Below are 72,089 nucleotides of genomic sequence, written 5' to 3'. Positions count from 1 at the left end.
GATTACAATACAGAATCAACCCAAGGAGAAATATGGTGAGACACATAGCAATCAAACTGACAAAAAAATGAAGAGAAAATATTGAAAGCTATGAGCAAAAGCAAAAATAACTTATAAGGGAACCTCCAAAAGGTCATCAGCTGATTTTCCAGCAGAAACTGCAGGCCAGAGGGAGTGGCACAATGTATTTAAAGTGATGGAAGGGAAAAACCTACAACCAAGAATACTCTACCCAGCAAGGCTCCTGTTCAGATTTGACAGAGGAATCAAAAGCTTTACAGAGAAGCAAAAGCTAAGAGAATTCAGCACCACCAGACCAGCTTTACAACAAATACTAAAGGAACTTCTCTAGGCAGAAAGAAAGGGCCACAGCAAGAAACAAGAAAAGTACATAATGTGAAAGCAACAGTTAAGGCAAACATACAGTAAAGATAGGAAATCATCCACATACATATATGATATCTAAAACAATAATTGTGAGAGGAGGAGAGTACAAATGCACAGTATTTGAAATGCATTTGAAATTAAGAGCAACTTAAAACAATCATGGATATATATATATATATATATATATATAGACTACTATAGCAAAACATCATGGTAATGGCAAACCAAAAATCTGTAATAGATATGCACATAAATAAGGAATCCAAATACAACACTAAGTAAAGTCATCAAATCATAAGAGAACAAAAGAGGAAAGGAAAAGACCTATGAAAACATATCCAAAACAATTAACAAAATGGCAATACAAACATACATATAGATAATTACCCTAAATGTGAACAAATTAAGTGCTCCAACCAAAAGACACAGACTGGCTGAATCGATGCAAAAACAGGACCCGTATATGCTGTTTACAAGACACCACTTCAGATCTAGAGGCACATACAGACTGAAAGGGAAGGGATGGAAAAAGGTATTCCATGCAAATAGAAATCAATAGAAAGGTAGAATAGCAATACTTATATCAGACAAAATAGACTTTAAAATAAAGGCGAGACAAAGGCTACATAATGATAAAGGGATCAACCCAAGAAGAAGATACAACAATTGTAAATATATATGCACAAAACATAGGCTCACCTCGATATATGAGGCAAATGTTAACAGATATAAAAGGAGAAATCAACAGTAACACAATAATAGTGGGGGACTTTAACACCACATTTACACCAATGGACAGATCATACAGACAGAAAATCAGTGAGGAAACACAGGCCTTAAATGACACATTAGGCCAAATGAACTTAATTGATATTTATAGAACATTCATCCGAAAGCAGCAGAATACACATTCTTTTCAAGTGCACATGAAACATTCTCCAGGATAGATCTCATGCTGGGCCACAAAGCAAGCCTCAGTAAATTTAAGAAAATTGAAATTGCATCGAGCAACTTTTCTGACCACAATGCTATGAGATTAGAAATCAACCACAAGAAAAAAACTACAAAAAACACAAACATCTAGGGCTTCCCTGGTGGCGCAGTGGTTGAAAGTCTGCCTGCCGATGCAGGGGACATGGGTTCATGCCCCGGTCTGGGAAGATCCCACATGCCGTGGAGCAGCTAGGCCCATGAGCCATGGCCGCTGAGCCTGTGCGTCTGGAGCCTGTGCTCCACGACGGGAGAGACCATAACAGTGAGAAGCCCGCTATTGCAAGAAAAAAAAAAAAGAACTAACATCTAGAGGCTAAACAAAATGCTACTAAACAATCAATGAGTAAGGTAGATAGCTAGTGGGAAGCAGCTGCGTAGCACAGGGAAATCAGCTCGGTGCTTTGTGACTGCCTGGAGGGGTGGGATAGGGAGTGTGGGAGGGAGGGAGATGCAAGAGGGAAGAGATATGGGAACATATGTATATGTATAACTGATTCACTTTGTTATAAAGCAGAAACTAACACACCATTGTAAAGCAATTATACCCCAATAAAGATGTTAAAAAAATAAAAAATAAAAAACACTTCCCAAACTTACTTGATAATGGGGAAAAAAAAAAAAACAACCAATGAATCACTGTAGAAGTCAAAGAGGAAATCAAAAAATACCTAGAGACAAATGAAACCAACAACATGAGGATCCAAAACCTATGGGATGCAGCAAAACAGTTATGAGAGGGAATTTTTTACCAGTACATACATATGACAGGAAACAAGAAAAATCTAGAGGAAGAAGAACACCCAAAACCCAAAGTTAGCAGAAGGAAAGAAATCATAAAAGTCAGAGCAGAAAAAAAAAAAAAAAAAAAAAAAAAAAAAAAAAAATAGAAACAATCACCAAAATGTAAAAGCTAGTTCTATGAAAAGAAAAAATTAATAAACCTTTAGCCAGACTCATCAAGAAAAAAATGGGAGCAGGCCCAAATCAATAAAATTGGAAATGAAAAGGGAGAACTGACACCAAAGAAATTTAAATGGCTGTAAGAGAACACTACAAGCAACTATATGCCAAAAAAATGGACAACCTGGAAGAAATGGACAAATTCTTAGAGAGGTACACTCTCCCAAGACTGAACCAGGAAAAAACAGAAAATAGGAACAAACCAACTAGAAGTACTGAAATTGAAACTGTAATTTAAAAAAATCCCAACAAACAAATATCCAGGACTAGGTGGCTTCACAGGAAAATTCTATCAAACATTTAGAAAAGAGTTAACACCTATCTTTATGAAACTGTTCCAAAAAATTGCAGAGGAAGGAACACTTCCAAACTCATTCTGTGAGGCCACCACCATCACCCTGATATCAAAACCAGACAAATATACCACAAAGAAACAAAATTACAGGCCAGTATCACTGATGAACATAGATGCAAAAGTCCTCAACAAAATTCTTGCAATCCAGTAATACATTAAAAGGATCAAACACCATGATCAAGTGGGATTTATCCCAGGGATGGAAGAATTTTTCAATATACACAAATCAATGAGTGTCATATACCACATTAACAAATTGAAGAATAAAACCATATGATCATCTCAATGCATGCAGAAAAAAGTTTTTGACAAAATTCAACACTCATTTGTGACAAAAATTCTCCAGAAAGTGGGCATAGAGGGAAAACACTTCAACATAATAAAGGCCATATATGACAATTACACCTAACATCATACTCAATGGTGAAAATCTGAAAGAATTTTCTGTAAGATCAGGAACAAGACAAGGATGCCCATTCTTGCCACTTTGATTCAACAGTTTTGGAAGACCTAGCCATGTAAGTCAGAGAAGAAAAAGAAATAAAAGGAATCCAAATTGGAAAAGAAGTAATAAAACTGTCACTGTTTGCAGATGACATGATATCAAACATAGGAAATCTTAAAGACGCTACCAGAAAACAACTAGATCTCATCAAATGAATTCAGAAAATTTGCAAGATACAAAATTAATACACAGAAATCTGTTGCATTTCTATACACTAACAATGAAAGATCAGAAAGAGAAATTAAGGCACCCATCCCATATACCGTGTCATCAAAAAGAATAAAATACCTAGGAATAAACCTACCTAAAGAGGCAAAAGAGCTGTACTCTGAAAAATATAAGATGCTTATGGAAGAAATCGAAGATGATACAAACAGATGGAAAGATATACCATGTTCTTGGATAGGAAAAATCAATATTGTCAAAATGACTTTACTACCCAAGGCAATCTACAGATTCACTGCAATTCCTATCAAATTAGCAACAGTATTTTTCAGAGAACTAGAACAAAAAAATTTCAATTTCGATGGAAACACAAAAGACCCCAAATAGCCAAAGCAATCTTGAGAAAGAAAAACTGAGCTGGAAGAATGAGATTCCCTGACTTCAGACTATACTACAAAGCTACAGTTATCAAAACAGTATGGTACTGGCACAAAAACACAAATATAGATCAATGGAACAGGATAGAAAAGCCCAGAAACTAATGCATGTATTTCTGGTCAGTTAATCTGTGACAAAGGAGGAAAGAATATACAATGGAGAAAAGACAGTCTCTTCAATAAGTTGTGTTGGGAAAACTGGACAGCTACATGTAGAAGAATGAAATTAGAACATTCTCTAACACCATACACAAAAATAAATTCAAAATGGATTAAATACCTAAATGTAAATCAGGTACTATTAATCTCCCAGAGGAAAACATAGGCCAAACACTCTTTGACGTAAATCACAGCAATATCTTTTTGTATCCGTCTCTGAGAGTAATGGAATTAAACACAAAAATAAACACATGGGACCTAATTAAACTTAAAAGCTTTTGCACAATAAAGGAATCCATAAACAAAACAAAAATACAACCTACAAGATTGGAGAAAATATCTGCAAATGATGTGACTGACAAGGGATTAATCTCCAGAAAAGAGCTCATACAGCTCAATATCAAAAATAAATAAATCAAAAATGGGTGCAAGATATAAAAAGACATTTCTCCAAAGAAGACATACAGATGGCCAACAGGCACATGAAAAAACTGCTCAACGTCACTAAGTATTAGAGAAATGCAAATCAAAACTACAGTGAGGTATCACCTCACAGTAGTGAGAATGGCCAACATCAAAAAGCCTACGAACAGTAAATGCTGGAGAGGCTATTGATGGGAATTTAAATTGGTACAACTACTATGGAGAACAATATGGAGGTTCCTTAGAAAACTAAAAATGGAGTTACCATATGATTCAGCAATCCCACTTATGGGCCTATATCTGGAGACACCATAATTCGAAAAGATACATGCACCCCAATATTCATTGCAGCACTATTTACAATAGCTAAGACATGGAAGCAACCTAAGTGTTTATTGAAAGATGAATGGATAAAGAAGACGTGGTATATTTATACAATGGAATATTTCTCAACCATTAAAAAGAATGAAATAATGTCATTTGCAGCAACATGGATGGACCTTAAGATTATCATAAGTGAAGCAAGCCAGAGAAAGGCGAATATCATATGATATCACTCGTATGTATAATCTAAAATAATGATACAAATGAATTTATTTACAAAACAGAATAGACTCACCAAGGGAGGGGGGTGAGATAAGTTAGGAGCTGGGGATTAAATTATACACACTACTATATATAAAATAGATACCCCACAAGGACCTACTGTAAAGCACAGGGAACTATACTCAATATCTTGTAGTAACCTATATTAGAAGAGAATGTAAAATATATGTATATATAGGCAGATAGATATAATATATATATGTAACTGAATCACTTTGCTATACACCTGAAACTAACAAACATTATAAATCAAATGTATTTCAATAAAAATTTTAAAAAGTAAAATTAAAGAAAATAGGAAATCATCAGAGAAAATGAAACCAAAAGCCAGTTCTTTAAAAAGCTCAATAAAATTCAAAAGCCTCTATTCAGCCGAAGTACAAAAAAATGAGAGTACACATGTTACTAGTAACTACTAATATATATGGAACTGAAGACTTACATCTGCAGAAAAACCTGCACATGGATGTTTATAGTAGTAAATTCATAATTTACTAAACTTGGAGGCAACTTAGATGTCATTCAGTAGGTGAATGGATAAATAAACTGTAGTACATCCAGATAATGGAATATTATTTAGCACTAAAGAGAAGTGAGTTACCAAGCCATGAAAAGACATGAAGGAAACTTAAATGCATATTGCTAAGTGAGGGAAACCAATCTGTAAAGGCCATGTACTGTATGATGCCAACAATATGAAATTCTTGAAAAGGTACACCTATGGAGACATAAAAAGTTCAGTCATTGCCAAGGATAAGGGACAGGAAAGAGATAAATAGGCAGAGCATGGAGGATTTTAAGGCAGTAAAAATAACTCTGTATATTATAATTATGGATATGTCATTATAAATTTGTCCAAATCCATGGAATGTACAAATCAAGAGTGAACTATGAACTCTGAACAACTATGATGTGTAAATACAGGTTCATCCTTGGTAAAAAATATACCATTCTGACAAGTGATGTTGATAGTGGAGGAGATTATGCATGTGTATGGGCAAAGGGCATATGGGAAGTATCTCTGTACTTTCAGTTTCTTTTCAAACCTAAAATAGTTCTAGAAAATAAAATATTAAAAAAGCACAACTTACAGAATGGAAGGAAAAATTTGCAAATTATATCTCTGATAATGATTTAATATCCAAAATATTTAAAGAACTTCTACAACTCAAAAACAACCTAAGTAAAAAATTGGATGAAGGACTGGAGTAGTCTTTCTCCAAAGAAGATGTCAAATCGTCGGTAAGAATCTGAAAAGAGGCTCAATATTATTAGTCATTAGAGACATGCAAATCAGAATCATAATAAGATATCACTTTCCACCTACTAAGATGGGTATAATAGAAAAACAAAAGTGGAAAATAATTTTAAGCAAGGATGTGGAGAAATTGAAATTTCTGTAATAGTCACATTATTAGAGTCATAAAAAAAATTAGAGGTTATCAGGGACTAAAAAGGAGGAGGAATTGGGAGTTTTTACTCAATGGGTACAGAGTTTCTGTTTGGGGTATTAAATTAGGTTTGGAAATAGATAGCGGTTATTGTTGTACAACAAAAACTGAATATAATGTCACTGAATCACACATTTAAAAATTGTCAAAAGGGCACATTTTATACATTTATATATAACCACATTAAATATTATCTTTTTAAAAAACTGAACTGGTGCTAGAACAGTGTACCTCTACATGCCAAAAAACAATCAGTGTAGGCACTGAGCTACTTACACTTTTCACTTTTACAAAGATTAATTCAAAATAGATCATATACCTAAATTGAAAACAAACTATAAAACTCCTAAAAAATAACATAGGTGAAAATCTAAGTAACATTTTGTTTGTCAAAAACATAATCCATGAAAGAAAAATGTTAAGTTGAACTTTATTGGTAACTTCTACTCTGCAAAAGTCATAAAGAGAATGAAAATACTAGCTTAAGACTGAGAGAAAATATTTGCAAAGCATGTATGTGATAAATGACTAATATCCAAAACATACATGCTTAAAACCCAACAATAAGAAAAAAAACCCAATTAAAAAATGAGCTAAAGATCTGAACAGATACCATATCAAGGAAGATGTAAGATAGTGACTAAGCATATGAAAAGGTCTCAGTATCATATGTCAATAAGTAATTGCAAATTAAAGCAACAATGAGATATTACTACACACCTATTAAGAATACCTAACAGGGCTTCCCTGGTGGCGCAGTGCTTGAGAGTCCGCCTGCTGATGCAGGAGACGCGGGTTCGTGCCCCGTTTCGGGAGGATCCCACATGCCGCGGAGCGGCTGGGCCCGTGAGCCATGGCCGCTGAGCCTGCACGTCCGGAGCCTGTGCTCCGCAAGTGGGAGAGGCCACAACAGTGAGAGGCCCGCATAATGAGAAACGTATTTGATGATGGTGGAAATATGATTGTTCTTTAAGTTGTACATAAATTTCAATATATTATTTTGTAAGCATGGTGACAGCTGAGTAAATAAAGCAAAAAAAAAAAAAAAAAGAATACCTAACAATCAAAAATCCATCAATACCAAATGTGGATGAAGATGCAGAGCAATAGGAACTTTTCATTACTGGTGGGAATGCAAAATGACAGAGCCACTTTGAAAGACAATTTGCTAAATTTCCTATATAGCTAAATATAGGCTTACCATATGACCCAGCAATCAAGCTGCTAGACATCTACCCAGTTTAACTGAAACTATTTTGTGTGATACTGTAAGGGTGGATTTATGACATTATACATTTGCCAAAACATTTAAAAACTATACAACTCATGGTTTAATGTAAACTATGGACTTAAGTTAATAGTTATGTGTCAGTATTGTTCATTAATTGTTAAAAGATGTTAATAATGGGACACTGTGAATGTGTAGGGTATATAGTAATCTCTGTACTTCTTGATTTATTTTATGTAAGTCTAAAATTTTCTTTAAAATAATCTATTAATTACAAGAAAATAAAGTGATGCTCTGTATACCAAATTGGCTACGAAATCTTGAACAAATGATATTTTTCTGAAAATCAGTGCCAGAAAGTAGGTATCAAAGTATTCTAATTCTCTCTCTCTATTCTGTCTTTCTCTCTCTCTTTTTTTCTTATCTTTCTCATTTATTTATATGTATTTTAATTAATCTCATGATTCCTATTTGTCAAAATACCTCCTTGTAACCCCTAACCATTTTCTTTCTAAATACTTGGTATGAACGAAGAAAGGCAGTATGTTCTTGTTGGATGGCATAACAATTTTGTTAAAATGGCTTCTACTTTATTAATACATTAATCTAAACACGGGGTACTAAGAACTTACACTTTCATTACTATAATATCCCCAAAGTAAATCAAGTTTGAGAAATCATCAAGACACAGCATGAATTTATATTATACCACTTTATTATAACATTGGGTATACAATTTAAAAGAGATAAAGTCTTTGTTCTGTTTATTCACTTGTCATTTCTTTTTATTTACTCCACTAATAGAGATATAATTTTAAAAGACTACATGGTATATTAATATTTAATGATTTACACAATTTATTTCAATCTTTAACTATTTATTCAGTATGATTAAAGGGAAGTAGGCATGCCTGATTTGTTTGAATAGGTCACTTGTACCAATAAATCCTAAAAGTTTCAACTCTGATCCAGATAATGAAACATGCTTTAAAGTGTACTTTTAGCATTTTCTTTATAATAAGGAATATTTTAAATGACAATGGTAATCTAAGAAATTAAGCAAGTTTAATAAGAATCCAAAATACAATTAATCCTTCACTCAGTTTTTTGTATGTTGATTCTTATTTGCTTGTATATACAATGTCAAAATGCTGAAAATATTATGTCTATAAATTATACAATAGAAATAACTTATTAATTAAAAATGGAAGGAGCTTCAAGATGGCAGAAGAGTAAGACGTGGAGATCATCTTCCTCCCCATAAATACATCAAAAATACATCTATGTGTGGAACAACGCCTACAGAACACCTACTGAATGCTGGCAGGACTCAGACCTCCCAAAAGGCAAGAAACTCCCCACGTACCTGGGTAGGGCAAAAGAAGAAACAGAGACAAAAGAATAGAGACAGGACCTGCACCAGTGGGAGGGAGCTCTGAAGGAGGAAAGGTTTCCACACACTAGGAAGCCCCTTCACGGGTGGAGAGTGTGGGTAGCAGAGGGGGGAAGCTTTGGAGCCACAGAGGAGAGCACAGCAACAGGGGTGCAGAGGGGAAAGTGGAGAGATTCCTGCACAGAGGATCGGTGCCAAACAGCACTCACCAGCCTGAGAGGCTTGTCTGCTCACCTGCCCAGACAGGTTGGGGCTGGGAGATGAGGCTTGGGCTTCGGAGGTCAGATCCCAGGGAGAGGACTGGGGTTGGCTGTGTGAACACAGCCTGAAGGGGGCTAGTGTGCCACAGCTAGCCTGGAGTGTGTCTAGGAAAAGGTCTGGAGCTGCCAAAGAGGCAAGAGACTTTTTATGCCTCTTTGTTTTGTGGTGTGAGAGGAGAGGGGATTCAGAGCACTGCCTAAACAAGCTCCAGGGACAGGAGCAAGCTGCGGCTATCAGCATGGACTCCAGAGACGGGCATGAGATGCTAAGGCTGCTGCTGCAGCCAACAATAAGTCTGTGTGCAAGCACAGGTCACTATCCACACCTCCCCACCCCCAGGAGCCTGTGCAGCCCGCCACTGCCAGGGACCAGTGATCCAGGGACAACTTCCCCAGGAGAACACACGGTGCACCTCAGGCTGGTGCAACGTCACGCTGGCCTCTGCCGCCAAAGTCTTGCCCTGCATTCCATGCACCTCCCTCCTCCAGGCCTGAGTGAACCAGAGCCCCCTAATCAGCTGCACTTTTAACCTGGTACTGTCTGGGCAGGAACAGAGGCCCTCAGGTGACCAACACACAGAGGTGGGGCCAAATCCAAAGCTGAACCCCAGGAGCTGTACGAACAAAGAAGAGAAAGAGAAATTTCTCCCAGCCTCAGGAGCAGCGTATTAAATCTCCACAATCAACTTGATGTACCCTGCATCTGTGAAATACCTGAATCCACAACAAATCATCCCAACTTGAGGCAGTGGACTTTGGGAGCAATGATATATATATATATATATATTTTTTTTTTTTCCCTTTTTGTCTTTTTGTGAGTGTGTATGTGTATGCTTCTGTGTATGATTTGTCTGTATAGCTTTGCTTTTACCATTTTTCCTAGGGTTCTTTCTGTCTTTTTTTTTGTTTGTTTTTTAAAATTTGTTTTGTTTTGTTTTTTAGTATAGCTTTTAGCACTTGTTATCATTGGTGGATTTGTTTTTGGTTTGGTGGCTCTCTTCTTTCTTCTTTTTTATTACTTAATTTTTTTTAATTTTAATAATTTTTATTTTTATAATTTTTTTTTTTTTTATATTTTTCTTTCTTTCTTTCCTTCTTTTCTCCCTTTTATTCTGAGCCATGTGAATGACAGGGTCTTGGTGCTCTGGTCGGGTGTGAGGCCTGTGCCTCTGAGGTGGGAGAGCCGAGTTCAGGACACTGGTCCACCATAGACCTCCCAGCTCCATGTAATATCAAAGAGCAAAAATCCCACAGAGATCTGCATCTCAACGCCAAGACCCAGCTCCACTCAATAACGAGAAAGCTACAGTCCTGACACCCTATGCCAAACAACTAGCAAGAGAGGAACATACCCCACCCATTAGCAGTGAGGCTGCCTAAAATCATAAGGTCACATACACCCCAAAACACCACCACACGTGGACCTGCCCAACAGAAAGACAAGATCCTGCTTCATCCACCAAAACACAGGCACTAGTCCCCTCCACCAGTAAGCCTACACAATCCACTGAACCAACCTTAGCCACTGGGGGCAGACACCAAAAACAAAGGGAACTACGAACTTGCAGCCTAAGAGGAGACCCCAAACACATTAAGTTAAGCAAAATGAGAAGACAGAGAAACACACAGAAGATGAAGGAGCAAGGTAAAAGCCCACCAGACCAAACAAATGAGGAGGAAACATGCAGTCTACCTGAAAAAGATTTCAGAATAATGATAGTAAAGATGATCCAAAATCTGGGAAACATAATGGAGAAAATACAAGAAACATTTAATAAGGACCTAGAAGAACTAAAGAGCAAACAAACAATGACGAACAACACCGTAAATGAAATCAGAAATACTCTAGAAGGAATCAGTAGCAGAATAACTGAGGCAGAAGAACGGATAAGTGACCTGGAAGGTAAAATAGTGGAAATAACTACCGCAGAGGAGCATAAAGAAAAAGGAATTGAGGAAAGTCTCAGACACCTCTGGGACAACATTAAAAGCACCAACATTCGAATTATAGGGGTCCCAGAAGAAAAAGATAAAAAGAAAGGAACTGAGAAAATATTTGAAGGGATTATAGTTGAAAACTTCCCAAATATGGGAAAGGAAATAGTTAATCAAGTCCAGGAAGCACAGAGAGTCCCATACAGGATAAATCCAAGGAGAAACACACTAAGACACATATTAATCAAACTATCAAAAATAAAATACAGGGCTTCTCCGGTGGCACAGTGGTTGAGAATCCGCCTACCAATGCAGGGGACCTGGGTTCAAGCCCTGGTCCAGAAAGATCCCACATGCCGCCGAGTAACTAAGCCTGTGAACCACAAATACTGAGCCTGTGCTCTAGAGCCCATGAGCCATAACTACTGAGCCCACATGCTCAAACTACTGAAGTCTGCATGCCTAGGGCGCATGCGATGAACAAGAGAAGCCACAGCAATGAGAAGCCCATAGAGGGTAAAGAAGAGTAGCCCCTGCTCTCCACAACTAGAGAAAGCCTGCAAGCAGCAACGAAGACCCAATGCAGCCAAAATAAATAAATAAAAATTTAAAAAGTAAAAAATAAAAATATTAATAATAAATAAAATAAATAATAAATAAATTATTTTAAAAATGAAATTAAATACGAAGAAAGAATAATAAAAGCAGCAAGGGAAAAACAGCAAAAAATATGCAAGGGAAATCCCCATAAGTTTAACAGGTGATCTTTCAGCAGAAACTCTGCAAGCCAGAAGGGAGTGGCAGGACACATTTAAAGTGATGAGAGGGCAAAACCTACAACCAAGATTACCAGCAAGGATCTCATTCAGATTCGATAGAGAAATTAAAATCTTTAGAGCAAGCAAAAGCTAAGAGAATTCAGTACCACAAAACCAGCTTTACAACAAATGCTAAAGGAACTTCTCTAGGCAGGAAACACAAGGCAAGGAAAAGATCTACAATAACAAACCCAAAACAATTAAGAAAATGGTAAGAGGAACATACATATCGATAATGACCTTAAGTGTAAATGGATTAAATGCTTCAATGAAAAGACATACATTGGCTGAATGGATACAAAAACAAGACCCATATATATGCTGTCTACAACAGACCCACTTCAGACCTAGAGACACATACAGACTGAAAGTGAGGGATGGAAAAAGATATTCCATGCAAATGGAAATCAAAAGAAAGCAGGAGTAGCAATTCTTGGATCAGAAAAAATAGACTTTAAAATAAAGACTATTACAAGAGACAAAGAAGGACATTACATAATGATCAAGGGCTCAATCCAAGAAGATATAACAATTGTTAATATCTATGCACCCAACATAGGAACACCTCAATACATAAGAAAAAAGCCAACAGCCATAAAAGGGGAAATCAACAGTAACACAATCTTAGTAGGGGACTTTAACACGCCACTTTCACCAATGGACAGATCACGCAAAGTGAAAATAAATAAGGAAAAACAAGCTATAAATGATACATTAAACAAGAGGGGCTTAATTGATATTTACAGTACATTCCATCCAAAAACAACAGAATACACTTTCTTCTCAAGTGCTCATGTAACATTCTCCAAGACAGATCATATCTTGGGTCACAAATCAAGCCTTGGTACATTTAAGAAAATTGAAATTGTATCAAATATCTTTTCCAACTGCAATGATATGAGACTAGACATCAATTACACAAAAATTCTGTAAAAAATACAAACACATGGAGGCCAAACAGTACACTACTTAATAACCAAGAGATCACTGAAGAAATCAAAGAGGAAATAAAAAAATATGTAGAAACAAATAACAATGAAAACAGTATGACCCAAAACCTATGGGATTCAGCAAAAGCAGTTCCAAGAGGGACGTTTATAGCAATACAATCCTACCTTAAGAAACAAGAAACATCTCAAACAAACAACCTAACTTACACCTAAAGCAATTAGAGAAAGAAGAACAAAAACCCCCAAAGTTCACAGAAGGAAAGAAATCATAAAGATCAGATCAGAAATAAATGAAAAACAAATGAAGGAAACAATAGCAAAGATCAATAAAACTAAAAGCTTGTTCTTGGAGAAGATAAACAAAATTGATAAACCATTAACCAGACTCATCAAGGAAAAAAGGGAGAAGACTCAAATCAATAGAATTAGAAATGAAAATGGAGAAGTAACAACTGACACTGCAGAAATACAAAGGATCATGAGAGATTACTACAAGCAACTATATGCCAATAAAATGGACGTGGAAGAAATGGACATATTCTTAGAAAAGCACAACCTTCTGAGGCTGATCCAGGAAGAAACAGAAAATATGAACAGACCAATCACAATCACTGAAATTGAAACTGTGATTAAAAATCTTCCAACAGAGGCTTCCCTGGTGGCACAGTGGTTGAAAGTCCGCCTGCCGATGCAGGGGACACGGGTTCATGCCCCAGTCCAGGAAAATCCCACATGCCACGGAGTGGCTGGGCCTATGAGCCATGGCTGCTGGGCCTGCGCATCCGGAGCCTGTGCTCTGCAACGGGAGAGGCCACAAGAGTGAGAGGCCCGCATACTGCAGAAAAAATAATTTTTTTTTCAACAAACAAAAACCCAGGACCAGATGGCTTCACAGGCAAATTCTATCAAACATTTAGAGAAGAGCTAATACCTATCCTTCGCAAACTCTTCTAAAATATAGCAGAGGGAGGAACACTCCCAAACTCATTCTACAAGGCCACCATCACCCTGATACCAAAACCAGACAAAGGTGTCACAAAGAAAGAAAACTACAGGCCAATATCACTGATGAACATAGATGAAAAATCCTCAACAAAATACTAGCAAACAGAATCCAAAAGCACATTAAAAGGATCATACACCATGATCAAGTGGGGTTTACCCCAGGATTGCAAGGATTCTTCAAAATACGCAAATCAATCAATGTGATACACCATATTAACAAACTGAAGAATAAAAACTGCATGATTATCTCAATAGACACAAATAAAGCTTTTGACAAAATTCAACACACAATTACAATAAAAACCCTCCAGAAAGCAGGCATAGAGGGAACTTGCCTCAACATAAAAAAGGCCATATATAACAGCCCCACAGCCAACATCATTCTCAATGGTGAAAAACTGAAACCATTTCCACTAAGATGAGGAACAAGACAAGATTTCCCACTTTCACCACTATTATTCAACACAGTTTTGGAAGTTTTAGCCACAGAAATCAGAGAAAAAAAAGAAATAAAAGGGAGCCAAATAAAAAAAGAAGTAATGCTGTCACTGTTTGCAGATGACATGATCCTATACATAGAGAATCCTAAAGATGCTACCAGAAAACTACTAGAGCTAATCAATGAATTTGGTAAAGTAGCAGGATACAAAATTAATGCACAGAAATCTCTTGCATTCCTATACACTAATGATGAAAAATATGAAGAAAAATTAAGTAAACACTCCCATTTACCACTGCAACAAAAAGAATAAAATACCTAGGAATAAACCACCTAAGGAGACAAAAGACCTGTAAGCAGAAAACTATAAGACACTGATGAAAGAAAGATGATATAAATAGATGGAGAGAGATATGATGTTCTTGGATTGGAAGAATCAACATTGTGAAAATGGCTAAACTACCCAAAGCAATCTACAAAGTCAATGCAATCCCTATCAAACTACCAATGGCATTCTTCACAGAACTAGAATAAAAAAATGCACAATTTGTATGGAAACACAAAAGACCCCGAATAACAAAAGCAATCTTGAGAATGAGAAACGGAGCAGAGGAATCAGGCTCCCTGACTTCAGACTATACTACAAAGCTATAGTAATCAAGACAGTATGGTACTGGCACAAAAACAGAAATATAGATCAATGGAACAGGATAGAAAGTCCAGAGATAAACTCACACACATATGGTCACCTTATTTTTGATAAAGGAGGCAAGAGTATACAACGGAGAAAAGACAGCCTCTTCAATAAAGTGGTGCTGGAAAAACTGGATAGCTACATGTAAAAGAAGGAAATTAAAACACTCCCTAACACCATACACAAAAATAAACTCGAAATAGATTAAAGACCTAAATATAAAGCCAGACACTATAAAAATCTTAGAGGAAAACATAGGCAGAACACTCTATGACATAAATCACAAGATCCCTTTGACCCACCTCCTAGAGAAATGGAAATAAAAATAAACAAATGGACCTAATGAAACTTAAAAGCTTTTGCACAGCAAAGGAAACCATAAAGAAGAAAAAAAAGACAACCCTCAGAATGGGAGAAAATATTTGCGAATGAAGCAACTGACTAAGGATTAATCTCCAAAATTTACAAGCAGCACATGCAGCTCAATATCAAAAACACAAACAACCCAATCCAAAAATGGGCAGAAAACCTAAATAGATATTTCTCCAAAGAAGATATACAGATTGCCAACAAAGACATGAAAGAATGCCCAACATCATTATTCATTAGAGAAATGCACATCAAAACTACAGTGACATATCATCTCACACCAGTCAGAATGGTCATCATCAAAATATCTACAAACAATAAATGCTGGAGAGGGTGTGGAGAAAAGAGAACCCTCTTGCACTGTTGGTGGGAATGTAAATTGATACAGCCACTATGGAGAACAGTATGGAGTTTCCTTAAGAAACTAAAAACAGGGCTTCCCTAGTGGTACAGTGGTTGAGAGTCCTCCTGCCGATGCAGGGGACACGGGTTCGTGCCCCGGTCTAGGAAGATCCCACATGCCGCGGAGCGGCTAGGCCCGTGAGCCATGGCTGCTAAGCCTGCGCGTCCGGAGCCTGTGCTCCACAATGGGAGAGGTCACAAAAGTGTGAGGCCCGTGTACCTTAAAAAAAAAAAAAAAAAAACTAAAAATAGAACCACCATACAACCCAGCAATCCCATTACTGGGCATATACCCTGAGAAAACCATAATTCAAAAAGACTCATGTACCACAATGTTCACTGTAGCTCTATTTACAATAGGCAGGACGTGGAAGCAACCTACGTGTCCATCGAAAGATGAATGGATAAAGAAGATGTGGCACATATATACAATGAAATATTACTCAGTTATTAATAGAAACAAAATTGAGTTATTTGTAATGAGGTGGATGGACTTAGAGTCTGTCATACAGAGTGAAATAAGTCAGAAAGAAAACAAATATCATATGCTAACACATATGTATGGAATATAAAAAAAAATGGTCATGAAGAACCTAGTGGAAGGACGGGAATAAAGATGCAGACCTACTAGAGAATGGACTTGAGGACACAGGGAGGGGGAAGGGTAAGCTGGGACAAAGTGAGAGAGTGGCATGTACATATATACACTACCAAATGTAAAACTGATAGCTAGTGGGAAGCAGCCACATAGTACAGGGAGATCAGCTCAGTTCTTTGTGACCACCTAGAGGAGTGGGATAGGGAAGGTGGGAGGGAGGGTGACGCACGAGGGAAGAGATGGGGATATATGTATATGTATAGCTGATTCACTTTGTTATAAAGCAGAAACACACCACTGTAAAGCAATTATACTCCAATAAAAATAATAATAAAATAAAAGAAAAAATGGAAATTGCTTTTCTATGATGTGTTATTTATTGTAGTGTCAAAATTCATGAACAAGTTTACATCATTCATTCAATACATCGCTATTGAGCTTATCAAGAACCAAACACTGTTATGATCATTGATGATACAGGAGTGAATGAAATAGTCAGGATCCTTGTGGCATTGTACTATTAACTAGTAAGTAAACAATAAGTTACAATATATTATAAGAATTATGTAGAAAATAAATAGCTTACTACAATTAGAAAAAAAAAGAAATAGTCCCCCCCTTTTTTTTTTTGAGAGTGTGCATTCAGGATAAACCTTCAGGAGGTAAAATAAGACCAACAGACTAGGAAAACTAAGGTAGGCAAGAAAAATAAAGGAACAGCACATGTAAAGATCATCAGATAAGAAAGTGTGTTAAGAATTGAAAGAAAATCTGTGCTATAGCAGAGTGAAGGTGAGTTACTGACATGAACTAGACTTGGAGATATAAGTACAAATCAAGTAATACAGAGCCTAATAAGATGTGTTATGGGCTGAGATGTGTAACCTAAAAATCCAGACTTAAGCTCCAGTACCTTAGAATGTATTTAGGAGATAAGCACTTTAAAGAGATGAGTGAATTAAAATGGGGCCATTGTGTCAGGCTCAAATCCAATATAACTGGTGCCTTATAAAACAAGGAAGAGATACCAGGGGCACCTGTGTATAGAGGGACAAAGATGTAAAGAGGCAACAAGACAGCAGTCATCTGCAAGTCAAGGGGAGTCCTCAGAGGAAACTAACTCTGCTGGCACCTTGATGTTAGACTTCTAGCATCCAGGACTTCTGTTGTTCCACAGTCTGTGTTATTTTGTTATTGCAGCTGTAGCAAACTAATACAATGTGGTAGGGAGTTAGCACACTGTTTGTTCAAAAATGCAATGAGAAAGCTTTTATGTAAGAGTATGACATGATGTGGTTCACATATTTTAAAGACTTTTGCTTTAAAGAGCAGCATTATGGAGACGAGAAATTAAGAAGCTTTTGAAATTATTAAGTTGAGCAAATTAAGAAGACTGAATTATGGGTAATTTTGAATTATGGGTTCAAAAATACATTTTAATAATATATCCTCAGAAATATTTATATATCACTGAGAATGTGGAAAAGCAATAGTTAAAAATTGTTAATTGCATTTAACATTCCCTACGTCAGTAAATTTAAGAATATACCAGTGTTAAATGTATGTTTATTTAAAAAAAAATGGCTCTAGTCAATATCAATCATCAAATTTCCATATCTATCTTTTGAATAGTGAAGACAGTAATATGGGTGTTTTTATTATTTGTTTGTTGTTGTTGTTTTGTGTTAGGTATATGAAAATTTTCATCTCATGTGAAATTCAGAACCACTGACTCTTTAGAAAAGATTACAAAGATCCCTTCAAAGTTAGAAATTTTTTCCATTATTCAGACAGAATGCCTTAAGCAGCCACCTATTCTATCCTAAGTATTTGTTTTCTCAGGGCCACTTAATTCCTTTTAATTAAAGCCAGAATAAAATATTTATCAAATGCTAACAATTAGCAGTGGTAGTAGCATAATTAGCCACAACTAACATTATACTCAATGGTGAAAAACTGAAAGCTCTCCCTTTAAGATGAGGAACAAGACAAGGATGATCACCCTTACCACCTTTTTTCAATTTAGTATTGGAAGTCTTAGAGCAATTAGGTAAGAAAAAGAAATAAAAGGCATTCAAATCAGAAAGGAAGAAGTAAAACTATCACCAGTGCAGATGACATGATATAACATATAGAAAATCCTAAAGGCTCCACCAAAAAACTGTTAGAACCAATAAAGGAATTTAGTAAAGTTGCAGGATATAAAATCAATATACAAAATTTGGTTGCATATCTATACACTAATAATGAACTATCAGAAAGAGAAATTAAGAAAATCTCATTTACAATTATACCAAAAAGAACAAAATGCTTAGGAATAAACTTAACAAAGGTGAAAGACATGTACACTGAAAACTATAAGACATTAATGGAAGAAGTTGAGAAAGATATAAACAAAACAATATTTCATGCTTTTGTATTGAAAAAACTAATACTGCTAAAATGTCCCAATACTACCCAAAGCAATTTACAGATTCAGTGCAATTCTTATCAGAATTCCAATAGCACAGTTCTATAAATAGAACAAACAATCCTAAAATTTGTAAGGAACCACAAAAACCGGAATAGAAGAAGGAATCTTGAGAAAGAACAGAGCTGGAGGCATAATGGTCTCTGATTTAAAATTATGTATATACACAACATTTTAATATTTTAATATTAATTTTAATAATATTTCATTTTATATATATAATGAAATATTATTCATCCATAAAAAATGAAATAATGCCATTTGGGACAAGGCATTATGCTAAGTAAATTAGTAAGACAGAGGAAGACAAATACCATATGATCTCACTTGTATGTGGAATCTTAAAAAAAAATCTCAAACAAGCTCATAGATACAGAGAACAGAGATTGGTAGATTGGTGGTGGCCAGAGGAAGTGGGGGGGGGGGCAAAATGGATGAAGGGTGTAAAAGTCACAAACTTCCAGGTATAAAATAAGTAAGTCATGGAGATTTACTAAACAACATGGTGACTATAGTTAATAGTCCTGTACCGCATATTTGAAAGCTGCTAAGAGAGTAAAAGTTAAAAGTTCTTGTCACAAGAAAAAATAAATTGTCCTTGTGTGGTGATGGATGTTAACTAGGCTTATTGTGTTGATCATTTTGTAATATATACAAATATTGAATGATTATGTTGTATACCTGAAACTAAATATACGACAATTATACATGAATTAAAAATGCTAATAAGTTACTAACAACTGATAATATATATCACAATTTATGGCAGGTTTATTTAATTGTTTTTGATGAAGAAAATGTCAGCCATGCTAATAGTATCTAAATACAAAATCCCCAAATAAGAGAAGAGGCAGGCAGAGTTGTATAAAGAGATCAATAATTAAGACTTGACATCATGGCAGGTAATTAGGATATATATCAAAAGTATAAAACTCCTAAGATTTAGAATCAAAATGCTTATGTATATATATATATATTAAAAGGTCACCAATATCCTTTTCTCTGCACAACTCTCCATTCCTTTTTTTTTATTATTTTATAATGCTGAATGTTGATAAATGCATGTTAAAAAGTTTTCAAAGAGTAATGGAATTAGTTTAAAATGCACTGTATCACCAAAGCATGCAAATACTTTCTTTAAAAATAAATATGTATCGATACATATGACATTGAAGATGCTCAGAAGAATCATATTAACACAAATACAGAATATAAAATATATACTTGAACATTAATGATGAGAAAAGAAGAGAATCAGCTAAATAAAGATAAGAATGTTAAAAAATTAAAATGAACTAAAGATCCATTTTGCTGAATGTAACATAGTGAGAGTTAACTGTGCTTATTAAAACCAAATACACATGGGTACAAAACATTCATTTTAATCTAGGTCTTTTATAGCAATAGACTAACATCAGCTAATATATGTGGACTAACTTCAGCTAATATATGTAATGACAATTGCAGTATAATCTTATTATATATAATGAATATTCCATCCCTATTCAAACAATAAATTTTCTGTTAGTCTTACCCTACTGTAGTTGATGTTTTTATTATATTGTTCTTATATGCATTTTAGTGTATATTATGGGTTGAATTGTGTCTCCTCAAAAGGTATTGATAAGTTGAAGCCCTAAGCTGCAGTACCTCTAAACGTGACTCTATTTGAGAATTGGTCATTACAGATGTAATTAGTTAAGATGAGGCTGCACTGAAGTGGGGTGGGCCCTTAATCCAAAATGAGTGCTGTCCTTTAAGAGAGGGGGAAATTTGCATATAGACAGAGTTAAGATATCCATATTAAGATGGAGTCAGAGATTGAGGTTATACTATCACAAGCCAAGGAATGTCTGGGGCTACCAGAAGCTGGGAAAGGAAAGAAAGGATGGTACCCCAGAGGCTTCAGAGGCAACATGGCTCTCCCAAAACCTTGATTTGAACTTTCTAGCCTCAATTACTGCAAGAGAATAAATTTCTGGGTTTTAAGCTATCTAGTTTGTGGTACTTTGTTCCAGCAACCCTAGGAAATTAATACAGGGTATATAACGTTATTATTAGTTGAGGAAATGAAAAATAGATATCTTGAAGAAAATATTCCATTTATACTACTCATATCTATAGTTTTATGATTTAGAAATGATTTGAAAATCATACAACAATAAAATGGAATTGAATTCTACTACGCATCATAGTCTACTAATGGCTTAAGCCAAGATGTACATGCTTGGGGAGTAGGTATTATTAATCACATTTTAGAAATAAACAGAGACTTGTGGGGTCTGAAGAGAGGGAAGGGGAAAGGGAGGGACGGGGAGAGAGGGAGAGAAAGAAAGAAATTGGAGTCAAGTGCATACATTTCATATAGAGATATTTTCTGTTGTTTCATTCTGCCTCTGTATTTCTAAACACCTTGTCTGAACACATCATTAGTGTATATTCAAAGTATGAATTATTTGTAGTCTATTTCATAAATTTTTCAGAGTTGTTGGTCAGACAAATCACACGTGAATGAATCAATTAAGAAACAGTGAAAGGCAGTATATGAATAAGTTTTGAACTGAAGTCTTCTTTTGAAGGTATTTGGACAATGTATTTTTACACTGGGACACAATAATATCTATTATATAATTGAATATACAGACTTAATAAAGGCTTTTATATGAGACCTTTACTGTGAAATATTGTATAACTGAAAATAGTCCTGCTTAATGTCATTTTAATTATAAATAGATACAAATCACCACTGTGTGACAAAATGTAGAAAAAAACCAATAAAAATGTCTTGTGTGCTCTATTGCTTGCATTAAGAGGAAATACCTATATAAAGCACACAGCATGAGCGTTAGACATTCTATTCTATCATTTATATCATTAAGAGCATTTTCTATTTTCTTAACTAAATTACTTTTTCCCCCTATGACCACCACTTTCATACTAACTATTCTGATATTTCCCTTAGAAAATATATTTGTCATGTATGTATCATTTTAATTTAAAATTACTGTTATCATTAAAAGCTCTACATTTATAACAATAAATATGCTGAAGTTACTGCTGTTATAAAACCACTCCAACTGTACCTACTTGTGAAGTAATTATTCTGTAATGTGGTATCTGAAGAAAATCAGCCTATTAAGTACAAAAATAAAATACAGTTACAAAGCTGTTCTAAATTAATGATTTTTAAAGTTTAAGTAAAATTTCATTAAAGTTTTTTTTTTTGTTTTTTTGGGGTTTTTTTAGTATGTAATCCCCAGGTATTGGTTAGGCTTGATTCATTTTTAAAGCGTTTGTCAGCCTTAATAGCTGTTCATGCTATTTAGACCTTTCATGTATGGGCTCGTGCCTACCTCTTCACTTCAACCAAAATTGTTTTATTTGTATCTTTCTATCCTACAACTTTTTTATGTGCAGATTCCATTTATTCTAGTCAATTTCTACTCATCGTATCTCTCAGTCTAAGTGGTCTTCCTCAAGAAAGGTCTTTCTGAAGCCTTCCCTTAGCACCACTCCATGATGCCACAGTTATCACAAAAGCCCGAGCATGACTTCTCTGCTCATGTTCTTGTCACAGTGTCCTAGAGTGTTTCAGGTATGCATGTGCTGACTTACCTGATGGGATATTCATGGTTGAATGCAGTTTCTCATCTCCTTTCTCCGAAGAGGCACTCGTGGTTCTGATTCAACCTCTTCCATGACACTTATCTCCCTAATATTTCCTCAGTCTCTACAAGTGGTGTCACCATCCACCCTGCTAATTAAGTCAAAACTCTGGGAGTTATACTTGGTCCCTCATGTTTTCTCACTCTTCCTCCATATCCAGTCCTTCAGCAAATAGTATCAATCTTATTTCAAAAATGTGTCTTAAATCTGCCTACTAATCCAAAACATCATCTTTCATGATTTTAAGAACCTTCTAAATGGTCTCTGAACTTAGCTTTCTATAATTAATCCTCCTTATAAGCTATGGTGATTTTGTTTCATTCTTTTCAAGATAGAATTTGAGTAGGTAGTTACATTTAGATGAGTTAAAATTCAGAATTTTCCCTTCCAGTCATAAAATGAATGTCATGGGGATATAATAATGTACAGCATAGGGATTTCTGTCAATAATACTATATTACAAATCTGAAAGTTGCTGAGAAATTAAATCTTAAAAGTTCTCATCACAAGAAAAAAAAAGTGTAATTTTGTATGGTGACAGTAAATAGACTTACTGGGGTGATCATTTTGCAATGCCTAAAATGTCAAATCATTAAGTTGTACACCTGAAACCAATATAATGTACGTCAATTATACCTCAATAAAAAATTCAAAAGTTTCAAAATTAAATTTCGCAAAATCTTTCTCAACACTCACCTGTCTCCCAGTGATCTGAGGAGACTACCAAGAGCAACAAATGTTAGCAGTATCCTTGATATCAGTTGACATATACGAGTAAAAATTGTATATATTTCCATAATATATGTAATAACCAGCACCATGTTTCTTTTTTTAATTTAATACTACATAGTGGAGAAGATTTCATATCAGAATTTAATAAAATCTTTAATATATTTTATTTTAGCAGAATATTTCACTAAGTGATGTAGCATAATCCCTTAGCAGCTTTTTCCTGAGATCTAAAACCATGAACTGTCTCTCTACTTTAATTCTTATGCTACTCTGTCCATCAACCTTCTGCTTTTGGCAGTGCTTTCACTGGGTTTGTAGTTAGGAACTACATTAGTATTATTCATAATGGGGTTTGAGTTTTTGTTAGTTCTTCTCCGTTGTTTTCAATGACCTATAGGTGCTGCCTTCATCACTATTTTCAAACCAGAGGTGAAATTTTCCTTTTAAAATATAAAGCATGTCATTCCTCAGCTTGAAAGCCTCCAAGAGCTTCCGCACTCACTTAGAATACAACACAAACTTTTAAAGATTCCTACTCAGGATTAGGAAACTCCTGATGACATCTTCAACCTCATTTTGTAAACTTGAGTCTAGCAACATTGAACTTCTCTGTATTCAAATAACACCATGTCATTTGCACCATAGGTCCTATGATGTTGTTCTTGTCTATTGCTAAAGCAACTCTCTCCCAGGCACTTTTCAAACATGATGGATCTTCTCTGAAATGCCTCTTTCTGGGAGAAGATTTTCCTAATATTGACCCTCCCTAACTCAGAAAGCCTACTCTAAAACATTATGTCCACTCATTTCTTCCCTAGTACCTTTCAATCTGATGTATTTGCTTGTTTCTAGATTGTCTAGTAATGCAGGATTAGAATATAATCTCCACGGGGTTGAGCATTTTCTGCCTTATTCACCACCATATTCCTGGTACTTAAAATACATAACATGCACTCAAAAAATATCTTGTACATAAATGAACTAAAAAGTATAATACCTTAGAGTTTTCAGCTAAAAATTAAAAACATCAATGGGCACATTAATTTGATAATAAAGTTTTATACTGGAATGAATTCAAGGAGGAGTCTACCCTTTTATCATCTCATCATCTTTTGGAGAACCCAATTTCAGACATGGATAAAAGCATGTGGTGGAACAAATGTGAAGTCATTATACACACACACACACACACACACACACACACACCCCTTAGGGCTTATTAACATTAATTAACTATATCTTTGGAAAAGAGGTAGTGAATCTAGTAACTGAAGGTGTCAGGAGCAGAACAATGAAAATGGGAACAGTGGGGAAAAATAATATTTCTATGATTACATTATCAGCTGCTTTTATGGGTTGAAGTGTGTCATCCCTAAATGGTATGTTGAAATGCTAACCTCCAGTATCTCTGAATCTGAACTTATTTGGAAGTAGGGCCTTTGCAGACACAGTTAATTTAAGATGAGTTTCGTTAGATGGACCCTAATCCAATATGACTGGTGTACTTATAAAAAGGAGAAATTTGGACACAGACTCAGATACCCAGAGAGGGAGGATTATGTGAAGAGACTTCAGGACAATGTCATGTAAAGATTAGAGTTATTCTACCTCAAACCAAGAAAAGTCTGAGGCTTCCAGAAGCTAGGAAGAGGCAAGGAAGGATTCCACCTACAGGTTTCTAAGGGATAAAGGCCCTACTAACACATTGATTTCTAGTCAAACTATAAGAAAATAAATTTCTAAGCCACCTATTTTGCAGTACTTTGTTACAGTAGCCCTAGGAAACAAATGAAAATGTCAAGAAAATTGGACTAAAAAATTAATTCATATAATTCCAAATGTCCACAAGATTATACCAAATATCAAGTAACTACATGGAACTTCCAAAAAACAAAAAAAAATCATCAACAATCAGAAACAAAATTATTCTCTCAGAAACAAAGAGATACTCTAAATTAAGGCTGTCTTCATTAATATGTAGTGAGACAGAACATTTTTCATAATTATTCTCATTCCATAACACAGCTGTATACATTAATCCCTACCCCCAACTCTATCTAATATTTAGCTTTATCAACAGTCTTAAGAAATGTAGAGTGTTTTCATATTTTGCATTTTTTTTGTTGTCATCAAAATTACTTATGTTTCCTAATTAAGGACTGTGCTCCTAGAGCCTTAAATTTTATGAAATAAAACTAAATATTCATATTTATCACTTTATTCCCAGAAAAATATGTTTAGTGGTGTGAATAAATGAAGGGATTTGTCTGGTATAAATTACTGGGATTTAGCGAAGACATTTCAAAGAACAGAACTTTGATGTTGAGAATAACAACAGGATACCAACAAAGAAAAGAGAATTTTAGAAGAATAAAATGAACACTTAGATCTTGTCAATTTGGTAGTCATTAGAAATAAGTGAGGTTAATTTACACTAATTGCCAATCTGGGTGCTAAAGATGGAATATTCTAGGTAAAAACTAATTTGAAAAAGAAGCTTTTCTAAATACTATTGTTCTTAAATTGAAACTAGCTAACTAAAGTGGAGAGTCTCTGGTGAAGTTACAGACAAAAGAGCAAGTGAATAACTCTTCAAAACATTCCCCCAAATACATCAATATTTTTAGAATAATGTTAGATATTCATGAACAATAATGTTGAATCATTAAATAAAATTATCTTTGCAAGTTGCTTATAGAATTATTGATGCATAGGAAAGTTAAAATTATGTTTTGTAATTACTTAACTTAAAAGCAAAACAACTTTTCCTTAAAAAATTATAAGCTTTTTATCATTTAGATTTACTTTATAAACACAGTGTATTTCAAGTTTTCTGTTTTAAAACTTTCTCTGAAAATCTTCAACACAATAACTTAACCTAACAGTCCAAATGTTCCTAAGACAAAGGGAATAAGTTTATGCTCCATGAAAAACCATAACTTGTATACTTAATGTATATCTTAATATTGTGTGGCAATTAAAGATCAAATATCAATGCATTTCAACACCAAACCCAATTAATTGAATTTTATTTTAATTTGAAATGTATCTTCCTTTCTTTTTCATTATTCATTCTTATTACCATCTTATAGCACTTGTACGTGGACCATAGTCCAAAATCTTTCAATATAACTACTGTGACAAGTTTGCTTTTTAAAGAGCAAACATGGATTTCATCCACAGAATAGCTGAATTACAGGGCATAGAGTTGTTCTTTATTTTACTAAAAATACTGGTTCATGAATGAGAAAGAAGGAAATGAATAGAAGCTCTTTGACAATGTGTATGTGTTATTGCAATGAAGGGAGAATATGGAAGAGTAGTGATAAAATAAAATCTATTTAACTTTACTGATAATTAACAAAATGCAAGGCTTTCATTTGGTAATTCATGTCACTACAACAATTTTCTGCCATTTATCAAGTGCATCTGCCAATCTTCTCTCTAGTCATCCATCAATCCATCTGCCCATATATGTAAATATCCATATAGAATATTGACTATGATCTTGGAAGAGTATTAATTTAGCATAGTAATTTTTGCTTAACACTGAACTTCTCTTTCAATCAAAAATCTATTATTTATTTTCTCTTGCTGGGCACAATGGCATAATCTCACTATTAAAATTCAAATACATAAGTTTGGCAAAGTTAGCTTAAAATTAACTGTATATAGATCTTAATATGGGAGAGCACTCTATTCAGCATTGGAATAACTATATCCTATTTCTTACTAAAATAATTTAAAATTTCATAAACAAAATTTTATCTGACTTTGAAGAGATTTTTTTATAATAAATTTCTAATACTTTTACAGTTTTGTTATTACATGATTATTTTTCCTCTCAAATGTTTACATGTTCTTAAGATCTGCCACAGACTCACCTCATCCAGGCCCTAATAGTAATTATTTATTCAAGAATTGTAAATAGTGACATTGATATATATCAGTAAGTATATACCTTATTGATGGATAAGAAAATGTTTCTAATATTATTAAATGACTATTAGTCTTCAAATGTGAGTCAATGAAGTAATTAATGCTACGATAGAAAAAATATTTGGAAAATAAATATGGTAAATTGAAAGTTTAAAAAAGAGCAGTGAAAAAGTTAAGACACAACCACCAAAATGAAACAAATGGTTCATTAAAATTTATCTGTACCTCTTAATTTTTGAAATATTTCATGTGCTTTGCATATATTAATGTATCAGTTTCTAAATGATCTATATGCATTTAGAATAAAGGGCATAATCAGGCATGAATACATTTCATACCTCATGATAAAAAAAACCCTAATTTTATTTATATATCAAATAATTTAGCAAAGTCAGGTGCAATTTTGAATTCCTTAAAAGTGTGAATAATTGGGCTTCCCTGGTGGCACAGTGGTTGAGAGTCTGCCTGCCGATGCAGGGGACACAGATTTGTGCCCCGGTCTGGGAAGATCCCACATGCCGTGGAGTGGCTAGGCCTGTGAGCCATGGCCGCTGAGCCTGTGCATCCGGAGCCTATGCTCCGCAACGGGAGAGGCCACAACAGTGAGAGGCCTGCGTACCACAAAAAAAAAAAAAAAAAAAAAAAAAAGTGTGAATAATTGCACAAGGGTTATATCAAAATTAAGTGGTATAAATACATTTACAAGGTATACATTCACCAGTTGATAAATAGTGATAAGGCAATAAGGCATGATAAACATCTACAAAATAATGAAATGCAGTGATTGTGTGCCACATAAAGCAAGCACCATGGCATTCTGTTAACATTAGTAGGGAAACATGGCTATTATTCTAGTTGCTGTTCCAATATCTAAATCAAAGATTTGTCTAAAATGATGATAAAATCCTTTAAGAAGTCCTTAAATGCCACTTACAAACTTTGAAATCCATTATTTTTTTTTTTTTTTTTTTTTTTGCGGTATGTGGGCCTCTCACTGTTGCGGCCTCTCCCATTGTGGAGCACAGGCTCCGGACGAGCAGGCTCAGCGGCCATAGCTCACGGGCCCAGCCGCTCCACGGCATGTGGGATCTTCCCAGACCGGGACACGAACCCGTATCCCCTGCATCGGCAGGCGGACTCTCAACCACTGCACCACCAGGGAAGCCCCATTATTTCTTTATATACACCTTCTGCCACATCCTCCTTCTGTTCTCCTTCTGGGACTCTAATAATTTGAACATTGCTTTTTTTTGATGATAGTCCATAACTCACATAGGCTTTCTTTACTATTTGTTGTTCTTTTTTATCCCCAAACTGGATGATTTCAAAGGTATCTTTACTCCACAGATTCTTTCTTCTGCTTGATCTGATGTTGATGCTCTTTATTGCATTTTTTCATTTCATTCATCATATTCTTCAGCTTCAGAATTTTGTTTTGAGTTTTTTAAAATTTCTATCTCTTTGTTAAACTTCTCATTTTGTTCATGTCTTGTTTTCCTGATTTTGTTCAATTATCTTTCTGTGTTTTCTTGTAGCTCCTTGAGCTTCCTCAAAACAGCTATTTTGAAATTTTTGTCAGGTAAATCACAGATTTGCATGTCTTTGGGGTCAGTTACTAGAAGATTATTGTGATCCTTTGCTGGCATCACGTTTCCTTGATTTTTCATGTTCGTTGAAGTCTTGCATTGCTGTCTTTGCATTTGAAATAGTAGTTTTTACTGACTGACTTCGGTAGAGAAGTACCTTCCATCAGCCCTGCTAGGAATTCTGAAGCTCTCTCAGGCTATGGATATGCCTGCTCCACTCTTCTTGCTCCCTCTTGTGGCCGACTTAAGATTTTATGCTTCCTCTAGATCCTGCAATACATCAGTCTGCACGCTGATAGTCTTCCTTTTGCTTTCCCAAAGGTAGCACTAAATGCTGATGTTTGCCATATCCTCTTGGTATTACAGATTCAGACAGGCTTTCTGTGTGTGCTCAATTAGCCATCTGCGAAAGTTCCTTCTCACTGCCATTAGGAGTACACACAGGAGCTGGCTACAAGATGGCTGAGGGATGTGTACGTGAGCAAGCTCTGGGTGCCCATGGTCCAGGTGTGGGGATGCACAGTCATAGGCCAGCATCCTGACGGAATTTGTCACGTAGTTAGTAGAATGTGCATCCCTTTGATGCCTTCCTAGATGCTGTTCTCCCAGCCGCTAACTAACCCCTAGTTTGTAGCTCACAACTTAGTACACTGGATGGACTGAGAGAGAAATGAGCCTCTTTATCTGCATCTCACACAACTGGGAAAACTGGCACTGACTCATATGCTCTTTTTCCCACAGGTGAAATCAAAGGTCAAGAAGGACTTTATTGCTACTGAGCTGTGCCGCCTTGGTGGACAGGAGTCATAGGTAATGTCACAGTTTTCCTCTCACACTCTCCAGTGTGCCTAATCTTGGATTATTATTATTATTATTTTTTGTTCCAGCAATGTGCTGAAACTTCTCTGGTAGAATCTTGGACTTCCACAAAGGCTCTCTCATCTATGGGTGATTTTCTAAGTCAGTATTTTCCAGGGTTCCCCAGACAATGTCCAAGAGGGGCTGGAGCCAGTTCATAGGTCACTTCATAGTCCACAGCTGGGTCCAAGGTCTAGATGTCTATTACATGACACATAGGTGTGTGAGACTCCTGCCAGGGTCCATCAGAGTATGGTGCTGTATCTCACAGCACCCACCAAGGCACTTTGTTCCATGATGAATGCCAAATATTTGTTGAGGGAGAGATATGGGCTAGGTATGTCTTATTCAGTCATCTCACTACTGTCACTCCTAATTCAAACTTTTTAGAAAGTTTTATTGTTATTTCTTGTATGTGTATTTTATTTGAAAATGCTTAACAAGAATAGAAAAGCAAATATGAATATATCAAATACCAAGTCTCTTCCAAGAAAAACAAGTGTACTGATTTGTTTTTACTTCATAAATTTGTATAAAGGAAGTAAGGAATTTCAGATAAATTTTACAATGTTATTCACATTTTCTGTCACATTAATGTATGGTATTTGACTTATCTGCTTTATTTCCTCTTTCTTACCTGGGAGAAGTCATTAATTGACAAAATTTTGTTTTGGAATGATTTTCTAAAGTCTATATAACAAAATAAATAATTTTATATGAGAAGAATACAAAATGACAATATCTGCTTTTCCATTTTTAATCAAGTGCTTAGGAAGACAATAAGCAATATTTTAAGTAAATTAAAATGGAATTTGCTTTTTACCATGTCTTATAAATGCCAAACAATGAAATGATTTAGTTTTCAAAGTTATTATATCCCAATTGACCTTCCAGGCAATGGACTTATTATCTAATTATGAAGATATGCACATTTATCAAAAGTTAGAACCATCTGTCTCAATTCTGTTTAATTTCATTATACATTCATCATTTAGACAGCTTATGACATAAGCCTCTACTGACGAGTAATTCTATACTGATTATCACTCGACTACGTGCACAGGTAGACACCAGTCAACTCTTATTAGTCTATTTTGAAATTAAAATTCTACTAATAACAGGCTCCTGACTAGCCAGTCATCACTGATATATGCAAGAATCATCTCTGGTATTCCTCTAAAGAAACCTAAAACTGCTAATTTCTTTCAGGAAATTATATAAACTTAACATTCATAAATTCTTCTTGAATTGAGAAGTAAATACATTTAGACCCATCTACATATATTCAGAATTCTCATTTTTAGATAGAGGGAGACCAGAAGAGAATAAATATAATTTAAAGAAATTTCTATGAAAACATTTATAACACTCATAAGATTTTATAATTCTGGGGAATATATCAATAATCCTGGTTAGTGACTTTGGGTCAAAACACCAGATTAGATATGGAATATAATTTTTTTCTTATATGTGTGATTATTATTGACAGAGATGAGTAAGAATATGGGAAATTATTTACCGGAAACACTTTGCCTCTTTTTGTGTATCCAGAATGAAGATTAAAAATATCTGGCATTCTATTACAAGACTCATTAGAAAAATATCATATGTCAACTCATAAATAAGAATACAGCAAGTTACTGCAAAAAAAACCAAATGCATCTTACATATGGCACATCTCTGTACCTGTCATTATGGTCATAAATAACACAAATGATAGGCTCAAAAACTGTCTAAAGGGAAAACTGAATCCCTTCAATCAAATCATATGCAACGATTTTATGTATATTATTTATATATGTATTTATAATATACATAATTAGCACAACATTGATAAAATGACTTTTAAATAAAATATATTTTAATTTGATAGCAATTTATATGAAATGTTTAAGAGAAACTATGTGTTTCTAAACAAAGAAAAGTGTTTTATATTATAAGGGAATCCGGTTTTCCCAATTTATATCATACAGAGAGATTGACTGTCAAAGTGATTGCAATCTCAACCAAGAGTATTCCTGGGAAGACAGATGCCAGAGCCAGTAAGAATGGGGTAAAATTTGGACCAGGTGGCCAAGGAATTGAAATTGCTATAGAGTTAACCCGTGGGAGAACTAACAAGCAATGTGTTACTTGGCATCCAGAGGGGCGATGCGCTCAGAATGATATTAGCCAATATTAGTATTTAATAAGGAACAATATGTTGGATAGGACAGCATTATGAACAAAAATGGAAATGTGAGGGAAGTCAGATATACCAGTAGTTTTTTTTTTTAATCCCTTCTTTTTTAGAAAAGGTTTCTAGCCAGCAGCTGAATTTACTACTAACCCGATCAAATTTATCCAATGGAAAAATATAGACAAAAATACTATATTAGTATTCTGACAACAAAGACTGTAATTTCAAACCCATAATGATATTATAATGCTTACCAGGATAACCAAAACAGAAAGTAAAGGGTACATTAAAAATTGTTAATCCTTTCACATGGTACATATGCATGATGGGCTAACTTTAAACATCATAAAAACAAACATTAAGGTGATAAGAACAATTCAGTACTCTACCTTCTTGTCACATGGATGCTCAGAACTCTTTGTGATTGTTAAGACTGACAAAGATCTAGGCTGTTGTTTTAGTTAAAGTCTTTGGAATAGAATGAATTACTCACATTCCAAGGAGTCACTGCAATGTGTTATCTAAGACCAAAGGCCCTAAAATGTTAGTGTATATAAGAATTACTTGGAGAGTTGTAATAAATGCACATTCTACATCTTCCCCCTCCCAAATTTAAACAAACATTCTGAAATAGGTGGTAAGTGGTTTATGCTTTGTTGTATACTATTCTAGTCAGATCATCATGACTGTTTGAAGGCACTATTTCCTCAAATAATTCTGACTCCTTAGATAACATGCAAAATTGCAAAGGTGGCATTATGATCTAGGAAACTTAGAGGATTCTGAAGGCAACAATGCGCATGCTCAGCCTCAAGCTTTTATTTATCTCTAAATGAACAAATATTAGAGGGACAGTTTTCTACTTCATTTATATTTGTCTGAACCATTCTGAGTCATCAAATCAAAGGGACTAATTTCCCTAACTCTTAGGTATACTAGGTTTTTCAAGGAATCAGAACTTCAGGAAGGAAAGGAAAACAATGAGATCAAAGCTCAGAGGCAGACACACAGACACTCAAGTCCTTCAATAAGTAATCTTTCTTTGGACACATTTAATTATTTGAATATTGTGTATTCTTTATTTGTCCTTGTCTGTAGAAGGCAAGAGTGTATGTCCAGGATAATATTACCCACAGTATAGCCTAATATGGGTAATTATGAAGTTGAAACTTTAGAGATTGCTTGGGTAAACTGCCTTAACTCACAGATCTATGAGGTCTCCTCATATCTTATTGAATATATAAGAGAGATTATAACACTATCAATTGTAGAAAATTTGAATTGCCATTCCAAAGTAAAGAACTTTCTTAATCTTGGGAAGAATTCATAGTAATGTGAAGGTTATGTATTGTCTTTAAATGTCCTGTAAGATGAAAATAATGTGTAAAATTACAGACACCAAAACAGCCACTTCCTAGCTTCTCCTACCTGATCAATCTATGCAGAGCTTCCCTCAACATTTCATGTCATTTAGCAGCTCAGTAAGCTGCAAAGAGTTGTTTCTAATTTAATATCTCAGCATAAAACAATGAGATTTTATGTTTTATTATTTCACAACTTATCTTGAGATATATACATATTTAGGCTATACTTTTGCCCATTTTTATGGACAAATTATACCCCTTTGATGTTGATCCAAAGCATTCATTGTTACTTTAGAAACCATCCTGTCACATCAGATGAAAGTTAAAGTGGATAGTAATGAACTAAGGGTAAACTTATATTTGAAACTATAAAATAAAAATGACAAATGACTTCCCACCTATTTTTCTTCTTTTTTATTTGAACCTACAGTAAAAATTTTGATTTTGTTATAAACTAGAAAAATGTATTTCTGGCACTGTAAACAAGAAAAATATAACATAGGGAATGAAAAATATTTTCATTTGTTACATTACAAGTGAAATCTTCAGAAGTTAAATACTCATTGTCTTCCAGCCTCTATTGTTTTATAAGAAGTCACAGTTTTACACAGCTTGTTTGAAACGCAGTGTTGCTTTTTCTCCAAAGACTACTTTAAGATGTTTAATTTTTTGTCTTTGGTTTTCAGTAGTTTTTTCTATTATGAGCATATGGTATATACTGCTTTGGGAATTTCAAGTCTTCTTGAGTATGGAGAATAATTTATTTTTCAATATTGAAAAATTCTTAGCCATTATTTAAATAATTCTTCTGCCTTATTAATTCTTATTTCCTTCTGGGACTTAAAATAAGCATATGTAAGCCTTTTTACCACAGACATACTTCACTACCATGCTTTCTTTCTGTTTTTTATCATTTCTTCTCTCCATGTGTCATTCTGCATTTTTTTCTGAATTTCCTCAGTTCATACTTTCTCTTCAGAAGTTTAAAACTAACGCTAAACATAGCCACTGAGTAATTTACTTTCGTTTATTATTTTCATAATGCCTATAATTATTTTTGCTCTTTATAATTATCTGCTGTTTTCCATTAAAACTCTGATAACCTTCTCTAATAAAATCATCTATCTCTTATTTCAATTCTATCATCATAGTAAGGACAGTTATTTGGAAGTACATGACTGCTGAATCTAGTTTTTTGGGTCTGCTACAGTTTTTTGCTTTTGTTTTTTTCTATTTTCCCTTGTTTTTGGTTATATTGTCTTTTTTATGTTTAGCTAATATTGATATATTCTTATGAATTGCAAATTGAGAATTACACAATTGGACTTCCAGTTTCAGTTCCAATATGTAAAGAACTTAGAACTTGTCACTCCCATCATGACAAAAAAGAAATATGTGAACTAAATAAAAATTAATAATTTTTCTTACACCTATTAGAGAACTGGAATTGCAGGACAAACCACCTTCATGAAATCTGGACAGACAGGCAGATAAACAGAGGCATAGACAAGGTCTTACCTAAAGCAGAAGCGCCATCAATTGGAGCCATAAACTAGTAGGGCTACTTAGATGGTAATGCTGACAAATTTCTGGAAGCTGATTGCTGATTGTGGATTAGATTGAGAGTGAGAAACTACTAGGAGCTGCAATCTTAGAGGGCCCTACACTTTCATGGGTTTAACCTTCAGGAATTCCACAAGACTGTCACTGTATATAGCCAGAAATGATTTCCCAGTGGTTCTGGCAAAAGATGGAAACGACTATCCATGATGAAATAAGCCAAGAATCCTCTTCATAAAAATTCTCCAAGGTAAAATACGTTACCAGAGCCTTATTACATGTAAGCTAAGAGAAGTTCTCTGAGTCTAGCACCATCTATCTTCCCTTTATCACTCAAATGGGGAAAAAAAAAAAAAAAAAGACATAAAACACTTGTGAAAATAATAGCCCAGAAACTCAGAGACAAACGTAACTAAAACAATGAGATTTACTCATGAGATGATAGAACACTTCCCTTCCCACACACCCTACCACCACTCTGACAGGGTACCACTGTAATAACAGTGGATTATAGCTGAAAGAGCAGAAAGACACAGACATTATTTGATAAGTAGTTCTTATGAAAGCCCAAAGACAACAGAGAGATAAAATCAAGGACACTAGAGGATTTGAAGCCTTTGGCACATATAGCTACAATAATCAGTTAATATTGTCAAACTCTAGAAAGATTTACATAAAATATCACACTGAGACCTATTTATCAATACCTCAGTTCTTATGACCTGATACATTATGTTTGGCTTTCAACAAAAAATTACAGAGGATGCTTAGAGACAGAAAAATCAGTTTGAACAGACAAAGCCAGCTTCAGAACCATACTCCATTATGACACAGATTTTGGAATTGTCAAAATGGGAATATAAAGTAATTATGAATAATATGTTAAGAGCTCTAAAGAAAAAGCAGATAGTATGTAAGAACACATGGGTGTTGTAAGCAGAGAAATGGAAGCTCTAAAATAGAATCAAAAGGATACGGTTTATTTCAAAATATCTTTGATGGGCTAACCAGGAGACCACACACAGCTAGGAAAAAAATAAGTGAGTTCGAAGATAGGTCATAAAAAGATGGAACATACAAATAATTGGAATACCAGAAGGAGGAAAAAAAAGAAAATGGAGCAAAAGAAATATTTGAAGTAATTGCTGAATTTTTTCCAAAATTAATGATAGACACCAAACAGATCCAGGAAGCTCAGAGAACACCAATCAGGATTAAAAAAAAAAAAAAAGGACATGTAGACATATTATATTCAAACTGAAAAACACCAAACAGAGCAAATCTTAAAATAATCCTAGGAGTGGTAAGGGTATCCTTGTATCTCTTAACTTTAGAGATACAAGGATACAACTTATAGTAGATTTTTCATCACACTATGCAATCAAGAAGAGGGGGGAGTAATATTTAAACTGTTGAAAGGAAAATGGTACTAATCTAGAGTTCTATGTCCAGCAATATTATCCTCCAAAAGTGAAAGAGAAATATACTTTTTCAGGCAAACAAAAACTGAAGTAAATCAATGCCAGAAGATCTGTCCTATAAGAAATGTGAAAAGGACTTCTTCAGCAACAGGAAGTGATGCAAGTCAGAAACTTGGATTTACATTAAAAAAGCAAGAGCATCAGAGGGGGAAAACGTATTAAGGTAAAATAAAGCTTATATTTTTCTTATTCTTAATTGGTATAAAAGTTAACTGTTTAAAATAATAGTATTACAAAGGTATTGGATAATTAACACAACATTGTAAATCAACTATACTTCAATAAAAAAATGGTGTTTGATGATTATAGAATATGGATAAATGAAATGAATGATAGTAATGATATACAGGTAAAAGGGGGGAATTGGGAACACTGTTATAAGGTGCCTGAACTTAAAATGAAGTGGTATAGTTTTATTTTAGGTGGAACTAGATTGGATTAGTTGAAAATGTATATACATTGAAAACTCTGTGAAAACTCTAAAATTTTTGAAGTATATTTGATGTGCTAAGAAAGGATATAAAATAGAATTAGAGATAATTCGTAATTAAAATCAGAGGAGGAAGAAAAAGGGAAGAAGTAAAATTAAGAACAAGGCAATAAATAGAAAATAGTTAAAACATGGTATATATTAATCCAACTATTCAATGTCACTCTGACATAAGTGGTCTAAATACACTGTTGGTAAAATAGACATTGTCAGAGTGGATCAAAAAAAGAAGACCTAAGTATAAACTGTTTATTAAAAAATACTTAAAATGTAAAGACTCTGAATGGTTAAAAGTAAAGGGAGGATAAATATCAATATATACAATGTTAATCATAACACAAGCAAACAAACAAAATCTAAAGAAGTTATATTAAATTGAGACAAAGCAGAATTCAGAACAAGGAAAATTATCTTAAATAAAGAGGGATGCAGTATGACAATGAATGGATCAATTTTCCAAGAACACATGATAATCCTAAATGCATGTAACAACAGGAGTATAAATATGTAGGTAAAACTAGGTACAATGAAAGGATAGGTAAGTCCACTTACAGTTACAGAAGTCAGCATTCCTCTTTCACAGACTGATATATCAAGAAGGTAGAAAATCAGCAAGAATGCAGGTGACCTGAAAAACACCATCAATTACCTTTATCTAATTGAAATTTATAGAATATAGACTGGCCCACCCAACAACAGCAGAATACACATCCTTGTCAAGCTCACATGAAAATTCACTAAGATAGTACATATTACGGGCCATAAGATATACTCTAACATATTTAAGATTGAAATAATACAGAGTATGCTCTTAGGCCATAATGGATTTAGACTAGAAATCAAAAACAGATAGTTGGAAAAATTTCAAATTATTTAGAGATTAAACAACACACTTCTAAATAACACATAGGTCAAAAAAGTAATATCAAGATAAATGTTTGAATAAGTTAATTAAAAATGAAATGTAACTTATCCAAATTTGTGGGGTGTAGCAAAAGCAACTGCTTAGAGGGAAATGTATAGAATTAAATGTATATATTAGAAAATAAGAAAGATATGAAAAGAATCACCTTGGGAAAACAGAAAAAGGAGAGCAATTTTTTTAGACATTTGTAGATTTATTGATTCTCAGTTTTCAGATTGAGAAAGATAATTTAAAAACACTGGTGACTACGATTTACACATTTCCCCACTGTACCCCATGTCCCTACTCCTTTAACTAAAAAGCCCAGCAGTTCTACTTTGCTGCCAGAGACATCAGACAATATTTTCACAATGTAAATAAAGGGGAGCATAATATTCCCATAATGTTGGTATTTAATATTGATGAAGTTGGCACAGGACAAGTTATTTCTTAAAGTAACATCATATTTTCCTTTGGCCAAAACGTGGAAGCCAGTCCCAACCAGCTCAAGAGCAATTTAAGTATATAGCAAGCAGAAGAAAATAAATACAAATTAGAGCAGAAAACAAAGAAATTAAAAGTCAGAAAACAATTAACCAATCCAACTAAACCATAAGTGGATTCCTTGAAAAGATCAAAAAATTATAAACCTCTAGCCAGGCTACCTAATTAAAGGTGAGAAGACACAAATTGCTAATATCATCAATGAAGGAAGAGTTATCACTACTCATCCCATGGACATTAAAAGATTAATAAAGGAATACTGTGAACAACTTTGTGCCCATGGATTTAATAATATACGTAAAATAGTCTTACACCTTGAAAGACATGAACTACAAAATTTAACACAAGGCGAGATAAATTATCTGAATAGGTATATATCTATTAAAGACATTGAATCCATAATTAATCATCTTTCAAAAGAGAATGCAGCAGACCTAGATGGTTCCACTGGTGAATTCTACCAAACATTTAATAAGGTGATATTCACCCTCCACAGTCTCTTTCAGAAAATAGTAGCAGAGGAAAAAGCACTTTTTAATTCATTCAATAAGGCAAACATTATACCCTAATACCAATATCATATAAAGATATTACAAGAAAGGAAATCTACAAACCAATATCTTTCATAACAACAGATGGAAAAATCTCAAAAAATATTAACAAATTGAACAAACAAGGCATTAAAATAATCATACAGCAGGAACAAGTGGGATTTATTCCAGGTATACAAAGACTAAAATCAATCACACAATAGCAACATGCTAAAGCAGAAAACACATAAGATCATATCAATTGATACAGAAAATCATCTGACAAAATCCAATACCCACTCATGACAAAAAACTATCAGAAACTAAGAACAGTTTGGAATATCCTCCCCTTCATAAAGAATGTATATAAAAAACTGATGAAACACTGGATGCTTCTTTCCTAAGTGCAGTAAAATGTTTATTCAATGCACTACAACATCAAGAAAAGTAAAAAGTTATGCAGATTGGAAAGGAAGAAATAAAATTATCATTGTTTACAGATATATATACAAATATATATACATATGTATATATATATATAAATTATTTTCCTATATAACATCCATGAACAATTAGGATTTAAAATTAAAAGGGAAACATATCATTTACATTAGCACCAAGAAATGAAATATGTAGGTATATTTTTAACAACATGTATATAGGAGGAAAACTACAAAACCCTGATGAAATAAATCAAAGAACATATGTATGTATACATATAAATTGAGAGATATTTTATGTTCATGGACTCAATATTGCTAAGATTATCAATTCTTCCCAACTCATTCAATAGATTCAATGCAATTCCAATGAAAATTCCATCAAACTATTTTGTAGATACAGATAATCTGATTCTCAAGTTTATGACAGAAGTCCCAGAATAGACAAAATAATATGAAATAAAATGCAGTTGGAGAAACTATATTATCGATTTTTTAAAATTTATTAACATTGAGATAACGTTATAACATTGGGTTATAACATGTAAGTTTCCTGTATACAACATTATGATTCACTTCTGTGTACACTATGATGTGCTCACCATCAAGAGTTTAGTTTCCATCCATCACCACAGAGCTGACCCCCTTTACCCATTTTTCTCTCCCCCCTTCCATTTTCCCTCTGGTAATCACACTCTATTCTCTTTATCTATGTTTTTGTTTTGGTTTGTTCATTTATCAAAAATGTTTTTTAATATTCCACATATGAGTGAAATGATACGGTATTTATCTTTCTCTATCTGACTTATTTCACTTACAGTATACTCAAGGTTCTCTTATAGCACACTCAGGGTCCACTAATGTTGCAAGTGGAAAAATTTCATCTTTTTAAGTCTGAGTAGCATTCAGTTGTATGTATTACATACCACATCTTTATCCATTCATCTGTTGATGAGCATTTAGGTTGTTTCCATATCTTGGCTGTTGTAAATAATGGAGGGTAAATGAACATAGGGGTGCATATATCTTTTCCAAATAGTGTTTTCATATTTTGGGGATAAATACCCAGAAATGGAATAGCTGGATCATATGGTAGTTCTATTCTTAAGTTTTTGAGGAACTTCCATCCCTTCACTGAGCCTGTTTGTCTTTAGACCTGAGATGAATCTCCTGGAGGCAGTGTTTAGTTGGTTTTTGTTTTTGAATCCGTCCAGCCACTTTGTGTCTTTTGATTAGGGAATTCAATCCATTTACACTTAGGGAAATTATTGATAAATCAGGCCTAGTACAGCCATTTTATCTTTTGTTTTCAGGTTGCTCCATATCTCCATTTGTGTCTCTGCTCCAGATGTATGTTTTGTGGTTATCATCAGGTTTGTATAAAACCTCTCATAGATAAAATAGTCCTCTTTTCTGCTGATAGCATTTTACCTTCATTTGCCTATAAAGGTTCCATTTTTTTCCACTTCCTTACTTATGTTTTTGTTGTCTCAAATTTTCCCTTTTTATGTTGTAAGTCTGTTACCAAACTGAAGTAGATATAGTTGTTTTTACTGCTATTTTTCCCCTTTCAAGTATATGCTATACTTTTTAAATAACCTATTCTGATATAGAGTTGCAGTATTCTGATTCTATTTATTACTTTACTCCAAGTTTTGTGTACTTATGCCTTTTCATTTCAAGTAGAAGAGCTCCTTTCAACATTTCTTGTAATGTAGGTCTGGTGTTGATTAAATCTTTCAGCTTTTGTTTGAGAAAGCCTTTATTTCTCCTTCATATCTAAATGATAACTTTGCTAGATAGAGTATTATTGGATGACAGTTTTTATCTTTCAAAATTTTGAGTATGTCATTCTACTCTCTCCTAGCCTATGAAGTTTCTGCTGAGAAATTTGCTGATAGCATAAGGAGGGTTCCTTTGTAGGTTACCATCCTTTTTTCCCTGGCTGTTTTTAAATTTCTTTCTTTGTCACTGACTTTTGAGAGTTCTAATATAACTGTGCCTTGGAAAAGGTCTGTTGAGGTAATTGTGCATTCTCTTAGCTCCTAGACTTGTATATCCACTTGCTTCCCCAAGTTTGGGAAATTTTCAGCTATTATTTCTTTGAATAAACACTCTGCTCCCTTCTCCCTCTCTCCTGGGATACTCATTATTCTAATGTTGCCCATCCTAATAGAGTGGGATAGTTCTCAGAGAATTGCTTCATTTTTTTAGATCTTAATTCTCTTTCTTCTTCTATCTGTATCATTTCTAGATTTCTACCTTTGAGCTCGCTAATTCTTTCTTCCTGTGGTCTTCTCTTTTACTACTGCTTTCTAATGTGTTCTTCATCTTATTTATTGAGTTCTTCAGTTCCAGAATTTGTTTGGTTCTTTTTTAGACTTTTAATTTCTTTGGTAAAGTATTCCATCTGTTCACTAATTTTATTCCTGATATCATTGAACTGCTTTTCTGTGTTTTCTTATAGCCTGTTGAGTTTCTTCCTGATAATTATTTTGAATTCTCTGTCAGTTAGATCTCAATATCCTGTGACTTTAAGTTTGGTTTCTAGAAAATTGTCATTTAATTTCTGTGGTACTATGTTACCATGGTTCTTCATGCAGATTTGTTCCTCTGCATTTGAAGTAGTAAGCATCTTTTTTCTTTAGGTAAAGCCTTTTTTTTTTTTTTTTAACTTGATTCTAATGACTCAACAGTTAGTAATTAGAAGCCTTTCTTTTGTTTTTCAGTAGGTGACTATATAACACAAGTTGGGGTTTTTTTTAATGTTTTTTTTTTAACATCTTTATTGGAGTATAATTGCTTTACAATATTGTGTTAGTTTCTGCTGTATAACAAAGTGAATCATTTATACGTATACATATATCCCCTCCCTCTTGTGTCTCCCTCTTACCCTCCATATCCCACCCCTCTAGGCAGTCACAAAGCATGGAGCTGATCTCCCAGTACTATGCAGCTGTTTCCCACTAGCTATCTATTTTACATTTGGTAGTGTATATAAGTCAATGCTACTCTCTCACTTCGTTCCAGCTTACCCTTTCCCCTCCCCGTGTCCTCAAGTCCATTCTCTATGTCTGCGTCTTTATTCCTGTCCTGCCCCTAGGTTCTTCAGAACCTTTTTTTTTTAGATTCCATATATATGTGTTAGCATAACACATAGCACAAGTTTTGGATTTCTCTTACCTGAATTGCCTCTGGTTGTATTTGATAATATGCATTTTTTCACCTTGCATCACCTCTGACAGAGGTGTTGCTCATTGTTCCTGCTGCTAATGTCATTGGTGCTTTGCTGCTGGGGGTCACTGGCATCGCCACCTGGGGCCATGAGATGGGGAGGAAATTCGGGGCACCCAGTCAGGTGCCTCTGCCAAGTCTGGGGTTGTAAGGTTTGTGTGTGTCATCACTGTGCGCAGGGAAGGCAGAGTTGTTGGGTACCTCCGCAGCTGGAGGGAACAGGGTCACAGGTCCCTATGCAGCTGCTCAGTTCCCTGTAGCTGCAAGTGGCACTGCAACCAGGAGGTGGGAGTCTGTGCCACTTCCTCTGATGCTACTAGATTCTCTGAGGCTGTGAGTTCAGTCATCTGGCCAGAGGTCCAGGATCACAGGCACCACCTCCGATATTTCCCTGGTTTCACTTTCTCTATGTGTTCCAGTGAACCCACCTTTAGATGTGTAGATGTGTAGACTTCCCCAGCATCCTGGTATGTTGAGCAGAGGCACCTTTGTTCAGTTATGGTTGTTTTACTGGTTGTAGATTGAAAGGAAGAGACAAAGGGAGCACATCAGACCACGATGATGCTTACATCACTTTAATATTATCTAATTTTTGTTTTTTTTTGCAGTACGTGGGCCTCTCACTGTTGTGGCCTCTCCCATTGTGGAGCACAGGATCTGGACTCGCAGGCTCAGCGGCCATGGCTCATGGGCCTAGCCGCTCCGCAGCATGTGAGATCTTCCCAGACCAGGGCACGAACCTGTGTCCCCTGCATCGGCAGGCAGACTCTCAACCACTGCACCACCAGGGAAGCCCTAATATTATCTAATTTTAAGCCTTACTATAAAACTACATTAATCAAGACAGCATCGTATTGGTGAAAGAATAGACACAAAGATCAGTGGAACAAAATGGGAGAAAACAGAAATAGATCCAAATAAATATAGTCAACTGACCTTTGAAAAATGAGCAAAGGCAACTCAGTAGAGAAGGAATAGACTTTTTAACAAATGGTACTGGAAAATTTGAATGTCAACATGCAAAAAACAAAAACAAAAACCCCAGACACAGACCGTACATCATACACAAAATATAATTTAAAATGGATCATAGACTAAGTGTAAAACTTTAAATTCTAAATTTTCTAGAGTAAAACATACAAGAAAACCTAGCTGACCTTTGGTTTTGCCATGAGTTTTTAGATACAATATCAAAAGCATAACTGATGAAAGAAAAAATTGATAAATTTTATCTGCTTGAAGTTAAAAACTTCTGTTATGCAAAAGTACAGTTAGGAGCATGAATACCCAATTCTCAGACTGGTAGAAAATATTTAAAAAACACTTCTATGATAAAGGACTTACATTCAAATGTACAAAAGACACTTAAAACTTAACAATAAGAAAACAAACAACCCAATTAAAAATTGGCAAAAGGTCTGAGCAGATGCCTCACAAAAGAGGATATAGAGATAGAAATAAGCATATGAAATGATGTTCAACATCCTCTGTTGAAGAGGATTAGAGGATTGCAAATTAAAATAACAATGAGTACTGGTACATACATATTGGAATGCCTAAATTCAAAAATATATGACAATAACAACTTCTGGGAAAGATGTACAGTATCATTATTCATTATTGGTTAGAATGTAAGGTGTTATAGCCACTTTGTACTACAGTTTAGCAGTTTCTTGCAAAGCTAAACATAGTTTTAGCTTATCATCAAGCAGTCATGATTTTGTGTATTGATTTCACTGATTTTAAAACTTAAGTAAACTCAAAAACTTGCATGTAAATGTTTACAGCAGATTTATTCATATCACCCCAAACTTGATGCAACTAAAAAATGTCCTTCAATAGGTAAATGGATAAACTGTGGTATATCCATATAATAGAATACTATTTAACAATATAACAAAATGAGCCATCAAGCAACAAAAAGACATGAAAGAAACAAATGCATATATATTGCTTAATGAAAGAACCCAGTCTGAAAAGGCAACGTACTCTATATAGGAATCAGCTATATCAGTGGTCCCCAACCTTTTTGGCACCAGGGACCAGTTTCGTGGAAGACAATTTTTCTACAGATTGGGGTGGGGGGGGATGGTTCAGGCAATAATGCAAGTGATGGGGAGTGGCAGATGATGCTTCACTAGCTCGCCCACTGCTCACCTCCTGCTGTGCAGCCTGGTTCCTAACAGGCCACGGACCAGTACCAGGGGTTGAGGACCCCTGAGCTATATGACATTCTAGGAAATTCAAACTATAGCGATGGTAAAAAGATCAGTCGTTGCCAGGGGTTTGGAGGAGGAGGGGAGAATTAAATGGGTGAAGCACAGGGGATCTGGGAAAGCATTACGGTAGTGTAGTTATAGATACATGATATATTGCTTTGCTCAAACCCACAGAACTTTACAGAACAAAAGTGAAATTTCATGTATACAAACAGATTACAACAAAACAATGCATTTGTATTACATGTGTATGAAATGATGTCCCTGATATAAGTGGGAACAAAAGTTACTGATCTAAGTAATTGAAATGAGTAGAGTCTGTAAGACTAAGGCAAAAGAAACTGGATAAGCACCATGCCTTAGTTTATAAAGTTATTTCCCAGGGATGTAACAGTGGGTCCATAATTCTGACACTGCTGTACATGTACACTTGAACAATTAAGCAAATGGGTGGCAGATGGTTGGAGCTAGGTTTCTCACGTGTTGGAACATGGAGTTAGAGATAAGCAAGGGGGGAGGATTCTAGAATGATCTATGTAGTAAAGGATTAGAGTTTGAGATTTCAGTATGAACTCATGTTTAGCTTAGTATGTGTGTGTGTATATGAAGCTATATATAGAAATGTTTATGGGTCTGTGTATATAACAGGTGTATACACACACACATATTTCCTTGTTCTGTCAGGTGAGATGGCTTACACCTAGTAGCAATAAGCACATCTAGCACACAGATCTTGGTTTCTAATGCTTTCTCAATGAAAGAAACAAGATTTTCTTGCAGAAATGTCTAATTCTAGGATTGGGGCATCAAGTATACATGATGAACCTGGAACAATCTGGCTGTACAAGAGAGCAAGGAAGTACTCCAAAACAAAAACAAAAATGAAAACAAAAGCTTATAATGATGGGAGTATGTCAGAGGGACACAGGAGCCATCTCAAAGAGCTCCCAATGGCCAAATCTGGAACAATATGAGCAGGGAAACAAGTACAGCAGTATTGGATTATAACCCAAGGTATAAAATAAACAACAATTAGTCTATTCTGATATAAATCAATGATGAATTAATAACTAATAGGAGAAAGGAAAAATATTCTGTTGAAGAAATCCAAATATATTAAATTATGTAGATTCCTCCCCTCCTACATATTGACTTCCTTCCAAAGAGTACAGTATAGAAAAGGGGCTGGAAAAGGAAGTGAAGAAACCTATTACTTGAGCCATATGACTATGGTTAATAGCAACAATATAAGCCATGTTGATAGTATTTATCATTGATATGATGTAATGAAAATATCACTTTACTTCTGTGGTATTCCTCTGGAAAACCCATAACCTCAGTCTAATCATGTGAAGAATATCAGACAAATCCCAATTGAGAGATATTCTACAAAATAGCTGACCAGCACTTTTCAAAAAGTGTCAAGGTGATCAAAAAGAAGAAAAGTTTGGCAAACCTCTCACAGCCAAGAGGAGCCCGAGGAAAGAGGACAATTAATATGTATTGATTCTGGGTGAGATTGTGAAACAGAAAAAGGACATTAAGTAAAAACTAAGGAAATATCAATAAAGCATGCCTTTAGTTAGTCATAATGTATCAACATTGGTTCATTAATTGTAACAAATGCACCAAGCTAATATAAGACACTAATAATAGGGGAAACAGGGCATGGGGCATATGGAAAATCTTCATACTGTCTTCACAATTTTTCTATAAACTTAACCATTTTAAAAATTAAAGTTTATTATTAAAACATTTTTTACAATTAATTTAAGGTAGAGGTGATGTCATCTTTATCCAAAACTGTTTGCATTTCTTTTCATCAAGGCCTTTAACAATAATAATCACCTTATCCAATCAGAATTGAGGATTGGTGTATTTCTAATTTATTCTTTCTCCTTAGGGTGTTCCTTTGAAGTCCCATGCCAGAAGTTTGTTTTTAAAAAAGAAGAAGAAGAAAGAAAGAAACTATTCTCATTGGAAACCCTGATCTACAACCTTTGTTTTACTAACCTCCTGAATCTGTCAAAATTCTGCACAGGTATTCCTGTTCTCAAAAGGTACAACAGGCAATTCTAGAAAAAGTGTCCCCACATCCTCAGCTCACTTTTGTGAGGTTCCCTCCTTTGATTTATCTGGATTTTCATTCCACAATTCTTGTTGCCTGCATCTTTCTTATAAACCTTCAAAGAGATGTTTAAACAATACTATTATTTTTCTATTTCTTCTCAGGAGGTTATCAGACCAAACCCCTACCCATCATTATAAGTGAATCCTTAAGGTATGTTTTTAAGCATAAATCTGCTTTCTAATGGGTTCTCCATGATAATTTAACTTTGAAATGTATTTCCTAGACTTAAGTAAATTATTTTAATTTATGAGATCATTCAGATTTCTACATTTTGATGATAAGACTTAATACTCAAATAATAACAAATATGCCTTGGACAAAATTGACAATTGTGTTTTTGGAATCCAGATCATTTTAATTCTAACCTATTACTCTTCCCACTATACTATACTCTGCACAGATTGAATAAGAACTACCTAGACTGAATAATGTGTTTTCATCTGCTTTCTCCTCCTTTCTTCTAGGAAAGTATGGTCAAATGATAACTGAATTACATGAAAAGAAATAGGAATACCTTTATAAACCTAGATTCTTAACACTGTCTTCAATCCAACAACGACTTCTGTACTTGTGTATATGGTAGACTTCAAGGGACAAAATCAGTAAGGATAGCCAAATAAACAAGAATGAGTGGGAATTTATCTCCCTCATTTAAACTTGCATCAAGTTACTGCTATACTGTAGTTTTTTTAAAAAAATCTATTATCTGGACAAGAATATAGGTTAAAAATAATTTGGTGAGCTTCCCTGGTGGTGCAGTGGTTAAGAAACCACTTGCCAATGCAGGGGACATGGGTTCGAGCCCTGGCCCAGGAAGATCCCACATGCCGTGGAGCAATTAAGCCTGTGCACCACAACTACTGAGCCTGTGCTCTAGAGCCCACAAGCCACAAATACTGAGCCCACGTGCCACAACTACTGAAGCCTGCATGCCTAGAGCCCGTGCTCCACAACGAGAAGCCACAACAATGAGAAGCCCACACACTGCAATGAAGAGTAGCCCCTGCTCACTGCAACTAGAGAAAGCACACAAAGCAACGAAGACCCAATACAGTCAAAAATAAATGTTAATTAATAAAATAAAATAATTTGGTAATTTTCTCTTCAATTACCTTTGTTATTTACATTTATTCACGAATTAGTTTTAAATATATTAATTCTTCACATTTTAAAAATTTCATATTGATATGAATAATTGGCAATAAATGTAGAATTTAATTATGTGTATTAATTGTGCATACTGCTATATTGCTAAACTTATTTACTAGTCCTAGGATATGATTTGTAGATTCTTTGGTATTTTCTACATTCTACATAGATAATCATGCTACCTATCGATACAGAAAGTTTTATTTCTTCTTTTCCAATTGTATTTTTTTCTTGTCATATAGCTGACCCTTGATTTATTCCTGATATTCAGAAGTTAAAAGCTTTTTTTTTTTTTGCTGTTAGGTATAATGTTACCTCCTATAGCTATTTTGTAGATGCCTTTTATCAGGTTAAAGGAAGTTCCCTCTATTCCTAGTTCTTTGAGAGTTTTTATCATGATAGATAGTTGGATTTTGCCAAATACTTTGTCAGCATCTATTGGGATGATCATATGATTTTGTCCCATAGTCTGTTAACACTGTGATTTGCATTAATTGATTTAAGAATGTTGAGGCAGCTTTGCATTGCTGGGATAAACCTCAGTAGGTGATGATCTAGTATCATGTTTGTATATTGGTGGTTCAGTAACACAAAATGCAAGATGCGTATGTCCAGACAGCAAAGACTGTATGAATAATGTATATTAGTGTTGACTTCTCTCAAGAATGCAGCACTTAGAAACTGGCTTAGAAATGTCTTAATAGTGCAATTCACATGGACTGTTCAAGGAAGAATTAAAATAAACTATTTTCTACTTTCTACTCTTTTTTAAATAACAGTAGTGTTTGTCAATTATAAAATTTGATTAAACAAAAACGTGAATTGAAGATATAAAAACAGATATTGATATTTATGTAAATGTTAAGTGCAATATAGTGAGTGGTGTGCAAGATGAAGACTTATTGTGATTTTCAAGAAAAATTTTTCTCACTGAACAGAGCTACAGATATTTCTGGCTGTTTTCAGAGATACAAAACCTTATAAGCAAACTACTATTGAGTGTGTGTGCAACTTCCTGTGTATATTTGGGCATGAGATTAGAAAAGGAAGATATAAGTTGCATAAAGGAATTCCTTTCCTCTACTGTCATCTTTGAATACAAGTTGCACTCATTTAAAATAAATAAGCATAGTGAAACTTTCTAGAAAGATACTTTGATAGAATTCTGTTGTAGATAATTGGTTTTATAATAGATGCATAATTTGACCCTAAAGTAAAAATCCAAATTAATTAACTTTTATTAAAAATAGTGATAGAAATATCTTATGTCACTGCAACACAATTTTTTTAACTAAACACTCCAATGATATGAATAAAAACAAATCAAATCTTATTCTGTAATTAAACAAAAATTAATCAAGTAAAGATAACTACTTCCATAGAAATGAGACCTACTACAATGGGAAGACCTGCTGTGTTGCCTTCAGAAGTTACACCTCTTTACCTGACACTTCAGCAGGCTTTTCAAACAGGACTTTCCACTAGGCCAGATTTTCTAAATCCTTCTGACAGCCAAGATGGTATTTCAGATAGTCTATATTCTTCTGTTTACCCAGGAACTCTCCCATGAAGTTTAAAAGATCAGTTTCACTATTCTTAGAAGCCAAGATCTTCAGTTCTTGTTGGACCTTGCTTAACATGTTCTCCAATTACAAAGCAGACTTTAAAGCTTTGTATAAGAAAACAATCTCATTTTTTCTGAGTGTAACATTTAAAACATTTTTAAATATAATAATCTTCAGAATAAGCTTTTGTAATTTCATAAACTATAAGTTTAAAGAATATACTTCTGTCAGAAAGCCAATTATTTTATGTTTTTGTTTTTTTTTAATAATTTTATGTTTTAAAGCATTATTCCAGTGCACTTGATTGGATATTTGATATGCCTTTTTTTTTTTGCCTTTTAATATATTGTTTACTCTTTTTTTTTATAACAAATAAGATATTCTAAAATGAATATATTAAAAGACTAAAACTCATATTGCTTAATCAGAAGATAATGATTTGAGGAGATGATAATATAACCATACTAAACTATTTTTCCTCCATGGTGGGCCTCATTGCATACAATTAATTTTCTCCATGTGCTTTAAAAATGATTAACAACATCTAGTTCTTTCAATAATTCTGTTAATCTCTAAAATGGAAACAAAGAATCATAAGAGTTAAATAAATATTGGTACAGTTAACAGCTTCTGACAAGTTAAGACCCTTATTCAGATTTTGCTTGTCATAGCATTTCATGGATGCTAGAAATACATTCTTTCTGGAATTTATTCAATAAGTTTATGACTTTATGCTAATTTTTCTAAAGAAAAATTGTATTCACCTTTCTTAAAGGAAAAGAAAGAAGGAGAGAAGGAAGGTAGGCAAGAAGGAAGAATGTTCCACCTCCATGCCTGCCTTTGGGGATGTTTTCCTTGGTCTACTTCTTCCTTAAATATAACTGAAGTAGGCACTGTGGGGTATAAACTTTTGGGGACCATATAACTTTTGCACACTGCTTCCTGCTAGTGAAAATTTGGTAATCCAATAGTTATTTTTGGCTTTCACAAGACAGACTCATGTTTTCTTAGGAAATAAATTTTCCTTAGGAACTTAGTAAGCTCATAGTGTCTGCTTCCAGTCTGTTCCATGTACCAGTGACTATTCCCCATGTTCTTTCCCATACACCATTTTTATATCTATGTTGTTACTTTTCATACTAGCTCTGCCTCAGGGAGCCCACAGTGAAATACAGCTCATGGCTTATATACCTTCCACATTCACTCTGGTCCTGATCATGTGACATTTGTACAATAAGGCATTAGCAAGTATATTTCAGAAAATTGGTAAGTGCTTATAGATTGGGGCTTGATTCCTTGGAATGTGCTTCTTAGAATCCAGATGTGATGAAGAAAAGAAGCTCAAGCTAGAGTACTCAGTAATAAGAGGCCATATGGATACAGATCCTAAAAAATAAAAATAGAGGCCTTCTTGGATGTACCAGCTCCTGCCAGCTCTATGCAGCTACATGAATAACTTCTCCTAACCCTGAAGAAAAGAACAGCCCAGATGATCCTAGGCAACCCACAGAATCATGAGTAATAATAAATCATTATTGTTTTCAGCTACTAAGTTTGGGGGTGGCTTGTAACAGGAAGAGAAATACACTCTTGCTTTCTTATATTAAAGATCATTAGCTTGAGGCCATGTAAAAAAATATGGTTGGAAAAAGACTGGAGTCATCATCTTAATCTCCCACATTTTGGGTCCTAGATAACTGGACTTTTCAAATCTTTGAGTCCTCTAATCTCAAGACTATGAGAATTATAGAATTATTATTATTAGAATTATTCATCTCTCTTTGCAACTTGCTGCATTTTATTTTATTTTTTTATTTTTTTGTAATACATTCTAACTGCCATTATACTAATAGTTGGTTATTTCAACCCTTCCCCTAAAACTACTGGCTTGGTAGGATTACCTTCCTAGTTCTTATAAGTGGTAATTGTTCCACCTGCAATTTTTGCTCTCTCTTTCCTTGATGTTAAATTACTAAGCCGGTGGAACATATTTTATATTGTTAATGGGCACTCCCTGTTCCAACAAGTTGATCTTGTTGGAGACCCAACAGGGAGACCCAAAATATAATTATTCAGTAAGATGGAATTCTATATCTCTCTAATGTAGAATGTTTCTTTTCCATGTTAACATTCTGAAAGCTAAGTTTCCTTTCTTTTCTTGTATTTTGATGGTTTGCTTTTGTTTTTTGTGTGTTTGTTTTATGGTCAGCTCATAGAGCACCATCATTATCTGCATTCAGTTCATAACAACATTAGAGAAGAGAGAGTTCAGTTAGATTGCAGAACATTTAGTTATTTGGGGTCCTAGATATGTCAGTATTAATAAAGTAGGTAAAACTATTTTTTTTTCAAATAGTAATAAAAGGAAGAATGGAGGGGACTCTAATGTTCATCAGAATTAAGTGCCTCCCAAGATGACTTATTTAAAAATTTATCCTGTCTTAGAATCTCTATTGCAAGAACTTTTAACTAATTTTAAGGATACTGACATTCTCCTTTAAAAGAAGGGGGTTAGCTCTCTATACAAATTGTCATGTGATGTCTTTTTCTTAAAGCTAAATTTGAGGAAAAAGAGATATATCATTTTTTCTTTCAATATATGTTTGTGTTCTTTGCATGAATATTGAGATCTTATAAATAATTGTTTCTACCTGCTCCTACCCCGTCCATCTCTCATGTGACCACACAAGTTTTTGACCAGATAAATGACAAATTTGTGCCTCAACTTCAAAAAGGGTGCAGTAAATTTCTTCAAAAGCCAAATTTTATATTTTGTCTTGATCTTGATCCTATATGTGTGCATGGTATGTGCATGCACGTATGCATGGTGTGTGCATGTACATGTGTGTGTGTGCATGTGTGTGTTCTTGTTTTGAATATTGAAAGAAAAACAATAAAAATATAGAGAATTTGAAAAATTACCATATTTTCATGAATAAGAATTGAACATAGCATTATTTTCTCATGTGTTTCAAGCATTTTATAATAAAAGTAATAAAATAAGGAACCTTCCTACACTGTTGGTGAGAATGTAAATGGATACAGCCACTATGGATAAAGTATGGAGGTTCCTTAAAAAACTAAAAACAGAACTACCATATGATCCAGCAATCCCACTCTGGGCATATATCCAGAGAAAACCATAATTCAAAAAGATATATGTACCCCAGTGTTCACTGCAGCACATTTTACAATAGCCAAGACATGGAAGCAACCTAAATGTCCACCAACAGAGGAATGGATAAAGAAGATGTGGTACATACATACAATGGAATATTACTCAGTCATAAAAAAGAATGAAATAATGCCATTTGCAGCAACATGGATGGACCTAGAGATTATCATACTAAGTGAAGTAAGTCAGAGAAAGACAAACATATGATATCACTCATGTGGAATCTAATTTTAAAAAATGATACAAATGATATTATTTACAGAACAGAAACAGACTTACAGATATTGAAAACAAACTTACGGTTACCAAAGGGGAAACATCGGGGGAGGGATAAATTAGGAGCTTGGGATTAACATACACATACTACTATAAGAGAGATAACCAAGAAAGACCTACTGAACAGCACAGGGAACTCTACTCAATATTCTGTGATAACCTATATGAGAAAAGAATCTGAAAAAGAATGAACATATGCATATGTATAACTGGATCACTTTGCTGTACACCTGAAACTAACACAATATTGTAAATCAACTAAAATTGAATAAAAATTTTTAAAGCAATAAAATAAGCAGAAATAAATATTTTCCATCCTCTTTGACCCTGACTTCTTTTCCCTTTCTTTCTACTCTATCCCAAATATAAATAACATGTTTTCATTATGAATGGTTTTTAAATATTATTATGGTTTTATATATAGTTTATTTATTAAAAATCAATATTTTTGGCTATTTTTGAAAACTATGAAAGCGTGTTTATATTTATATCACTCCATTCTTTTTGTAGCTATATGGCTTTCCATATATAGTCATAGATCCTTTTTTCAACTATAGTATTTAGTCTAGTGTATCAATACATCATATCCTATTTCTTCATTTATAGTTAATAATTTTATCTCCAGTAAGTGCTTATAACAAATATTACTGTAATAAATGCTGTGCCTTGTGTATGTCCTAAAGACCCTATGCCTGAAAGTAGGATTTCAGACTCTTAGAATACACATTTTTAAATATCCCTAGGTCATGTGAAATTGCTCTTCAAATTGAATAGTTTCATTCATTTCTAGACCCTTGAGAACTGCATATTTTATTTTTTTCTAAAAATGGTAAATTCTTCAAAAAGAAAAACCATTTCAGATATATTTTTTTCAATATTTATAATATACACACTATTAACCATGTCTTTTATTTTCTATATTCTGATGCTTTGACATCATGGGGCTTTGATGACCTTAAAAGGACTGCCTTTCCCAGGGTTAGCTAATTCAGTTCACCCTTGGAGTATGCCTTTGATATTCACATCAACCAATCCAGAACCCATATCTCCAACCACTTATTTTATCAGACTCTTACACTCTTGGCCACTATCCATCTGCCCTACTCACCCCAGGGCCAGGTACTATGTAATTAAGGACAGCTGCTCTGCCCCAGAACCTGATGAAATTATTTGAACTATCCAATCCTTAACCTACATACCCTGTCTTGCCTGTTTCTTCCTACAGAAACCATGATAAAGGCTCTCTCCCTTTGCCTTCTCACTAACTCTGGTACCTTCCCATGTGGCCCTGTGTTTATAGGGCCATGCCTACTGTTTACAGGGAACTTTAGTAAAATATTTTCCTTCATGATAGTCATTTTCATGTCTGCATAACTTAACATACCTTACTAAAATGAATCTGGGTAATTTTAGAACACACACATGCACATACAGACACAAACACATAATCTTCTTTTTGTTCTTACATAGATTTTGTGCCTTGTACTAACCTTGTCTGATTTGGGTATCAGGGCTATACTAGCCTCATACAAAAGTTGGGAAGTGTTTATTCCTTTTTTAAGTAAGACTCTTGGTAGGCAGTTTTTTTTGTGGAAAGTTTTTTTTTTTTTTTTTTATAAACTAAATTTCTTTAACAGAAATAGAGCTACTGGTCATTAATATCTTCTTGGGTCAGTTTTGTTGTTCATTTTTTCAAGGTATTTATCTGTTGGTGACTGACTGGCTGTAGTTATCAATGCAACTTTGCTCATAATGTTCTCTTACTGTCTTTCTGATCAGTACAGCTATTTTCTCTTTCAATATTTTATTAGATACATTGAATACTCAAAACATCCAAAAATCCAGTGTTGGAATGATGTGGTTCCTGCTTGATACATGTTCTTTTGCTATCAAACTCTATCAGAACTCTTTTATAATGTGACTTACTATTGCTTCACTATTGTTAATACTAAAATTATAAAGGAATTTGTCTGAAAATAAACATACTGAAATGGTAATCATTCACATAGATTATTTAAGATGTGATCCACAGAAATGTTGGGAGGGAGTGGTAACTGAGACAGGAAATGAAAAGAAACCAATAACAGGGGTTATCAAACCAGTTACCACTGTGGGTAACTGGGGTTTAGTTCCAGAGGACAGCAGTGATCATTTAGAACAAGCACTTCAGAAACATCCAACTGCACACTGAGAGACCACGGATATTTATCATATTAATTCCTGTCTGCCATTATTTGATGGCTACACCCAGGGGCATCAAAAGTCCATCAGTTTTGGATTGCTAGCACAAATAAGTAGAATGGGCTTTAGCAATCAGAGAAAAGACCCCCAATGATGAGACTCGACTGCTGGCACTGGGTTATCTGGCCAGCATGCACAGAAATCATAAGGGCTGAGAGGATTTAGTGAGATATTGAGATCTCAGATGCAGTTGATATCCTTCATTATTTCAAATCTCATGCTCAGATAAAATTAGACACTCACATCAAGAGTAGATTTAAGAGGTAGGGTCTGCTGGGGCTTCTACTATGAATGTACCACAGTCCAACATCTCCTCTGTCCAATCCCGCTTGCCTCACACTGGGTAGGTATTGAGTCTACCCAATAAAACTCTGGCACACAAATCTCAAAATCTCAGATTCTGTCTCCTGAGGAAATCAACTAAGGACTGTTCTCAACAATGAACTGCATTATACAGATCTTATCTATAGATGGAGGAGTAAAAGATGACAGCAAATGTATTCCTACAAGTTGACAGAAATGGTTGGCTATTGGAGAGATTACCCCAGATGGTGGAATAGAAGGAGGTATGCTTACCCCTTCTTATGAGAGCACTAGAATCACGATTAAATGCTGAGGAACCATTGACAGAAATGCTGGAAGCTGCCAAAAAAGATACCCTACATCCAAAGGAAGGAGGCCACAATGAGAGTAGGAGGGATGCAATCGTGATAAAGTCAAATCCCATACCCACCAGGTGAGCAACCCACAAACTGGAAAACAACTGTACCACAGAAGTTCTCCCACTGGAGTAAGAACTCTGAGCCTCACGTCAGGCTTCACAGCCAGTGTGTCCGGCAATAGGAGGAGGAGTCCCCAGAGAGTCTGGCTTTGAGGGCAAGTGGAATTTGATAGCAGGACTTCCACAGGACTGAGGGAAGTAGAGGCTCCACTCTTGGAGGGTGCACACAGTCTCATGTGCATCAGGACCCAGGGGAAAAAGGCAGTGACCCCATGGAAGATAGGGCCAGACTGACCTGCTAGTATTGAAGTGTCTCCTGCAGAGGCAGGGAGTGACTGTGGCTCACTGAGGGGACAAAGCCACTGGCAGCATCAGTTCTGGGAAGTATTCACTGGTGTAAGCCCTCCTGGAGGCCACCATCAGCCCAACCAAGCAGACTGTAGGCACCAGTGCTGGGCTGACTCAGGCCAAACAACCAGCAAGGAGGGAACACAGCCCCACCTATCAGCAGACAAACAGATTAAAGTTTTACTGAGCACAGCCCTCACCACCAGAGGGATAAGACCCAGCCCCACCCACTACCAGTCCCTCCCATCAGGAAAACTGCACGATCCAATTAGATAGCATCATTCACCAGAGGGCAGACAGCAGGAGCAAGACAAACTACAATCCTGCAGGCTGTGGAAGAGAAACCACAATCACAGAAAGTTAGACAAAATGAAATGGCAGAAGAATATGTCTCACATGAAGGAACAAGATAAAACCACAGAAAAAAAACTAAGTGAAGTAAGTAGAGACAGGCCACCTTCTGGAAAAAGAATTCAGAATAATGGTAGTGAAGATGATCCAGGATCTTGGAAACAGAATGGAGGCAAGGAACAAGAAGATGCAAGTAATGTTTAACAAAGACCTAGAAGAACTAGTTTAACAAAGATCTAGAAGACTAAAGAACAAATAAACAGAGATGAATAATACAATAACTGAAAGGAAAAATTCACAAGAAGGAATCAATGGCAGAATAGCTGAGGCAGAAGAACGGATAAGTGATCTGGAAGACAGAATGGTGGAAATCACTGCCAAACAGAATAAAGAAAAAAGAATGAAAAGAAATGAAGACAGTCTAAGAGACTTCTGGGACAACATTAAATGCATCAATGTTTGCATTCTGGGGGTCCCAGAAGGAGATGAGAGAGAGAAATGACTTGAGAAAATATTTAAAGAGATAATTGCTGAAAACTTCCCAAACATGGGAAAAGAAACAGTCACCTAAGTCCAGGAAGTGCAGAGAGTCCAAGGTAGGATGAACCCAAGGAGGAACACACAGAGACACATAGTCATGAAACTAACAAAAATTAAAAACAAAGAAAAAATATTAAAAGCAACAAGGGAAAAATGACAAATGTTCCCAAACATAAAAGGGAACTCCTATAAGGTTATCAGCTGACTTCTCAGCAGAAAATCTGCAGGCCAGAAGAGAGAGGGACTATATAATTAAAGTGATGAAAGGGAAGAACCTACAGCCAAGAATACTGTACCTAGCAAGGCTCTCATTCAGATTTGACAGAGAAATCAAAAGTTTTACAGACAGGGAAAAGCTAAGAGAATTCAGCACCACCAGACTAGCTTTGCAATAAATGCTAAAGGGACTTCTCTAGGTGAGAAAGAGAGCAGCAACTTAAAACAACATTGTATATATACAGATTGCTATATCAAAACCTCATGGGAACAGAAAACCCCAAAACTACAATAGATACACACACACAAAAGAAAAAGCAACCCAAACACAAAACTAAAGATGGTTGGCAAGCCAGAAGACTAGAGAACAAAAGAGGAAGGGAAGAAAAACGACCAACAAAAACAAACCAAGAACAATTAGAAAATGGCAATAGGAACATACATATCGATAATTACCTCAAATGTAAGTGGATTAAATGCTCCAACCGAAAATCATTGACTGGCTGAATGGATACAAAAACAAGACCCACATATATGCTGTCTACAAGAGGCCCACTTCAGACCTAGAGACACATACAGACTAAAAGTGAGGGGATGGAAGAAGGTTTTCCATGCAAATGGAAATCAAAAGAAAGCTGGAGTAGCAATACTCATTTCAGACAAAATAGACTTTAAAATAAAGACTATTAGAAGAGACAAAGAAGGACACTACATAATGGTCAAGGGATCGATCCTAGAAGAAGATATAACAATCTTTAATATTTATGCACCCAACATAGGAGCACCTCAATACATAAGGCAAATACTAATAGCCATAAAGGGAGAAATCAACAGTAACACTATAATAGTGGGGGACTTTAACACCCCACTTTCATTAATAGACAGATCATCTGAACAGAAAATCAATAAGGAAACACAGGCCCTTAAATGACACATTAGACCAGATGGACTTGACATTTATAGAGCATTCCATCCAAAAGCAGCAGAATACACATTCTTCTCATGTGCACGTGGAACATTCTCCAGGACTGACCATATGCTGGGCCACAAAGCAAGCCTCAGTAAATTTAAGAAAACTGAAATCATTTCAAGCATCTTTTCCTACCATAATGATATGAGATTAGAAAAAGGCTACAAGAAAAAAACTGTAAAAAACACAAACATGTGGAGGCTAAACAACATGCTACTAAACAACCACTGGGTCACTGAAGAAATCAAAGAGGAAATTTAAAAATACTTAGAGACAAATGAAAATGAAAGCACAATGATCCAAAACCTATAAGATGCAGCAAAAGCAGGTCTAAGAGGGAAGTCTATAGCAATACAATCTTTCCTCAGGAAACAAGAAAATTCTCAAACAACCTAACCTTACACCAAGACAACTAGAGAAAGAAGAACAAACAAAACCTAAAGTTAGTAGAGGAAAAAATTATAAAGATCAGAGCATAAATAAATGAAATAGAGATGAAGAAAACAATAGGAAAGATCAGTGAAACTAAAACATGGTTCTTTGAAAAGACAAACAAAATTGATAAACATTTAGCCAGACTCATCAAGAAAAAAAGGGACAGGACTCAAATCAATAAAATTAAAAACAAAAAAGAAGTTACAACTGACACCACAGAAATACAAAGGCTCATAAGAGACTACTATAAGCAACTATATGCCAATAAAATGGGCAACCTGGAAGAAATGGACAAATTCTTAGAAAGGAACAATCCCTAAGACTGAACCAGAATGAAATAGAAAATATGAACAGATGAATCACAAGTAATGAAATTGAAACTGTGATTAAAAAACTCACAGCAAACAAAAGTCCAGGACCTGATGGCTTCACAGGCAAATTTTATCAAATATTTAGAGAAGAGCTAACACCTATCCTTCTGAAACTGTTCCAAAAAATTGCAGAGGAAGGAACACTCCCAAACTCATTCTATGAGGCCATCATCACCCTGATACCAAAACCAGACAAAGATACCACACACATACACACAAAAATTACATGTCAATATTACTGATGAACATAGATATAAAAATCCTCAACAAAATACCAGCAAACAGAATCCAACAACACATTAAACAGATCATACACCGTGATCAAGTGGGATTTATCCCAGGGATGCAAGGATTTTTCATTATTTGCAAGTCAATCAGTGTGATATGTCACATCAACAAATTGAAGAATAAAAACCATATGATCATCTCAATAGATGCAGAAAAGCTTTTGGACAAAATTCTACATGATTTATGATAAAAACTCTCCAGAAAGTGGTCATAGAGGGAACATACCTCAACATAATATAAAGGCCATATACAACAAAACCTACAGCTAACATCATACTCAACAGTGAAAAGCTGAATGAATTTCCTCTAAGATTATGAACAAGACAAGATGTCCACTCTCACCATTTTTATTCAACACAGTTTTGGAAGTCCTAGCCACAGCAATCAGAGAAGAAAAAGAAATAAAAGGAATCCAAATTGGAAACGAACAGGTAAAATTGTTTCTGTTTGCAGATGACATGATACTATACTATACAGAAAATCCTAAAGATGCTACCATAATACTACTAGAGCTCATCAATGAATTTGGTAAAGTTGCAGGATACAAAATTAATACACAGATATCTTTTGCATTTCTATACAAAGAAAGATCAGAAAAATAAATTCAAGAAACAATCCCATTTACCATCTCATGAAAAAGGATAAAATAACTAAGGATAAACCTACCTAAGGAGACAAAAACCTATATCCCAAAAAGGTATAAGACAGAGATGAAAGAAATCGGAGGCAACATAAACAGATGGGACGATATACCATGTTCTTGGATTGGAAGAATCAGTATTGACAAAATGACTGTACTACCCAAAGCAATCTACAGATTCAATGCAAGCTCTATCAAATGACCAACGGCATTTTTCACAGAACTAGAACAAAAAATCTTAAAAATTGTATGGAGACACAAAAGACCCCAAATGCCAAAGCAATCTTGAGAAAGAAAAACAGAGCTAGAGGAATCAGGCTCCTGGCTTCAAACTATATTCCAAAGCTATAGTGATCAAAACAGTATGGTACTAGCACAAAAATAGAAATATAGATCAATGGAACAGGACAGAAAGCCTAGAAATAAACCCATGTACCTATGGTCAATTAATTGACGACAAAGGAGGCAAGACTATACAGTGGTGAAAAGACAGTCTCTTCAATAAATGGTGCTGGGAAAACTGGACAGCTACATGTAAAAAAAAATTAGAACATCCTTTAACACCATACACAAAAGTAAGTTCAAAGTGGATTAAAGACCTAAATGTGAAACCAGACACTATAAAGCTCTTAGAGGAAAACATAGGTAGAACACTTTCTGACATAAATCACAGCAATATCTTTTTCGATCTGTCTCCCAGAGTAATGGAAATACAAACAAAAATAAACAAATGGGACCTAATGAAACTTAAAAGCTTTTGCAAAGCAAAGGAAACCATAAACAAAATGAACAGACAACCCACAGAATGGGAGAAAATATTTGCAAATGATGTGACCACCAAGTGATTACTCTCCAAAATTTACAAACAGGTCATGTGGCTTAATATCATCACAACAACCCAATCAAAAATGGGCAGAAGACCTAAAGAGACATTTCTACAAAGAAGGCATACAGATGGCCAAGAGGCACATGAAAAGATGTTTAACATCACTAATTATTAGAGAAATGAAAATCAAAACTACATTGAGATATCACCTCACATGAATCAGAATGGCTATCATCAAAAAATCCACAAACAGTAAATGCTGGAGAGGGTGTGGAGAGAAGGGAACGATCCTACACTGTTTGTTGGAATGTAAATTGGTACAACCACTATGGAAAACAGTATGGAGGTTCCTTAAAAAACTAAAAACAGAGCTACCATTTTATCTGGAGAAAAACACGGTCCGAAAAGATACATGCACCCCAGTGTTCATTGTAGCATGTTTTAAAATAGCCAAGACATGGAAACAACCTAAATGTCCATCAACAGAGGAACAGATGTGGTACATATATACAATGGAACATTACTCAACCATTAAAAAGAATGAAATAATGCCATTTATAGCAACAGGCATGGACCTAGAGATTGTCATACTGAGTGAAGTAAGTCAGACAGAGAAAGTGAAATATCATATGATATCACTTATAAGCAGAAACTAAAAAAATTGATACAAATGAACTTATTTATAAAACAGAAAACTGAATCACAGACTTAGAGAACGAACTTATGGTTATCAGGGGGAAGGGTGGATGGAAGTTTTAGGGAGTTTGGGATTGACATGTACACACTGTTATATTTTAAATGAATAACCAACAAGACCTACTGTAGAGTACAGGGAACTCTGCTCAGTATTATGTAGCAAACTAAATGGGAAAAGAATTTGAAAGAGTGGATACATGTATATGTATGACTGAGTAACTTTGCTGTACACCTGAAACTAACACAACATTGTTAATCAAATATACTCCACTATAAAATAAAAAGTTTAAAAAAGAAATGAGTAAAGAGTCCTCCATTATACACTATTCTACCAGAGCAGCCAAACGTGATCTTGGATGATCCCATACCAACACCTACTGGGAATAAGCTTGCCTGTATTTGGCTTTTTTCTTAGCTGCCTACACTGCCTTTCTTCTCAAACTCCTCTTTAAAGAGGAAGCAATGTGATAGTGGGATAGGACAATTTAGTAGACCTTAAATAGGAATACTCACCTTAGTAAGATAGACAGCAACTCCAGTCTTGCTTGAAAAGCAAGGTCCTGTCTCCCTATATCAAACAAATATCAGTATATGTAGTCCTCTTTAGTTGGCAGGGAGAAGTGGAGAAAGGAGGAAAATTGTAATAAAAACACTAATTGCACCTCAACAGAGGGTGGCGAGGGAAAGAACATCAGTTAATTTCAAGATCATGTGGATTGGTGAAAGATCACCATAAATATTCTAAAATGAAGAAATATGGTTTAGAGTATTAATACACAACATATAAAGTCATATTTCTTTGTTTAGTGCCTCTAATCAGTAATCCAGACTTCTTATTAAATAGGAATAGTGCTAATGTCCAAAATATATATTGTAAGTATTCTATATCTATATCTATCTATATACACATATATACATATATATATATACATAATACATATATACATATATATATACACACACTGTATATACAGGCACACGTCATTTTACTGCACTTCATTTTGTTGAACTTGGCAGATACTGTATTTTTTTACAAATTGAAGATTTGCTGCAACCCTGTGTTATTAGATGATGGTTAGCATTTGTCAGCAACGAAGTATTTTTACATTTTTACATTTTCTTAGTTTTTTAGACATATGCTATACACAGACATATTTCAATAAATACATACTATAGGCCCACAATATCTGAGGTTGATTGAATCCAATTCACTGATGCAGAACTGTAGATACAGATGGAGGGTAAACTGTAGAATTATGCCAGGATTTTCAACAGTATGGAGGGCTGGCACCCCTAATGCCTGCATTGTTTATGGGTCAACATATATTTAGATGACAAATGCAAAAGATGGAGATATTTTCTTAGTCAGGAGAACTACTTAAGAAAAGAGAATGCTGTGTTATTAATTGTATTTGTTAATTTTAAGTGTCAACTTGGCTGGACTATAGTGCCCAGATATTTGGTCAGACGTTATTCTGGATATTTCTGTGAGGGTGCTTATCCAAAGACATTAACATTTTAGTGGGAAGGCTTTGAGTAAAACGGATAGCCTTCCATAAAGTGTGTGGGCCTTATCCAATCAGTTGAATGCCTTAATAGAACAAAGACTGACCCCTTCCTGAACAAGAAGGACTTCTGCAACATTCTGCCCTTGGACTTGAAATGTAACATCAGCTCTTCCTTGAGTCCCCAGCCTGTCTGCTAAACCTGCAGATTATAGACTTGCCAGCCTCCATAATCTTGTGAACCAATTCCTTAAAAAAAAAAAAATTATCTATCTATCCTTCTATCTATACATCTATACATCTACACATTCTATTGGTTCTGTTTACCTGGAGAACTCTAGCACAATAATAGTTTAATAATAATAGCAAGCTTTGATCACTTAATCTGTGCCACACAATTTTCAAGGAGCTTTACATATGTTATCCTAAATAATTCTAAAATTCATTCTATGAAATAGGTATTGGTATTACATTCATTTTTACCACTGAAGAAAACTGGTGTACATATCAATTAAATAATGTGCCCATATTTCCAGCTAATTGTAGAGCTGGGACTCAAATACAGGCATTTTGGTTCCAGAGTATGAGAACCTGTTCATTATTCTAATCTGTCCACATTGATATGCAGTCTGACTTCAGAGCCACAGGAAAAATTTTACAATATTTTGGATAACATTAAGGGGGAAAAAGAAGAACTGATAAACTGAGTGTATTTCTAAACTTCCTGGTTAATGTCCCACATACAATTGTGAATTAAAATAAAATTTTATAACATAAATGGAAAGTAATATTAATAGCACTCCTTTCTGGGCTAAATAACTTTTATTTACTAATACAAAATTCAGAATTTTACCATCTAAATTTAAAGAAAATCATTTCAAGAAAATATAAGAAAGTATTTGGAAAATCATTAGTGTTTAATAAAAATATACTGATTATGTGTTATAAAAAATAATATTCCAATAGGCTGGAATATTTGGATCAAAATGGTATATGTAGAATTGGATCTGTTGCAATCAATTTCAAATTTTAACTAAAATCCTTATAAAAGTATAACACAGAAATATGTAAAAACTTCTAATACAACTGACATTTGAAGATTGATAAAGACCATGAATCTATGAGGAATTTTCACAAGCTACAATATTCAAAGATCAAGACTAAAGCAAAGCCTCTGAGTGGCTACCAAAGCTAATGTTCATTAAACAGGCATGGCATGGCACAGTATAATAAAAAGAATGAAAGATAATTTCGTTAATTGTAAGAACTGACATAAAGTATACAATGAAAAAAATGGAGAAGCCATCTTTCCCCAACATGGGTTCTATATTTTTATTTAGAAAGTACAATCCTTTTCAAGTTAATGTACTTGTTCTTTTCTTTTTTTTTCTTTTTTTTTTTTTTTGGTACGCGGGCCTCCCCCGTTGCCGAGCACAGGCTCCGGATGCGCAGGCTCAGTGGCCATGGTTCACGGGCCCAGCCTCTCCGTGGCATGTGGGAATCTTCCTGGACCGGGGCACGAACCCGTGTCCCCTGAGTCAGCAGGCAGACTCTCAACACTGCGCCACCTGGGAAGCCCAATGTAATTATTCTTATAGCTAGTTTTAGATTTACCATTTTGTTTTTGTTTTACTTTTTTCCTGTTATTTCTTTCCTAGTTTCCTCTTTCCTTCTTTAAGGTTGATTTTTAAAACAGTATTGTATTTTAATTGCTCTATTGAATTTTAAGCTATATCTATTTGCTGTATTTTCAGTGCTTGATCTAGGTATTATAATATGCATCATTAACCTATCAAGTTTGCGTGTAGTATTTTACTACCTCACATAAAATGTAAGAACCTTTTAATACTACAACTCAATTTGCTGCCCTGTCTTATTTGTAGTTATTGTCACATATATTATATTGACATATAATTTAAACATACAATACTGTGTAATGATTTTAAAGATTTTTAATTTCTCACATCCACTGCTCTTCATTTCTTCCAGGAGAGCTGAGTTTCCACCTGGTGTTATTTTCCTTCAGCCTGAAAAACTTTTGGCTTATTTTCCAGTGCACAGATCTGCTGGTTATGAATTCCTACAGTTACGAGTTATATAAAAATGTTTTTATTTCACCTTTATCTTTGAAATATGATTTTTCTGGATACAGAATACAGGGTTGATTTTTTTTTTCCTTTCAATTCACCACTTTGCATATTTCATTCCTTTGACTTCTAGTTTCCACTGTTCTGATAGAAGTCAGTCTCAGTATAGTTGTTCGCCTGTAGGTAATATGGTTTCTTTTTTCCTCTGCTTTCTGGCAGTATACATAGAAGACTTTAATCTTATTTTTAAAAATTTTATTTTCAACAGTTTGATAATCTTAGGTATGTTTTTTGTTTGTTTGTTTTATTCTTGCTTAAAGTGGGCTGTTTCTTGGATCTGTAATTTATTTTTAAATTGACTTTGAGAAATATTCACCCAATGTTTCTTAAAATATTCATTTGCTCAGTTCTCTTACTCCTATCCTTCTGTGTCTTTTATTATATATATGTTAGAGGGCTTGATATTGTCCCACATGTCGCTGTAATTATCTTCATATTTTTTCAATTATGTCCTCTGAAGTTAATTTTTATTCTCAAATTCACTAGCCCTGTCATCTGCTCCCTCCAATCTGCTGGTAAAGCCCATTCAATAAATATCATTTTAGTTACTGTGCTCTTCAGTTTTAGAATTCTCTTTACCTATCTATCTATTTGTATATTTAGTTTTTTCCTCTTATAATATTCTACATCTGTTTATTATGATCCTATTTATCTTTAAGTAGTTGAATATGCATCTGATGATTACTCTAAAATCCTTGTCTTGGAATTCCAACATTTGAATCATCTTTAGGCTGTTTTCTATTAAGCTGTGCTGCCCTTTTCTAATTTTTACATGCTTAGTTTTTTTTTTTTTTTTAATTTTGGCCACAATACTGGGAATAGTAATATATTTGGTTATCTTTCCCTGCAGTGTGTGGATTTTGTCCTAGAAAGAAATAATCTTGGCTGGGCTTACACTGCAAACTCAGTTTCCCCAGAAACAGACAGCAGCTGAAATCTTCACTCAGTTCAAAATGTTACTTTCCACTAGCTCCTTGGATTCTCCTCTATAAATGCAGTTTATGAGCTCAGCCAAGAACTAGAGTGGAGTTTATACAAGTATTTAGGCTTCTCCATCTTCAGCTCCTTCCTTTATGTAATTTTCATCTTCACCTTTCTGCAGCTCTAGCAACCCCAAACTGCAGTATCTTGCTACTACTGCAGGAAAACCAGTGCATTCTTTTTGAGTTCCCAGCCCCCTTCTCTGACACCTGTGGTTTAGGGAGCACTCTCAGGTAAGAATTCTCATATATACTATCTCAGTTCTCTTCTTTCATGTTATATTTCTTCTGTAGTTTTGCCTATTTTCTCACAAAAACTACAAATAACTGTTTTCTAAAATATGTCCCATAGTTTATAAGTGTTTAATAGAGCTTGGTCTGATACACTTATGTATTATCAGAAACAGAACTGATGGGATATTTTGATATGGCCAAATAATATTCTTTTCCCTTACATATTTTTACATTAAGCTAAATTGTATATTATTAAGAAGCAATTTCACAACATAAAGTACATACACCAAACACATTTTCTTTTTGCAAGACAGGGTACTCTCAAGTATAGTTACTTGGAAGCAGTTTATTTTGGGAATGGCAGTTACTTGTTTTATTTTCTTTTGTTCAATTAAATCAGATTATCAAATATGCAATAATGTTGCAGAATGCTTATTAATCCATATAATTTGAGCTCTAAGCTATAGACAACAGTTTAACTACTAATGAAAATGTGAGGAAAGATTTCACCCAGTATAAAAGAGAGGATCATGCTCTTTTACCCAAGTGATCTCGCCTATGCCTAGTGACTAAAATCATGCACTAGAGTCTTAGGACTTTCACATATTTCCTTTGTGATTTATACCATCTTAACACAATGGCTTTTTTAACAGTGAATTCAAATCTAGGCATCTGAAAACCAACATGTCTAAAATTTAACTCATCATCTTTTTCCAAAACTTTCCTACTCTTGTGAAAAAGAACAGAGAACATTGCTCACCACCTAGTTCTATAAGGATTGTCATAACCCACTGCAGTTGCTGACCGACAGTGCACTCTGAGAGGAAATTAAGACAATAATTTGGGGATGACACCCTCCGTGCTTTGGACAAGCAGGCCCCTTAGGTAGGTAAACATCTCAGGAAGAATCATGACCCGAGAATCATTAACTTGAGATATCTGTTCTTTGTGAGCAGCAGTAAACAAGATGTATGCTGCACATATTCCCCAGCCAAAAATCTTATGTAAACTGTTCCTTTTCTATCTCTTCAGAGCAGTTTCCTCTGAGCTGACTGAGTGGTTGTCTCCCAGGCTCTAGTTCTCAGTGAGACCCTGAATACAACTTAAACTCACAACTAATGTTGTGTGTCTTTCTTCAATTTGAAACTATTAAATCTATACGTTTCTTTCCATCTACCACAACACACTCATATAATCACTATCATCTTTTATGTGGCTTCTTCAAATAGCTTTCTTTCTGGTTCCTCTCCTTCTGAACATGCTTCTTTCTAATCATTGATCTGCATAATGTTCAGAATGATAGTTTTAAACCATAATTTTAATATATTACCTTCCTTAAAAAACAAACTATGAAGAAATATGTTTTACTTTGTAAAAAAAAAAAAAGTTCCCAGAAGGTATTTAGAATTATCACTATAATTTCTTATTATTTACCTTTATACTTTCATCTAATATATTCATATTAAGTATACATGAATTTTACATAAACATTGATAAAAACTGAACAAATCAGCTTCATTGACAAGGAGCTAGAGAAATAGAGAATAAGATCAACATATATACTCAAAACCAAGTAGTTTGGCAGAATCACATAGAGGCACTTAGCAAGAATTGAGTAGTTAAGTCCTATGTGAATGAGTGTTCATTTTGAATACAATATCCCATAGACCATTTTATAATTTCCCATATGCTATATAATTACATAAATGTTGGTATATGCTGTGAATATGCTGCAAATTAACAACATTTCTTGTTTCTGGAAAGAAAATGAGAGATTAATTTGGCAAATGTCAAGTTCAGCTCATGTCAAGATGCTTTTTGTGTCATGATCCATCATGAAAGATTAAACAGATATGTTCTACTAAATATCAATTTGGGGGCAGCAGCTGTGGCTCACATTCTTTCGTTTGGCAGATTCATTCCACCTGACTTCAGAGAAATTGCTAAGATGATATTTTCATAGCATGAGTATGTTTTAGTTAACTTTACCCAATTCAGTTGGAGTTGGAAGAGGAAAAGAATATTTTGTTGTATTATGTATCATCAGTTGAAAATAGTAACTATAGTAGTTTTATTCATACACCAATATTTAGAAAATAAATACATATTAAAACTTCATACCCCTACAGTTTAATATAATGTGGAATATCTATAAATGTCATTAATTGTTCTGAATGAAATATAACTTTATAAGATTTTATAAGACCACAATGAAGATGGGTATCAGCAGTGTACATAGTATCCCCTGGTATTCTAAACTACACATATTAAAATTGATTTTGGGGGATGGACAGTTTGTCATACTCCACAGGCAAGAGGTATTTTAAGTGTCTTACTTCTGATTCCTTGTTGAACAAAAATGTAACCCAAATTTCATCATTTTATACTTTCTCTCCATAGTTGTGTGGTATAAAATTACTTCTTATGAAAAGGGCATTTTTAACACATTTTTACCAAAAGCATACTTTTGAATAACAAGTTTAATTTATGTCTTGGAAAAATACATATACTTAAACACTTTGGCTTATTCTGAATTCCTTTCTTACTTAAACATTTACATAACTTTTGTAAACATAACATATCAAGGCTTTTAACAACTTAGTTGTCAGGCCTGTGAGATACTCTGTAACAGCCCGAGGAACAAAATATAAAGTGGTTTCAGTATCTGCATGTGTGTCAGACATTGCACTAGTCATTTTACATAGGTTATCACCTTTAATATTCATGATAGATTCTATTACTCCTATTATGCAAATTAAAACTACAGATCATAAAATATTAAATAGCTTGACCAAGTTACATATTCATTAAGTAGTAGTTGGAAGTCAGTCCAAGTTTATCTAGTCAATAACATGTGTTTTTAATCTCTGTGAGGAAACTGATCTAATAGCATTCACCTCATCCTATCTACTTGGTCAGACTGAAGGATATGTAATGGTCTTCTGACATCCAAAACAACATGACCTTCTCTTTGTTCCAAGTGGAGACAATTGTTGAACCTTCGGTTATCTACTGTTGAATCATTTAACTGACATATGAACTTCAGACATATCTAAAATCACATGCATAATTATCTATAGTTCTTTTTTTGAAAGTTTTAATGTGAAAATTTTTAACTCAGGTAATTTTTATATAAAAGTTAAAGTACTATTATTATTACTGTGAATCAGTGTAAATTTGAAGAACATTTACACTAAATCCTTTATCTAAGTCACTGAAAAAATTCCAGATACCAAATACTCTTTGAACGAAATTAGCCTACGTTTTAAACCTCCAGTGATCCAGATAATCTCTTTGGGGAATTCATCCTACTATTTAGTGATCCAAACACAGCACAGCATACTCCTTAAAGAATAATACTTTTAAAATAAAATTAAAAAAACAGTGAAACATCGCACCTATTTACAAATATATTTTAAGATTATTCTTTAATACTTGCAGAAATATGTTCCAAATATGTCTACTGATTTGAAGGTTTAAATGCATAAACCAGTGTATGCACCACTTAAATGCAAATATGACAGTGGTATAGGACATTGTATGTTACTTTCTGTAAAACACTTGAGAGGCTATTCGATGAATTCATGAAAATGAAAGGCCCCAGAGGCATAAAGATTGACAATGATATTTTTCCTGGAAAAAAAGCACGAAGAGGAGGCATACATAATATTATGCCAAAAGCAAACATGTGAGTTTATTTTTCTTCCTTCTCACACACAAAGCTAGTGAATCTATCTCTTTGAATATTTTAAATTCTTAATAACACAGCTGGGAATAAATATCACCTTCAGAGCTCTGCATAGGTTCCAAAGGCTGGCTGTTGGACAATATATGATTGTTTAGAAACAGGACAGTAGAGAGTATGGTCCCAAATCAGAACATTCCCTGCATATTCAACCACCAATAAGAAGTAAAAAATTTAGAAGGCTGAGAATTTCGCAGCATGAAAAAAAAGATTTATTTAATGAATAATGCCTATAATTTTTTTGTTTTCTATTAGAAAAACTTCTAAATTGTTAAAATTGTATAAAATTGTATTAAAATTATGGGTTACCTGATTTCCCAGTTTCTACATGGATTAGCATAAATAAATAATAATTGTGAGCTACCAAAAGTAATTAAGGAAAATGTTAAACTTATCTCTTCTGTTCATCCTGTTCCAATGAAAGGTTGAACTATGATGCAGACACTGCTTCATGGAGAGTTCTGGACCCAAAATGACTTTTCAGAATTGTCCACCTTAAGTCAAGGAATCTTAGCCTTGCTACAGTAGTACATGGACCTGTCACTGTATGCATGCTGCACCCTGGGCCAAGAGAAATGACCTTGGCTAGGTGGAACTTTTCAACGAAGAACAATTCTCAGAGGCCTTAGTTTATAGCACAAAGCCAACAACACTCCCTGCAGAGGCAGGAATCAGCATCTCAATACAAAAAGGGGATCTGGGTTGGGCCCTATTGTACCCATTAAAAACCTCTCTTGCAATGTTCAAGTCCATTATGGGAAGTGGTTGGACTAGCAAACTGGTTGGACTCTTTCTGGAGAAACTTCAAAGAGTAAGATATATAGGAGAAATTATCCTCATCCCTGCAGCTATTCTCAAAATGGCAACTAATACTTACCACCTCTCTGCTTCACCCATTGGAGATTCCTCTAATCTTTGGTTAGCATGTTTATGGGTTTGTATTAGTTACAGAGGGCTGCAGTAACAAATTACCATAAACTTGGTGGCTTAACAACAGGAATTTATTCTTTCACAATTGTAGAGCCTGCAAGTCTGAAATCAAGGGTTTGGCAGGGCCAGGTTCCCTCCAAATATTCTAGGGGAACTGTTTTTCTTCAGATTCTGGTGGCTTCTGACATTCTCAAGCAAACACTAAGCAAAACCTCAGAAAGTAGTGCTAGATGAGGTCCTGTAGGTAGAAAAGTAAACCCATATGCCAAATATATGTCTCATTCAAAGTCAAAATAAATCACTATCCCATTCATGTGGAAAGAATCAATATAAGCAACTTGTCATGACGAAGTGGCTCCTGGAAATTTTGAGAGATGGTATACTGAGGGTTTAGCATTTGTCCCTGTTGATGGAACATAGGACACCATGCAATCTCAATCTTGTATGACAGGGGTCCCCAATCCCTGGTACCGGTCCATGGCCTGTTAGGCACTGGGCCACACAGCAGGAGGTGAGCGGTGGGCGAGCAAAACTTCATCTGTATTTACAGCCACTCCCCATCACTTGCATTACCACCTGAGCTCCACCTCCTGTCAGATCAGCGGCAGCATTAGCTTCTCATAGAGCTCAACCCCCACTGTGAACTGAGCATGCAAGGGATCTAAGTTGCGAGTTCCTTATGAGAATCTAATGCCTGATGATCGGAGGTGGAGCTGAGGTGGAGCTGAGGCAGTGATGCTAGCACTGGGGAGAAGCTGTAACTACAGACTATCATTAGCAGAGAGGTTTGACTGCACAGAGACCATAATAAATCATTTGCAGACTCATATAAAAACCTTATCAGTGACTGGCAAGTGAAAACAAGCTCAGGGCTCCCACTGATTCTGCATTATGGTGAGTTGTATAATTAGTTCACTATAT

The sequence above is a fragment of the Lipotes vexillifer genome, unplaced genomic scaffold (assembly GCF_000442215.2).
Source record: "Lipotes vexillifer unplaced genomic scaffold, Lipotes_vexillifer_v1.1 scaffold530, whole genome shotgun sequence".
NCBI classification, from domain to species: Eukaryota; Metazoa; Chordata; class Mammalia; order Artiodactyla; family Lipotidae; genus Lipotes; species Lipotes vexillifer.
This window is presented reverse-complemented; position numbering follows the sequence as displayed.